The sequence below is a fragment of the Olea europaea genome, chromosome 15, assembly GCF_002742605.1.
Source record: "Olea europaea var. sylvestris chromosome 15, O_europaea_v1, whole genome shotgun sequence".
NCBI classification, from domain to species: Eukaryota; Viridiplantae; Streptophyta; class Magnoliopsida; order Lamiales; family Oleaceae; genus Olea; species Olea europaea.
The window spans coordinates 4,042,702-4,114,790 of record NC_036251.1 but is presented as its reverse complement, the minus strand read 5'-3'; the positions used below and the strand labels follow the sequence as shown (position 1 = coordinate 4,114,790).

Genomic DNA, 72,089 nt, shown 5'->3' with positions numbered 1-72,089 from the left:
GTCCGTAGGTATTACAGAAGCTGGAATGGACAAACGATCCCCGGGATTAATATCCCATGAGGCTGTATGCGGCATAAAGGGTGGCGCTGCCCCTGGATGAAGAAAGGGAGGAATTCCGGCACGGCTAATTGTATTTAAATCCATTACTCCCATTCCAATCCCGGCCATAGCCGCCATTCCTATTCCAGCCATTGGACCCATCATCGACGACATTTGAAGCTGTTGTTGCATGGCCAATGGCATCAGCAGAGATGACATATTATTCATTCTGTTAATCATCTGAACTTGTGCTTGCAGTTGTTTGAGATACTCGATTACTTCATCCAACATTGAGGCTTTATCAGTCTGAACATATAGCACGAAAAAACTACATCAAGATAATGTAATTATAACATTAATACATCGGTGTTAGGTTCTTTGGCATCTCCTTTTAAGGACAATCGAGATAACAAATTATTCAGTCTATTTTGTTAGAAATGCCATTACTATTGTGAATAGTTTGTATTGAAGAAGGATAGTGTAAGAGTAAAGGTGTAAAATAAGTTGTCACTTATTTTTTGTGGGTCAAGCTAAGTCGGTATACAAAAAATAAAGCTTGATACTACTCACAAGCAAAACCCATATCAAATGAACCATTGGTCTAACAAAGACTCGATATAGGTCAACGCCTTTAGAGTCCAGTCCGACTCGACCTTTCTCTTCAGATGGATCATACCTAGTCAAACAAATGTCAAATTATTCAACCGACCCATTTTTACATTCAGACAGTCCGACTCATTTTTACATCCATACGAGCGGGAGAGTTCTCAATTTCCAGATTTAGAGAGTAACAAATTATCAAAGAAAGCACATCCATGATTGAATCCAGACAGCTATTAACAGTCCCTACCTGGACTGACTTTATGTGGTAATAGATGTTTGTCTATACAACCAACAACTCCTCTGTCTACATGTCTATATAGCAAAATTTTATGTGGACTAGGATCTTTACACTATCCCAACTTTGTCAAATTATTTGGACCACTTCACCTAACATCAATTATATATATATATATATATATAACCTCATTTCTCACTGCTTGAGGGAAAACATTTTCTTATAAAATATTATTATTTTTTAAATTTCATATAAACGTTGATGACATGTTAGTTAAATCAAACTTAACGATTTAAAAAAGAAGAAAAGATATTCCGTCTTCGAACCTTGTTGGAATTTGGGACCAACTTCTGCAATGTCTTCATCTTCTGATTAATCTTGTCTCTTCTTTTCTACAACAAATCAATCGCCAACTATTATTACATCATATCTAATAATACTCTCATTAATACAACATATAAATTCAATGCTTTTTTATAAAACTACAACTTTGAATTGATCAAACTTCATTTTTAACTACGTATTTGATGGATCCCGCAATTTTTTCCAAATTTTCAAAGGATATTACTTCAACTTTTACCAAAATTCGTGAAAATTATATTAAAAATTTTGTCAAACAACCCTTTAATAATATCATGAATAATTAAAGAGAGTACTCTTCCCGAGATTTTTTCTATATTTCTTGAAGAAGCAGAAATCAAGAATTTTTTTTCAGCTGCTCCTTTGCACTTTAAACAGAGTTTAACAAATCTAATCGAGTTCGATTAATTAGAAAAAAAATTATATACGCAGATAGAAAGAGAAATTAATAGAGGACATGCATACACGTTCAGACAGGTTGTGAATAGCAGCTGCCCTACTCCTTTTCGTTGAAGTTGAGGATTTTCCTTTTCCTTTCTTCTTATGAATCTTATCCTCCCCATTGCCAGTCTCTCTCTGTAAATTATCAGATGACACAAAAATGTAATAATAAAGCATTAGTTAGCCGAAAGTCGACATTTCTTCTGGTCTAGGTTAAAGTTAATCTCATACAATGAAGATGTACTGGAAAATATGCAATAAAAGCAACTAAACGAACTTGCCTCGGATCCACAGTGACAAACAGAATCGTCGTCCTCGCCGGTCTTGGCCCAATCTCTGGCGGAGCTGGTGTTTTCCGGCGAACCCAATTCCAGGTCGCACGTATCAAATGTCAGCTGATGGCTGTCTCTCCCGCTCAAACTCTGATCCGCTTTACTACTCCAGTCTAGTGCGCTCTCCCTTCCCACACGTGCCAACATGGCGGCGTTGGCGCCGCTGCAGGACCCCACATGGGTGGAGCATCCCATCACGCACGAGCCAATCCCCGACACGGAATCCAGCACTTGCGCGGAGGGTTCTTGGCTGCTAATATTGGTGCATGGCACCAAAGCATCCATTGTCATGGTGGCAGTGGCATCAGGGTTGACCATATTGCGGTGGTGATCAAACCAAGGCACCAGCTCATCTCCACCACCGTTCACGGCGGCTTTGCCCTCTGAAGGTTGGCGCGTAGCTTGGTCGACTATTGATTCGAGAGTGCCACCTGCGTGTAGCTTATCCCACGTGTATTTGTTCGAACCGGCCGATGCAGCCACTGGTTTGTTAGGCGCACGAGGAGGGCCTAAACCATGCATGGCTAGCTGCCCATTTTCCCATGTCAGCTCTGCAACTTCATAATCCAACCTTCAAAGTACATCAACATGAAATAAAAGAGAGGTTACAGTTAATCGTTTTTCATATAATCAGTATGCAGTATTTGACTGGACTGAACAGTATAATTCAAACCTTGGATTGGTGGGATTACCGTCAAGATCCCAGCTAGGTACACACTGATTCATCTTGAGTAGAAGTTAATTGGATTGTATGTCAGCACAATTTACTTAATTATACTTCCAAAAATTTCTCTTATTAAGCAAGTTCTACATATTTGTGGAGAAGGGAAAGGAAAAAATGGTTTAAAGATTTTGGTATGTGGGTTTGAAGTTTTGAAGATTGAATGATAAAGGATTTGAGTGCATATTTTATTATTCTCGAAGATAAGGACAAATATAATTTGAGAGGGAATGTATGGTCCACGATTAGAAAGAGAAAGGAAGATTCTTATTGGTAGAGAGATTGAAATTGGGTATCTTCGGAAAAAGAGATATATAGATGTTGTGGGGTGAGGTCCCTTTACTTGCCATAGAAAAATGTAATTTCAATCATTACACACACAATTAGTAGACAAATAGAGCATGCTTTGGAAGGACCAAGTTGGGGACATAAAATGACAAGAAGTCTTTTTTATATTATTATTATTATTCTATCTATTACTTGAGAGCTCCAGAGCAGCAGGGGCGGAGCCCAAGCATGTCCAATGCATTCTTGGGCCAAAATTTTTTCTTTTTTTTTTCTTTTATTTATTTTAGTTTAACCCACTGTGCTTCTACTTCAACCTTTAATTAGTATGTTGTTCTTACTATTACGTATTAGTATTCCTGAAGGGTATTCCTGAATTCGTATTATGTTGATACTTTTTCCAATACTATTGAGTATTCTGCTTATTGATGTATGAAAGTTAGTTTGTTTTGTCATGGTAAAAGTGGGATTGCTTTAGATTACTATAATTGGAATACAAAATAATTTTGATTTTTTCCAAATGTTTGAACGATAGTAACCTATATGATTAATTACGCTATCATGGACAATCTGAAAGAATGCTAATGGTCTTAATATGAGTAAAATGGATTAACCTATGTAGAACATAGAATGATTTCAATAAGCATGAAGTGTTAATTCTTCTTTATTTCATTTTCGAAAAATTCTACAATGTATTAATTCCCAAGCACTTAAATTCCAGACTCTGCAGGCCGCAGAATTGACTTGGAATCTCTCATTCTTTGGTCAATGAGATAGAGACGTATTCATTTCCGTGGTGTATTATAGAGACATTTTATCAAGTATAATACATCTTTTTTCGAGGAATACTTCTTGGTGCATGGGACGCTTGATACGACTTGACATTGGTGAGGACAGAATGGCTAGGAAAGTAGTTGTACATAAAAGACTTGACGGTGGTAAGTGTTACCTGTGTTAAGATATAGGATGCAACACTTCAAATGCAAGAATTCCAAAGTCAACATTTAGTTGGATTGTTTTTTCGACAATGGTTTAAAATTTATGAGTAAAGCTTGAAATGAAACTGCATAATGAAGCTAGTTTCTTTCTTTTACTGAAGCGGTTATTTGTCTAAATAAAGTTACATGAGATCAGAGGATCATGGTTATTTGAATGTATATTCATGACTGTCATCCCACTTAGTTGTCAAATATGTCTTGTTCTCATGATATTAATGTGTAGTATAGCTTGATCACATTTCATAACACCATGTTGGTCAAAGTAAGAAAAGGGATATCTGTATGTTCTATTTATTTTGTTTTTCCTCTTCTAACTAACCAGAATGCTCTCTTTTTAACAACTCTTCAGGCCTAGAGGCTCTTCGAAACAGTTTGGAGATACCTTTAGAGATTTCCTACAGCTTGTCTACTGGGAGAGATAGTATTTAGGTAACAACGTAATGCCTTGTTTTGGTTCCTTTGACCTTTAGAGTGGAAAATTTTTTGTCTGCACTGAACTAAAATCTTGGTTCTGCCCCTGCTGAGCAGTAACAAAATATGGTATACCTAGAGATAATGGAGATGGGAAGTAGAGGTGGTGGGAAAAGTGATCTAAAAGGCGTAATGCATGATTATGTGTGGAGGTCAAGTTATGGGCTAGACAAGCTTAGACGAGGCATGAACGTAAAAAGATGTTTTCTTATTTTAATATTATAATAATATTTAATCAATCGAAAAATCGTTTAATAATTAAAAATAATACCTATCAAACATCTAAAACAAATTTATAGGAAATTTATACATTTTTCCTAAGTTTTCAACAACAAAAAATAAGTTTCAAATATAAATATTAAGCCCTTGTTTGTGCCACATTATTGGAATAAAAATACATTTTTGAATAGTGTATTGAAGGAAAATGTGTGGTTAAGAAATAAGGAAATATTTTGGATTTGCGTGTAATATTATTTTATTGAATAATGTGTAGTTAAAATGATATCAATTCACTGTTGAAGAATATATTTTTTTCAAAAAATGTGACTCAAACAAAGCCTAAATAGTAAATAAATAGGAATTTTTAGGAGATTTCCTATGTTCAAGATTTCTAGCGACTATTTTAAATTTAAAACCGACGAAGTGAAGAGATCAACGTTTAAGTTTTAGCTTAGAAGGATTGTAAAAAAAATTAAATAGAAAAATGATGATTATGCGTGTCTAGACGAGCCTTAACGGTCAACGATTGTTGCTGACCACTAATAAGGCACTAAGCCACTTGGTTTGACGTTTTTCATCAAGCATCGTGCATTGGCGAAGCCTGCACGCCTTTTAGAGCAGTGGGTGGGAGTGATGAGGCGGAAAGGAAGAGAGAACAACATCCGTGGTGATGGGCAAGGTCAAAGATATGTGAACGAATGATATTTGAAACTCAGTAAGCTCCCATTTGATAGTAATTTTTCACTACAAAAAATTAAATTTTGACCGTTATTTTATTATTACAATCGTCATTTTTTACTTTTTCACTTATAGATGAGGCCCACTTTTCTCTCTAACGGTCAAAAAATCAATTCTCATAATAACTATCGAACATGCCCTAAATTTGAGTTAGTAGTCAATGACGAAATCTGCTAATTAAGATAAAAATAAACAATTAAACATAATTAGAAAAATTGGAAGACAAAATACAATATTTAAAATCTAGTACAAATATATAAAAAAAAAAAAAAGGAATAATAAGTGGATCAAGAAAATCCCAAACTAGATTACATAACACAGAGATTCATTAGTTTAATTAGCAGTAGCTCTTTGAATAAGTGTAAAACCCACCATGAGAGCACAAGAAAAAGTAATGACCGTAAATTTTAAAGAGAGAAAAGTGACCTTTTGTTGAGAAAAAAGGAAAAAATGATGGCTGGAAAGATAAATGACCAATAATTATATAGAGAAAGTAATGACTCTTATATATTTATGTGATACATAGATGTATGAGATAAGTTTTATATCATTTATGTAATTTTTCAAACATGTTTGTATTTTCAAATTTTATTAGTTTTTTATGTTTACCTATGATAATTCTAATTTAAAGAATTTCGTAATTATAATTTTAGTTTTTTTTAACTAATCAATTAACTTTACATAATTTAGTGTCCTTGTCAATGTGGGGACTTAGATGATTCTCTATAAATATTGTGTGTCTTTATTTATTTCTTCTAATTAAATGTTATCGGTGAATCTCTAATATTTCCAAGTGCATTACAACTTATGCATGAATGTGTCGTTTGAATTTTAAAATTTTCACATCACTATAGAGTTTATATTGGATTGATTGATTTGCAATTTGCATGTGAAGTTTGACTTGTAAAAGGTGAAACTGACCACTCAATGTTTACTCTAACTCATGCTTGAGTCGGCAGTGAAACAATCTTTCGAGTGAAATAAGCTTAGAGTTCACATAAGTTTTTTGTAATTTATTTTTGTTATATTTATCGATTTTTTAGAAAATCAACCAAAAAGCATAAATAGTTGTCGGGCCCAATGATCTTTATTAGTCATATTTAGTACTTGTTTGATAGGAATTTTGTTAATTGATTTTTTGACCGTTAGAGATAAAGTGGATCCTACCTGTGAGAAAAGAATTCAAAAATGACAGTTGAAATAATGAAATAATGATTAAAAAATTAATGTTAATTAGATTAAAATCTCTACCAAACATACTCTTAATCCATGAATCCATTTTAATATAACTTCGTTCGAAATAGATGTGCAACTAAAAATATTATTTTCATCAAAGATATAAAATATAAGTTATCATCTCCCATTGAAAACTTTGATAAATATTTTTTAGATAATAGATATGGACGTTATAGATTAAATATGTTTAAATTATAAGTTATTATATTATATTATTATTTATTTGAGTTAGAATATTGATTATTTATTTTTTTGTGTTGGGAAAGTTAATGGACTAAATAGAGCACAGTGGAATATTATTTTTCCCTCTTTATATAAATAAAATAAGATTATTGAATCAATTCCGAAGTAATGCTATTTAGTCCCAAAAGGATTACAATTTCAATTTAGTTGACGTTAATGTGCCATTAAATGATATGTGAAATTAAACAAGTCATTTAATTTTACCTTTCATTCAATTTATCATCTAACGTCACTTAAATTGGGATTGAGATTTCAATGAGACTACATAACATTATTCTTCGAAAAAAGTCAATAAGAAGTTTGACAATTTGTTGCCTCCATTGGCCCAAATGCGATGATTTTTTTTCACTATAATCAATAATATCTTTAGATAAGACTAGAGGACCATTGTATGGTAGCTTTCCCAAGATTCACGTAGCCAACAGTGACCTGCCCCAAAGGGGGTAGGGATTATCCACTTAAAACCTGGGTGACGGGGTAGGGGAACCGACCTCACTAATAAGAGTAATGCTACATTGCCATTCACATGTGAGCTAACAGAATGGCATGGATTATTCAAAAAGAAATGAAAAATTCACTCAATTCACTTACGAAATTGTCAACTTTGTGGCCCCCACTCCAAGTGAACCCTTGTCCATTTTTCCCACTTTTTTCACTCACATTTCCACAATCACACTTCTCCACCTTTTTTTATTTTTAGGTGTTTGGTGGGGTTTAAAATTAAATTTTTTAGTAAATTGTGATAAAAATTTCTGAAATGTGTGGTTAAATGTTGTGGAATCCATGAAAAATATGATTAATATTGATTGTTTTACTTTGATTTAGATAAAAATCGAATTTTAATTCGAACCAAACAAACTGTTAGTGTTTTCCCCTTTACACAGTGACTTCGCGCAGCTGCCGATTCCGAACATCTTTGACCTTTGGCCAGCTCCAACAGCTATATATTATTTGGCCGATTTTGCTTCCACCTTGACCTCCGGCCAACGATTTCACTTCGACTCCGACCTCTGGCCACCATCACTTTTTGGTTGAAGATGACATGAGAAGGTAAAAGCTGAAATTTATTCTGATTCTTTGGTTGAATGAGTCGAACTCTATGATTTAAATTTATTTTCATTCGTAGGTTGAAGTAGTTGAACTCCATATTATATGATAAATCAGAAGCAAACATACTGAGCAGCATGTAGGAAGGATTTTTTTTTAAAAAAAATTTTAGATGAATTTGCCTCTATTAATACCACCAACTTCATCTAGTACTGGATAAAAAAAATTTGGAGGAATTTTTCTCTTCTAGAAAAAGAAGTCATAAAGAAGGCAAATATGTAAATGTTATAATTGACCATAATTAAATATGATGCATCAGTTGTCTTTAAAAATAGTTCACTTGAAGAGGGCTATAAATAACATTTCAATCGGGTTTATGTCGCAGGGGAAGAAATAACGTTTCAACTGGACAACATCCAAGCCGTTATGTTGGTGGAGCCTGATGACGAGAATGTTATGGAAAATACAAAAGTACTGGGTGATGGTGTAATAGAAGGGGATAATGCAATTGTGTCTAAGGTGGGCATAAAGTTTAAGGACAAAAATGAACTTTTTGAGTTTTATAAAAGATATGCTTATGAATTGGGTTTTTCAGTAAAAAAAAGAAATTTGAAAAATGATGAAGATGGAGTAGTTCTGCGATATGTTACATTATTTTGTAGCCATTAAGTGCTCAGGTAAAATGGCGGCTTGAAGTAAAGGACAATGCAGGAATACCGCTTCACAAAATTTACAACTCCGTAGTTATCAAAGCAGGTGGATATAAGAATATGACCTATACGGAGAGGGATTGTCGTAACTATGTGGAAAAAGTTTGGAGGCTAAGACTTAGAGAAGGTGATGCCGTAGCAATACAATCATATTTTTTGGCTATGCAAGCAAGGCGCTCTGGGTTCTACTTCAGTATAGATTTGGATGAAGAGTCGTGTCTGAAAAATATTTTCTAGGCAGATAATAGAAGTAAAAAGGCATGTATAGAGTTCCGCTATTCTTTCAACCTCTTGCTCACATTAATTGCTACAAAAAGTCAAAGTGAAATGGAATTGTTTCTTTCCAAGAAATTTTACCTTATTTTTTATAATGTAATTTTTTTCCTCCCAGAGTTGGGAAAGTCATTTCATCAAAATAACAATCTACAAAACGTGCGATAAATAAATTTTATGTTAAAGGTTCAAGAAACATAATAATGGTTGGTGGATCAAAATCTACATAAATTTCAAGTGTTCATTGGAGACCCATTCTAGTACGCTATGAAGGTGAAATAGAGACTTGAGCAGCACAATAAGAAAATCTGTAGGTGAGAAATATCAGATTTATGGTCAAATGCCAATTGCAAATGTGAATATTGATAATAGGCAGCTGATCTAATATGAATCAATGACACAGGATGTAATTTGACATGACCTCAAACAGAAGTTGAGAGTTTTGTTTTCATAAATAATGATCTAATAATAAGTTGTCGATATTTAATAAACGACTTTGCTAAACTATTTTGTACATGGACATGCACAATCAAATGTTCAATAACCATCCCAATGACATGCAATCATCATCAATTGCTTGTGGTCTAAATTTACCAGCATTATTAAGACAAATAGTCTTGATTGAGTAATCAAAAAATTGTGTTAGTAATTTTATGATTTGAGCAAGTAGTCTGGCAAAAGCTACATTGACAAACATGTAACAATCTAATAGAAGAATCAATTAATATCATAAAATAATGAAATGGTCCACACAGGAAGTATATTGGCCTATATATATCTTCATGAATTCTTTTCAAAAAAGTTAGAGATTCAATATTGACATTTGTCTTCAAAGGTCTAATCACTAACTTGCCTTGCGAACAAGTTACACATGGAAAATCATTACATAAAAAGAATTTTTCGGTTCTTTAAAAGATATCCATGTAAGTTGTTTAATATTCAACGCATTATTATAGCTCCCAATTGTCCAAATTGATCATGTCAAAGTATAAAAGTTTTTCGGTTGACAAACTTCTGAATCTTGACAATATTTAATTCAACTATTTTATAAATATAAAATACATGTCAGATGGAAGTACATGGAGTTTTTCTTTTATCTACTTCTGACTAGATACAAATAAGTTATGCAAAGGCATTCAACATTATTTTCTTGTAGCGTCTCAATGTAATAATCATTGCAGCGAATATCTTTAAAACCAAGTAAATTTCTTCGAAATTTGATATAATTTTGTATTACTTGGTAAAATAATACAAGCTTTTCCGGAACTTTCAACTATATTTGATGCACCTAATATCGTACTAACATTATTTTCTGTAAATGTTAAATCCAAATTTATCTTGAAGAATAGTGTATGTAGTTGCACTATCAATCAAGCAAGTGTCTTGACAACCAATCATGAATATATCAATATAACAAAACAAACATATTTATAAAAAAAATTGAATTTAAATTTAAAAGAGTAAACATAATTCAATATTATGAAATTAACAATACATAATAAAGTTTCAATTTTATTTTTAATTTTTTTTGCGAAAAGTAAAAAAAAAATCAAACTAAATTTCTAAAATAAAGGAAAATACTAGAAACATAGAAAATAAACCAATCTATATCTTTCATCACACTACCCCAATCAAATGGGTTAATTTGAATCAGCAAAAAAATTAGAGACATTCAAATGAGTCATAACAATGGGACCATCATAATTAGCAAAATCTGTATCCATTTTTCCCTTTCTCTTGATTGATTTTTTGTAGAGATCTACAAGATATTTTACTGTACGACAGGTATGTGCCCAATACCCTATCACTCAACATCAAAAAAAAATTTCTTCGTGCTCATTTTTGGATGTGCTACTTTCATTTACTTTGTACCTTTTGGAATTTTTCCTTGTTATTGATAGTTTTGTTGATTATTTCGTTCAAGATCTAATCTACGTGTACATCCCCATCCATGTCCACGTTCATGTCCGCATATACACCATTGTCTTGATATTACATTTACTTTTGGCAATGTAGTACCATTTACTTCAGACAATGGTACAGAAACTGTTGGACGTAATCCATGATTTTTCATCTAAAGTTCATTAATTTGTTCAACAATAAGCACGCAAGATATAAGTTCTGAGTACTTTCGAAACCACTATCATGTATTGTTGGTGTAGGAGCACATTCGAAGTGTGAAAGGCGAAAAAAATTTTCTCCAACATATAGTCATCGTGATTTTTTCTTCTCACAAAGTTAATTTTGAATATATTCTAAACTATTTAGAATTGTACTCACTAACAGTTTTAAAGTCTTGCAAACGAAGGTACATTCATTCATAGCAGGCTTTGGAAAAGACTATAGTCTTCTGATAATCAAATTTTTCAATTAATTTTTTCAAAGAACTTGTGGACCTTGCTCAGTGAGGTATTCGATTACCAATTCATCATGAAGATAGTGACGAAGAAAGATAATTGCTTTTGCATGATCCCATAGGGATTCTTTATTTTCTTCTTTTATTGTGTCTCCCAAATCTTTTGAGAGAAGATGGATATCAGCGTTGAGTATCCTGATAGATAAATTATGCTAGATATCAAGTGTAGCATGCTTAAATTTTGCGATATTTGCCATTTGATTAACTGCACAATAAAGTAAAGTAAAATATAATTAGTTACAAAAAATATGATTAAATATCACATAATAATTAATCAAGTAATCAATATCAACATTACATAAGTTACATGTTTTCTTTCAGGGGTAAATACAAATTTAAAATAATATAGTCTTCGAAATATGTGCTACTTTGGAAGCACATTATATTTTACTATTACTTATTCAAGACCAATATGTCAATATTCTTCTTAAATATTAAGTATAATATTGTGTTACTTCAAGAGTAACAACAAACTATTAATAATAAATAGATTTACGAAGAGTAATATTAATCATGATGTTGTGCTACTTCAGGAGTAATAACATAATAAATTATTAATTTAAAGTTTATAATAGAACATCTAAAATTATTTAATTAAGTTAAAAATATTAATTAAACAAATAGGATATCAATAAAAAAAAAATTAATCTCATTCAATTAAAGGCAAAAATAAAAATAAAAAATGTACCATCCTTTTTATAGTAATAAACTATGAATTATATCTAACTTTTAATAAAAAAGCGAAGGAGGGTCTACTATTTATGCAATAGTAAATGAACCCAATTTTGCATGATGTCATTTTTTATTTTCCTTTTTGTTTATGTCAAATAAATGTTCTTCCACACATCATCTCACTAGCATTAAAAAATAATTATGTCAAACAAATGTTCTTCCACGCATTATGTCACTAGCATTAAAAAAAACACTCTTTGCACATGAGTTTTTTAAAAAAAAAAAACTCTCCGCACAGTGCGGAGAGATGGCAAACCATGTGTGGAGTAAAAAATGAAGAAAATAACTCTCCGCATAGTGCGGAGAGATGACAAACCATGTGCGGAGAGTTGGCAAACTCTCCGTGTGAAGTAAAAAAAAATCTCTTCGCACAGTACGGAGAGATGGCAAACACCATGGCAAAACTCTCCGCACAGTACAGAGAGATGACATTCTGTGCAGACATTGTCCTCACAAAGTGCTGACTCTTTGTACAGTGCGGAGTAAAAAAAAACTTCGCACGATGCGGAGAGTTGGAAAACTCTCCGTACAATGCAAAGAAAAAAAACTCTCTCCACACAGTGACTGTCATGTGTGTTGCACAAATTTTGCATTTATCGTATTTTTATTAGTGTATGAATTTTAGTTTTTTGGAAAATTTTTGAAACAATATCTAGAAATATTTTCATGATATAAGAAAATAATTGTAAATTATTTTTACAATTGCATAACAGTATTGTGTCATCTAGAAAAAATATACTTGTATATTTCATACTTGAATAAGAAATATACGAGATTATACAAATTATTTTGCTTGTATTCTTTGATAGCGTCGATATGATTGAGTTGAATGTGAAAATTATATTTCTAAATTTTGTGTAATTTAATATTGAAAAATTGAAGATTGAGCACCATATTCATATGCATTTATATTTTGTGCTTCATATATATTTAATATTTGTTTTATGCTTATATTGAAAAAATAAAAATTCGAATTTTTTTTTTAAATTGGGTTTGGTAAGTGAATGTACGGTGTGCTGCATTCTCAGTATTTGTAAGTGCAAAAATCGATATATAAAAATACAGTAAGCTGTAAATACGGTAGACAGCATATACGGTAAGTTGTAAATACGATAGGCAGCATATACGGCAAGCTGCAAATGCGGTAAGGTGAAAATATGGTAAGTTGTTTGTAAATACGGTAGACAATATATACAAGTACAAATACGGTAGACTGCAAATACGGTAGGCAGCATATACGGTAAGCTGCCTGCAAATACAGTAAGTTACATATATAGATTTATAATTTATTATAAATATATAAAATCTATTTAATATTGAATTTCTTAAGTATTAAATGTTGTAATTCAATATTGTTTCCTTTTTTATAATTGTATTTTCGAGAATTAAAAAAAAATGTGGTTATGAAGTTGCTAATTTTTAAATGTGTTTTTTTGTTGAAGATAAAAATGATTTTTTATGTTGTTTGTAAAAAAAAATTATTTTAATTTTATTAGCGTAATAAAAAGATTTATTATGCATTTTTATTTTTTACATTTTGTGAAAAATTTTGTTTATGGTGATTGACAAATATTCTTCGTTCTTCCACACACGCATCATGCCAACAACATTAAAAAAATAATAATAATTTTAGCATATATAAACTCCATAAGACAAAAAAAAAATATATATATATATATATGTATATATATATATATAGGAGAGATGACAAACTATCTTTTCGCACAGTGTGAAGAGAAAAATAAAAACTCTCGGGACTTTATCTGTAAGTTCTAAGAGGTCTTTTCTCAAATAACTTTTAAGCAATGCATTAAACACTTTAATTCCTGACCTACAACCCGAAAGTATAATTTTACTGAAAATTGTATCCGCTTCTAATGTCCAAGAACTGTTATCAAACAAGTGTAAAATATTGAATTTGGGTGGTATCCTAAAGCCTCCATTTGTGAAAGCAATACCATTGTACTATCAATATCCCTTTTTTTGCACAACTCACATATTGTTTCATTGTATGAATAACGGAAAAGCTCATTTCCAATACCGTAAATATGATTTGCATGCTCAGAAATTGAGTTATGACTAAAATTTAAAGAAGACATAATTGGTTTTGAGCCATGTTTTTCGACTCTGTTTCGTTGTATATACAAAAATTTTATAATCTTGAAATTTGATTTGTAATTAAGGAAATTGAAAACAACTCTCCGCACAATGCGGAGAGTTTTTTTTCTCTCTGTACTGTGCGAAGAGCTGGTTTGTCATCTCTCTGTATTGTGCGGAGAATTTTTTTTTTTTACTCCGCACTGTGCGAAGAGTTTGCCAACTCTCCACACATGATACAACCCTCTCTGCACTGTGCGGAGAGTTTTTTCTTTACTCCGTACTGTGCAAAGAGTTTGACAACTCTCCACACATGATTCAACTCTCTCCGCACTATCGAGAGGTTTTTTTTCTCTTCCCACTTTTTTTTACTCCGCACATGGTTCAACTCTCTACGCATTGTGCGGAGAGTTTTGCCATGATGCGGAGAGGTTTTTTTTGCTCTCCGTACTGTGCGGAGAGTTGATTTGTCATCTCTCCGCACTGTGTGGAGAGGTTTTTTTTTTACTTCGCACTGTGCAAAGAGTTTGACAACTCTCCGTACATGGTTCAACTCTCTCCGCACTGTACGGAGAGATTTTTTTCTCTCCGCACCTTTTTTTATTTTTTATTTTTATTCCGCTCTTGGTTCAACTCTTTCCGCATTGTGCGGGGAGTTTTTTTTTTCAATTTTACAATATTGAATTACACAAAATTTAGAAATATAATCTTCACATTCAATTCAATCATATCAACACTATCAAAAAATACAAACAAAATAGTTTGTATATTTCTTATTCAAGTACGAAATATACAAGCATATTTTTTCTAGATAACATACTGCTATGTAATTATAAAAATAATTTACAATTATTTTCTTATATCATAGAAATATTTTTAAATATTGCTTAAAAACTTTCCAAAAAAACTAAAATTTATAAATTAATAAAAATACAATAAATACAAAATTCGTGCAACGTACGTGATAGCAATTAGTATGAAAAGAAACGTGGAATGATGAACATGTGTTGCCATATATTGTATCAACCACATATAAGTTTTGGACCGGACCCCACTTCAACTCAAAATTCAAGTTGGACAATCATTAATCATATGTCACCTTATTGGAGAGAAAAAGTAATGGATTTAATAAATAGAAATATTTTATCCATGCAAAAATCGGTGGTAGCCTCTTATCTTTTGAAGAAAAATTTATGATCAAAAGAAGACACATGTTTATGGAGATGCAAAAAATAAATAAATAAATAAATACTCCCAACCATGGAAAAATCTTTAACCGTGACAAGAAATTCTTGATTCTACATACGGTTAATTATATACTATTTTTGGGGAAAAAATCATCCTGGTAACTTGTTATAAAAAGAGAGAAAAAAGAGAAGATAATATAAGTTAAAACTCAAGTATGTCTTTTATTAAGAATCAGGACCCATGTTTATAGGCTACAAAATAAGAGTTACAATTGAAATGAAACAGATCTTCTAAATTAGATAAAACTTATCTATGTATCATGATGATAACACTAAATAATTATCAATAATTATCTCATTATTTTACAACAATTTTGAGATGGTAATTTTTTTGGAGAATGTATGATTAAAAAAGAAGGAAAATATTTGGATTTACGTGTGATTATTTTATTGAAGAATGTATAGCTGAAATGATAAAAAAAAAATAAAGAAGATAATATATTAAAATTAAAATGGAGTCCAAACGTAATATATAACTGATTTTTGAAAAAATAAATAAATAAAGTTGCATTCTAATTTTTGAAATGATAAGAAAAGTAGGAGTTAATTTAACTCTGTCTTTCTTTATATACTACCTAGGAAAAATGATATATCTAAGAGTTCAACTATGACCTATTTCAAAATCAAAAAAATAAGATTTAAAACTCCAAAAATCGGATATTATTAAATTTTGTTTAGGAGATAATTGATTAAAATATACTTTATTAATTAAATATATTAAAGACACAATTCCATAAATTTTGGTCTCAAACTATTGAATCAATTGCTTATAATTTTTTCTTGATCACAATTCAAAAATTTTATAGGTCACATTATTTTAAATCGCAAATTTTATATGTTAAAACTTATTTCTCGATCACAAATTTATCAAATTAATAGTTTATATATTATTACTTGAACACAAATCATAAATTTTATAAGTTACAACTTATTTCATGATCACAAAATATCAAATTAATTGCTCACAAATTATTTCTAAGTCACAAATTATCAAATTATTGGTTTAAGTTAACAACACATTATTTATTAGTCACAAATTATTTTTAATTACAAATCAAAAATTTTATATATTACATATTACTTTTTGATAAAATATCAATCAATTTATTGGTCACAATAGTAAAATAATTGATCACATCTCCTACTCCACCGCCATAGACATCTTCGTCGTCGCCACCAACACAACCTACAATGCAGCATCGCCTTCACTGCCTACAATGCACAATCATCACATTGCTTGCACCAAAAATCACCCGTGCAACATACACCACCCACCTACATTGCACTATCGTCACCATAATCACCACCAACTATACCTCAATCCACAACCACTAGATAACCCACACCCCACCGTCACCTCCATGTCATAGCCTTGGTAAGACAAGATCAAAAAATCAAATACCAAATCTGATGGTTGTTCTTGATCCATCGATTCCCAAAAATGAGCTCTTTCGCGACCCAATTCGCTGCTTTTCCTTGATCTCACCGGAATATTACTCACCATCATCACCACTTCACTACCTACACCAATTGGAATCTTACACACATTGAAAACAGCATCAAAATTTTACACAGCCACAATCAACCAACCAACCAAATACCACCCAAAAACCAACAACCACAACCAAACACCATCCAACACCCACTTGTGACTAAAGAAAAAAATTGAAGAAACGGACCCCTGTCTATAGTACTGCACGAGCAGTGCAACCGATGCCTTGCTACATGCAGTACTACAAGCAACGATGTCGCACATTGACGTACTTGAACCATAGTCAATCTCTGTCGCACAACTGTTTGGATTTAGCGACATCTTCAACTACACCACACAACACTAGTGTGTCAATCATTTCCAAAGATCTCACGCCGTATACAATCCAACTTTGCCGATAAAAAAAGAAAGAGGTAAGAAGTTTAGAGAGAGAAAGAAAGGAAAGAGATAATTAGGGTTTGGTATTGAAATCTTGTACGATAGATTAATTAATTTTTGAATTTTTTATGTAGTAAAAATGTTTATTTTATAGATATCAATTAACTAAAAACCTCTGTTTTTTAAATTTGTAAAGATGACCTGTGAGTTATGAATTGAGATCTCTAAATCTTTGGGCCCCTGTAATTTTCCATAGAGAAAATTTCATGTAAAAGAGCATAAAAATAACCTATTTCAAAACTATGGAACAGGGTTAGAATTTTCAAAAAAATCAAATTTTATTTATGTAATACAATTTGGTCACAAAGTACAAATGTTATAGGTCACAAACTTATTTTTCGATCACAAATGTATCAAATATTAGGTCACATGTTATTCCTCAATCATAAATAAAAAAATTTATTAAATCACAACTTATTTAATGGTCACATAATTACAAATTAATGAGTCACAAATTATCAAATTATTGGTCACAATTTAACATATTTTTATCCTACACATTAGTTGTTCATCACAAGTTGTGTATTTCATTAATATATTATTTATTGTCACAATCAAACAAATAATTTGTGACCACTATCTCACCATTGCTTTCGGCAGACCACCTAAACCACCACTACCACCCGATGACAATCGACATGAACACCACCAATTCTACCATCTCAACTGCACCACCGTGACCATCGCAACCACAATTTACACCATTGCCACCACCATCAAAGACTATCACCTACATCACCATCTACATCATTTCTACCACTGCGTAACGCCATCACTTGCTTCACCATCTACAAAACCATGTCACAACAACCGATATTAACACCACAATTCTACCATCTCAAACAAACCAACTGCACCATCGTGACTACCACAACCACTATCTACACACCATCGTCTAAGACTATCGCTTGCATCACCATCTACACCATCACCTGCACCTCCATGGCAATCCAAATAAATGATCACGAACACTCTCCCTAACACACACAACCACCACCTCGCACCGCACACCACCACCACCCACAACACCACACAACACATCACTGCACCCACATCACACCACAATCAAACCTCACAAACCAAAATTAGAAATAAGAAAAGGAAGAACACTAGAAGCAGCAGATATCATAGTGGTGTCATCGACGACGCTCTCCGCAATGGCTTCTTGGTTGCAATAGAGAGATGATATAAGGTAGGATGGTTAGGTATGGGTTAGGTGGGATGAATTAAATATTTTGTAATTATATTATTAATATTTAAAATATCAATTATCATCTTATTTTTGGGGAAAAAAATAATAAGACAGAAACTAGTAAATCTTAATTTTGAATTTGAAAGTTCAAACCTGGGTCAGCTGTAATATCCATATTTCATTACTACTTACTTGAATGAGGCCCATCTGAAAAAATTGGATTAGAATGGGAAAAAGTCTCGTAAAGGCCCAATTAAAAGGCATGCGTCTCCAACTACAACCCAGGCCTGTTTGTCTTATACAAGCGGCCAAGTTTTTCTTCCAAGGAATTACTCAAAAATTGAGGGAGAGGCAAAAAGGGAGACATATTCATCGGCACCAATTTATCTTGTATTGAAGTGATTTCCTCTCAACTCCTCCATCAACAGAATTTGAAGGTAGTATCAGATTTTTATTAGTGTAGAAACGGGGTTTATATGATAAAATGGCAATCGATCTGATTGTTGTGAATGATTTAATTTCAACTCATCCCCTTATAATTTATTTATTTTTCCAAAATTGTTGTTTCTTGACGGTAATCTTTCTCTATCCGTAGTGATTTTTCGACAACAGTCTCTTGAATTTTTGAAGCGGTTGTTTAAGGTTTTCTCCTTGCCTTAAAAACTGGCCGCCCCTTTAGTGTAATAGGTGAAATACCCAGGACCAAAATCCACCCCAGGTGGCTCCTTGCTTGTGCGAGGATCTAGTAGCTGGCTTTTTAGTTTCTATTTTGAAATATATTCCATTGGGGGTGGAAAGATTTTGATCTGTGTTATTAGATCTGGAAATTGAGATCTGAGCGTTTCTAATCGAAATGAATAAATACGCATTGTATTTATTCATTTTTTTTCCCTGTTTTTTTATGACATTGGATTCGCGTTAGTTTTGAGTAGATTATTGTATTATTTGACTTTTTTATGTTAACGTCTAAGATTTGATATAAGAATACTCCTATATGTATGAAAATGAAACTTGAGAAAAGGAAATGTTGCAGGAAGATGAAGTTCAAATTTTTATTCATTGCATGCTGCGTAATTAGAGATCCTTGAACTTTCTATACATGGAACTCGAGTTGATGCATATTGTTTGTGTAGATTTACCTAAATCCTGCTTTGGGCATTCACGCATGCGAAACTGAAAATGTAATGAGAAAAGTCTGGTATAGCTTTTGAGTTTGAATTGAAAATTGGTGTTTGCCTTGTAGGATTTGTGAGAAATTATCCTACTGAAGCTTTTGAATTTAGATCAGGTTATTGTTCAAATTATCAGAAGGATAGTAATTGACTAATAATTATTAAATTATAAACTTTTAGTTTCATTTTATTTGTTTCTGGTCTTTTCAGTTTTTATATAAAAACCAGCTCTGTATTGACACATTCATTCCCACATAATGGAGTGAGCAGAGACAGGGCGTGGATACCTCTATCGGTGGCAACTTGACATCTTGAAAAGAAAATTAATTGGCTATTAATCTTGTGCAACATAATGAAGAAACATAAATTCATCAAAAGACCACAAGTATAGTGATTGCTATTCTGGCTTCACAGTGTATAATAGAGGGGGATGTTTTGTCCTGTTTTTGAGCTGATTTGTTAGAAATCTGTTGTATGTGTGTATATACTTTTTTCCCCAATTTGTATGTGTTTGAACCCCATTTTTGTTAAAATGAGTTTTGTAATAGTTATTTTTTTGGAGAATGTGTGGTTAAAAAGTGAAAATATTTGGGTTTGCATGCAAAAATATTTTATGGGGAAATGTGTGGTTGAAAATGAATTTGTGGGAAAATGAGTTTTTTGATAATGGAGATCAAACATGGGCTTAAGGTCTCAAGTAGCTGAAGACCAATCTTGGAGATTTGAACAAGGCATTGACAATCTTGATTCCTTGCATATATCTTCTATGTTTACTACTTAACCTAAGTAACCAATCTTGGAGATTTGAACAAAGGCACTGACAATCTTGATTCCTTGCATTTATCTCCTATGTTTACTTCTTAACCTAAGTATGCTGTTGTATTCTATCCATCGGTGAGGTTGCAATCACTTATGGAAACATGCCTATGTGCGCACAAACACTTGTATCTGCAACATATTATTTTAAAAATCCGGTTCTAAAGATTGAAATGGTTGGCAGAAATGGCTTTAGGTGGAGGTCCCCAGAGAGGAACTGCTGCTGCAGCAGCTGCTAGCATGCGTCGGAGGAGAACCACTAGTGGTGGAGCTGCTGGTGGGGCAAGTGGGACCATGCTCCAGTTCTACACCGATGATGCTCCTGGACTTAAGATTTCTCCCAATGTTGTGCTCGTTATGAGCATTGGTTTCATAGCTTTTGTTGCTATTCTACATGTCATGGGTAAGCTCTACTTTGTTCGTAGAGAGGCTTAAGATTGAGATTTCGATGTTGGTGACAAATAGAACATATATTATTTCCTTAGCATGCTTTTGATGGGAATATTTTTTTGATAGATTTTGGAACGCTTGTTGTTAACAGATACCTAGGTTTGGAATAATGTGATGGGAAATTATTCAATCATATGTATCTCTGACAATGTTTAATGTCCAAACCTTTTGAATTGTATTTTGATTTAGCGTATGCTCTGATTTTCTTTATCCAAATTTTCATGACAATCATATGATAAGAGTGGAGTTGTTCATTTATCGCGTACCAGACTTGAGAACCTCTTTGCCGATTATAAGCCCCATTTAGTCCTCGAGTTCATTTCAATAAACTTTTTCATTCACATATTTCATCAATTTTTATCAAAATTTACTAAAAAATTGTTTTTAGCAAAACTAAACAGGGGCTAAGAGTTATCTCCATTTCTCATCTTGCCATGTTTAGCGTCCAGTTACCACAATTTTTAAAAATTCAAATCTACTTTCAGAGGAAAAAGTTGCCTTTAACACGTTCGGATAATTTTTTGAAAGTTCGTCTTGGAACAATGCACATTTATCATATTTAAACAGCAAGATAGTTTTAGGAATTAAATTTGTTTCAATTACCAAATTTGCAGGTTTCAAGTGTGCAAATTACTTTTTAAGTGAATGTTTCGCTACTGTCCTAAGCCCTTTTACCGGATTCCCTAATTATCATCCTCTTAATTGTAGTAATTAGTCTCTACAACAGTTGATACCGTAGATATTAATTCCAGTTGAGCATTGAACCAGCCAAGTCGTCGGTTACCAAGTTAGTGGTCGAACTGATGGGTCGATGCTTATGCATTATATATTTTCTAAAAAATTAAACGAACTCACTTCATCATTTAAATATTTCTTCATTATTTGAAAAATAAAAAAATAGAAGTTTTTTTAACTGGTTCTCCGTGATCATGGTTATCGATATTGTTGGAATTTCAAGACAAAAACAGGTATAATGTAATTTGCACTTAAAATGAGAGTCTTTCATTTAGTTTTCACCAAAAAAATACATAAAACAAAACAAAACAAAAAACACCACAGATTATATTTATCGACCAGCCACATGATGGTGCAAAAGTTAAATCTGATAATAATTAAGTACACACAGAGATGCTCATCTGCAGTAACAACATTCGACTATAAACATGTAACAAAAGCAAAATGTACGAACCATCTTAGTTTAGTGCATATTATCTGGTATTCCACCAGATCCTACACCATCATCCACAGGTTTTGGGCCACCGCAGGATCTTGACACTGATTCGAAGAGTTTCTCAATCTCCGGTGCACACCTTGTGAAAGATCGGCTCCAAAAGTTATACCTGGGATTCTGTTTCATGAACCGAAATGTGTGAAAAATAAAGCAATTTGCAGTTTCAAAGACTTCCATCTCGAGAAATAGATTAGCATAAATTACCTTAATAAGCTCGATAAAAGTAATTAAAAGACCCCAGGGATGAGGCCTATTAACGATAAGTCGCTCCAACAGTACTCTAGTGATTTGCTCCTGGATCATTTCCTGCTCAAATTGGAAAACAGTTAAATCCACACTCCACATTTTTTGCCCGTTTGGTGAGGATTTAGTATTTGCCACTATTAATGAAGAAAAATAAGCTAAAATTTTGTTCGCGTATAAGTCTAAATATCCTTAACAGTCAGAGAAGATAATTGTGGGAAATGACTGAGGAGGATTCAGGGTTATCAATCAGAAATCAAATTCATATTGTTTTCTTTGATAAATTTTCTCAAATCACTCGAATGCGATATTTATTTTAAAATAAAAATAAAAATAAGTGAAGGGTAACATTCGTATACAACCTAGTGAACTGAAATGAAAGACTGTACACACCTGGTTTGATTCAGCAAACAGGTAGAGAAGGATGAAAGAGAAGTAATGTGTGTGGTTGTTTGGATAACGTAATTGGTTAGCAACCGCATTTAGGAATAAATAACAACCCTCGGTGTCCAAATCCGCTATCAAAGTCTGGAAAATTTCCAAAGCAGCACTGACCAAGAACATGGTCATACTAGTCATGGATTGTGAATGAGGGGGTGCTCTAGCCTGGAGCTGCTGAATAGCCTACAGAAAATTTATGAAAGACATTCAGAAACTAAAATATGTTGTGAAGCAGATAAAAGAAGAGTAGAAATAAATTAAAGGGAAAGGAAAAAATTGCCCTCCTTGATTATATTAGCCTGTGTTTGGCTCATGTTTATAAACTGCTTGTAAACTCTCAAGTCACTTTTTATCCAACACATTCCGAGGTACCCACAAGTACTACACGCTCATCTATCTAGTTATAATTTAAATCAACTAAAAACACTTCACAGACATGCTCAGTTGTCCAGAAGTGGTAAATATTGGGCATACCTGCATCCCAACATAAAGTACAAGGGAGTTGATTAGAGGGACATTGTAATGGGTCCCAGCACGTGCTGCATCGGTTGGAGACAGTAGCAGCTTCTGCTTCAATTCAGTAAGAAATGAGGACCCTTGTTGCCTAGTCTGTAGCATAAATTGACACGAGAAATACTTGTATTACAAGAGCATGAAATGACAAAGTAAAGAACTTCGCTACTTCAAGAACCACACCCACCCCCGCCCTCAACACACACAAGCAAACATGTGTGCACTTGCAAGCACACGCGGGTGGGTATACTCCCTTATTTTACCCATTTCCTCCAAAAAAATTTGTTTCATTTTCCATTCAAGTTTACCTTTAGATACTCATCAACATCATTCTTCATCTGCTTTGCTCTAAGAGCTGCATCAACGTCTGCAAGAATACGTGGCGATTGACTTATCTCTGTCAGCAGATCAATCTAAAAATAGAAACACAAGACAATGTGTCAGTATTATTTTTTATGGCTAAGCATATTGATAGGAATTTAAGATTAGGTAGACACCTTTAAGTTGGGAGTAGAAGGATCTGGTAGCCTCATATTACGAGGAAATGCACTGAGGATTATATTTCGCATCTGTATGCAGCTTGGGGGGATCACATCACAGAAGCTGAAATGATAATCACATAGAAACTCTGGAAAATCATGGAGTAGCACCAACAACACCCTGAGTGTGCCTTTGTAAAGAAAATGGACCTAAATACCGCCAAAATTTAATTGAAAAAATTGAATGCATCATCATCTGCATGGAATAATAATGATTAAATAAACGATAAGCTTATTCATATAAAGAGGCACACCGGTTCACCCAGTTCAGCATTCCTCAGAAATGGCTCCATGAACTGAAACAGATCTACTAACAATCGCTGAAAGTAAGGCCACCCCTTCTGCGCGTTTGTTGTGAGTAATTTTGGCATAAAGCTTCTATGACTAACCAACTCTAGCCATGCAAAGCTGAAAACAATTCACATCGTCGGTAACCAAATGAATTAATGAACAGGCAAATTCCAAAGTGAGCAACATAACAACAATAATAATCACGGTGAACTACAACTTTTTTTATAAGTCATGGTGAACCACGACTTCTATATGCTTCTAAGAAAGAAGGTAAGTTGGTGAAACTACTAAAAATTATTATGAAAAAATAGCTGCTGACTATTGCACGGTAAAACAAACAAGCTCAGGTGCTATAGTAAAGTAAAGAACAACAACAATAATTATGTGAAGTACACACTTTTACATCCCTCCTAACAAAGAAGGCAATAGCGAACCTACCAGGAACAATCATCAAAATTAGCCTACTGAATATTGGCATCGTAAATGAACAAGGTTAGGTGCTCTATTTTAGTTGTCTGAACATAATTTTCATCACAAGTCAAAACTGTACAGAAACAATTTTAATATGTTCTAATACACAAGCCTAAGCCTTATTCTCAGAAGACTAGGCCCTTGTGGTAGCTAAGCAAATCCTAGTAGTCACTCCGACCCACCACTACATTGATTTGAAGGTCCACTCAGATTCTTTTGCAACCAATCAGGCTATAATTCGACATAACTCTGCCTTTTTAACCTGTTCTTGTGGAATCATGTCACTCTAATGCATAAGCAATTTTTATCATTTTCTTTAATCATGGAAGAGTAGATCCCATATCATTATAGCATACAATGAAGAAAAACATACATTTTGAACTTGTGAACAACTGAACATGCACTTAATAAAAAAAGGTCCAGAAAACTGAAGGAACCTGCTATAAACGGAAACACATAGAAGTTTACACAGAGAAAATGATAACAGTTTAGCTTGAAATCCTAGTGATGGACAAGAAACTGACCTGAATCCTGGAACTTTGAGAGGTTGAAGAGCATGGAAGGTATTTGCTATAACAGTCAAAACCTAAAAGAACAAGTTAGAATAGAAGTTAATTCATGATCAGAAGAATAAACTGAATGCTGACATGCAGCTTACCAGAAAATTTGCTCCATCAACAACAGGGTCCAAGGAACACAGATCCAGCAGCCAGTTAACAAACAACCTAAAATAGGGTCTTGGATTAAAGGATGTCCTCTTCTCTTCAGCATCTTTCTGAATAAATTTCACGGCCACTGCAAGAACCTGTAAAAATCCATTCATGGAATGTATTGAAATGCACAGAGCAGCAACATAAATTCTCAAATCATTCAGGTGGGGGATAATACCTTAGGCAGAAGAGAGAGTTTGCTAGATCCTTGATCAGGAGAAAACTGGAAAATTTGCAGAAAGAGAAGTCGAGATAAAGAGAATTGTGACGTCAGACAATATAAAAAGAACAGAAGGAAAAGTTGGGACAATGAGAATTGAGTTGGAGAAAAGTTACCAATATTAACTTCAGGCACTTAAGAAAAGGAAAACCAAAATTATTATTCCAAAATTATGATTTCTACCTTCAGTATTGAGAAGACTAATTTGGCAAAGATGTCAATAGCAAGGAAAGATAGAGGTTGTCCCTGATGCAACTGAGAAGGACCAGAATTTATCACCTCCGAGGATAAGCAATGTGACACTGACAGTTCCTGAAATAGAAGCACGGTGAATTGAAGTCTAGAAAAGCCATACATATTAGCCATACTAATACTAAATGATAAAATGGGAGGAGCTTCACCATGAGCCGACGGAAAAAGCGATCTGACATATCATCCCCTTTGAGCAGGCCTCTCTGGAATAACTGTATGATGTAACGAGCACATGCGGCATCATTTGTTCCCGGAAGTTCACATATTTGGTACCATTCCGCAAACAATACAGAAACCTACATGAATGGCAGATTCAAAGGAAACATTTGAAACTACTATTAAGAATGCCCAAGTCTCCGGCCAATTTGAAGCCTGAGATGCCTATCCCAGTGTACAGCAAAAGAGAAACAAGAATAAATAAGATAATGGAGTACAAGGGCAATACCGAAGGATAGGCAGGCAAAGACATTTGATTCGAAATCGTGACTCAAGAAAACATTATCTCAATCTTGACCGTATAAAACATACAATCTATCATGCACTCCTTTTGATCAACTACTATATTCATAGAATTAACAAATTCAATCCTTTGCAACCACATCAGGCCAATTTACTTTTAATCTACATATTAGTATTGCTATAATCTAATCTACGTCACTCTTGTGAATATGCTTCTTAAAGTCAATTAAAACATGCTGTATATCCTTGCCTTAAATTTTGAAACTAATGTAGAAAAACAAAACTCATCCCCCCTCCCAACCCCACCTCACCTCCCTGCTTGATATTAATAGATACTTCTTGAGACGCATAAACTGCGTACTTACCAAACAACCTCACTAAAACAAACTTCTAAAAAATCATTTTAGCTAGGGAATCAGGACCATTTTCTTCATTCCCATCCCTCCTCTCCATCAGGCAAGTCCACCACAAGACATCACCATCACCCATGGAATCTTTAAACCATTATGCTTCCCACTACCAAAATCCTAAAAGCACAGCAATCACAGCCTCTACACTAACTGAATTTCCAGATTCATTGTGCTCACAAATACAATAGAACAATTAACACCACCACCAGGCATCACCACTGCTGCCAGAAACACAATATGAGAGAACCACCGATAATCCTATCTTTTTATTCAGTTCAGCAAGGACCAAGAAAACACCCGACCCAGTATAACCATAACCATGATAATGGTAACACAAGATGCAAAACCATCAGATTGATTACACCGTCTAAATAAATATCCGCCATGGCCTTGGCTGGAAACTAATCACACCATGTTTCTATAAACATATAAACATACAAAATTGTAAAAAATAATCAATATCATACAACTACAAATCTCCTTATGAATGGATTCATATAATGTATAAAACTAAGAAGGTGACCTGCTCCTGAAAACCAGTAGGATCTGGATCCACCAACTCCATTGAAGTGTGGTCGTCCCTGTTCACTCCAGAAAGCCCAATAGCCTGTTCCAACACAATAAACTGAAAATTTTAAGCCTTCGGAACTTTGTTTATACCTAACTGTGAAACACAAAAAAATGTACTAAAAAAGAGACCCTTTAAATACCTTTTTGTCTTTAGATGATCTGATATTTTCCTCTGTTCCAATGACACCGGATATAGCAGCAGAATTACCAGAGGGATTCTTAGCAATCTCAACCAACTGTTGTAATGATTCAGGAGATCCAGGCCTTGAGGCAATCTGAAAACATGAAAACAATTAAATCCATGTGAAACAAACAAATGAATGTGCAAGAAACAAAATTGAGCAAGATCATGCCTTAGCCAGAGCATCAACAAGATTGTGTAGTTCTGATATGACTTTAGAATCATTGACAACCAATGTTTCAATAAGAGAAATCACAAATTCCATGGCAGCCTCTGCACGTTGTATACAGAATGAGTTGTATTAGTTTCTTTATTACATCACTATTGAATCAGTATCTATGATACATACTATTCCTTCCTGCATCAAGAAGCTTTGCCATGTGGACATTATACTCAGCAAGGTTTAATAATTCACTGTGAATAAGACCAATAGTAATATCTTTATTGAACTTCCGGTCCTCATCAGAGTATATCACCTGTCAAACAAAAATAAAACTAATGAAATAACTTTCTTTCATTAAGTATTCCAAAACAGCATGATACCCAAATAAGCAGAAAACAAAGAACAAGACAGATAACAAACATGAATTAGACTTTCCTGCATCAACTTCTGATTGAAGCATTTGGGTTGGCAATATATCAATAAAAAATCAGGTTAACTCTTTTCATAACCAAAAAACTTTCCGTAACAGATTGCCAAAGAAATAAGTAGCAACACATGTTAATGTCTTTGTTTTCATCTCAGTTTCAGAATTATGAAGAAAAGAAAAAATTAACCTCTGAACGTTTTAGCTTAAGAGTCATTTTCTCATTTCTATTGTACGTAAAAGGCTAAAATAAGGAATTTAACACACTCAGAAGCAGCAAAGTCGCTGGGACATACCCAACTCGTTAGCTCCTTGACAACAAGCTTACTAACATCACGAATGGCAGCCAGGATTGCAAGGTAAGCACTGACATGAGCATTGTTAGAAGCATTTTCATACAAGCCTTTGAAAGCCTGCAGCAGGATAAAAATCCAAATTCAGATAGTGATTTTGGAAAGAACAATCCAATAAGATGCTGTAAAATCACCTTTTGAGCCACAGCCAAGGCAGCCTCATCTCGGCTTATGCATCTGAGGATGACTGCCGGAAATTCAGCTATAACCCCCTGCAAGATAATAGATTTGATAATATGATAATCTCCAGCATAAATGCAAAAATGATGTGATTTTAATATTGTGCAACAGATATGTCGAGGAAAAATCACAATCAACGTACTGAAATAAAACAATTATTACCTGGATTGTAAGTTTGTAACATTGTGCAACAGATATGTCAAGAGGCAAAATCACAATTGACATACTGAAATAAAACAATTATTACCTGGATTTCTGCTTCCATAGCATCACCGGTCAAAAGATTTTCAAGCTGCAATTAATTTTGGAGATAAACTTTATCAGACAGTCCAAGCAGAACAGATAAATAGTTTGTCTTTACACTAGTTGGAAAGCAGTTTTCACTTTTTCAACATGACAAAGCCATCAGTCCTACATCACAAGATATGTATTAAAAGAAGAAAAAATAGTTACACAACCTTCTCTGAAATAGTCTGATACTTATCCAATGCATCGCCTGTGGTCAACAATGGCTCTAAGACATTACTTCCAGCGCGATCAGAAGCCAAAGTAGGATTTGGAGTCTGGGGTCCACTTCCAGATTCCTGCAGCAAATGGAATATCTTATTAACTATAATAAGTAGACATCCACAGCCTAAAATTTTTCATTCAGAATTTTACTTACTTTAGCAGAGATGGGGGGATCAATGTGCAGTTCAGTAGTTGAGACTGAAGCATATGAAGCAACAGTATCATTTTCAAGACTTTGAGGGCTAAGGCCATCAGCGGTTGCAATATGAGTTGTAGAAAAACTGAAATATTAACCAAAGACGGCGGAGGAATAAGTTACTTCTTTGGTTAGAAATATCATGAAGGTATGTAAGAGAACAGTAAAAATCTAAACCTAGGAAGTTGAGTCGAACTATTATCCATCTCCTCAGAGCCAATCTCTAAATTCTGGGGTATAGCACTAATTCCAGTGCCAACAAGGCCAGATGAATACACGCCCGGGTTTATTTGGACAGATGCCGAAGCAAATTGCCGGGACATGCCACTACTGCCAGATGAAATGGAAGGACCAACAGGCACAGCATTTGTGCTATGGGTTGACCGATTCTGCCATGGCAACCGAACAAAATCCTGGAAAAAAGGGGAAAATACAGTGCGATATAAAGGAAACTAACATGGACGTAAAATGACGTCTCCAGAAGGCACACTTTCATTTACCTCATATACTCGCTGCTGAGATTGTGATAGGCGACCTGGCTTAGGACGAAGATCCTCTGGTAGCACACCCATGTGACCTTGCGCATACAGGTTAGCATCAAAAAATGTAGGCCCAACACTCTCTCTATGCTTCCTCCTTATAGAAAGCTGCTGGGCTATCTCTCCATCAATTGTTTGAATCGCCTGAAAACAGAATTACAATGCCACAGAAAAGGTAAGAAGGAACAAATTAGCCACAATATCTCAGAAGACTCACCACAATTTCATCTTCATTTCAAGAAATTCTGGGACAATAATGGAGTCTTTTTGTTAAAATAAAATAGCAAAAATGACAACAATTTATCCTCTCTCAGCTTCAGATGTAGAAAATAAAAATCTTTTATAGCAAGACAAAATCATGGTTGAAGGTGAAATAAAAATCAAGTTTCAAATGGACAAAAGCATATGCTATAAAGTGGCAACTATATGCTTGTTTGTGTCATATTAAATTTGATCGCATTTTTTACACTTTATTTCATTTTGGCTAGTAATCAGTGTTCCTCTTTTCATGATGCCTTAGTTTCCTTTTGGCGAGTAAATTAGCGTTCCTCTTCACTATGCCACTTGTCACAAGATCAGCTTCAGATGAAGCACAGAATTCATGGTTGCAGTCATCTACCACATACCAAAGGATTGCTAGAGATCTAACCTTCTCTGTTGCAGCTTGTTCAATCAGTGCACAGCCAAGGTCAAGATTGTCATTGGTCACAATTTGAACAGCTTCAAGGAGTTCACTTGATAGACTAGAACCCTGAAGTGTACTCCTGAGCTGGCTTGATATTGAGCTACGCAACGGTTCCTAACAGCAAGCAAAAATCCACATGGAAGACTAAGTAATGAAGAATGATGAATACTAGGATCATTTCAGCATATCATGAATAAGTCTGATCACAGAGAGTAGCAGTACAACAAATAACAAATCTATCTCTACCTTGCATGTCACATGAGCTAGACTCCCAGCCAACCTTGCAACCATTAAGTGTGCTGCATTACGTATAAGAGTCTCATCTGGCTCCATGGCATAGTCCTATCATTGAATGTTCCAAAAAGAAGAAAATTAATATTGGTGAAATTTTTTTATAGTGGTATACATTTGGCGACAATAATAGTGCTCGTGATGTGAAACAAATTGTAATAAGGAAACCTTCAAAACAAGTTCCTTTGTTGTCTGAGTTGCTATAGAAACACTACGCTGCACAATACTCGACACTATTTCTTTGATAGCTCTATCCATTGCAATTGGAAGTACACTGCGGCAAACAGAAAGCAAAATGCATGAAATAATGGATTATTAGTTGGTGTATAAAGTAAAATACAACATTTCCAATAACTGATTCAGACCTCTGGAAATGCAAGTGTAAACCTAAAGCATGAAGCTTCGGATTGACAATGACTTGCTGCTCAATATTAGATGCTGGAACAGGAAGCTGCAAACATGGAAAACCTCGTTGCGACTAGTCAATGATTACCACAAACTACACCAAGGAAACACCAACAAATATAACCATAACCATACCTGATTAACTGATAACTGTGTTTGACCTTGGAGAAGATTTTGAGCAGAGGGAAGCTGATCGGATAAACCTAAAGCCAGCTTCTCTTCATCTGGCAATGTGCCAGATGATAGGTGGAGAGGAGCAGCATACTGAATCCACAACAAAGTCAACTTCAATTACCTAAAAAAGATTATGATGGACTAGATAAAAAGTACCACTGAAGCACCACAAACCTGAGATAATACACGTGAATGGCCAGTAGGATGAAGAGGACTGGCAACATCGAGGGGTAACTCAACTTGATTTTGAGTAGATATTGTTCCAGATTTGACCTCATTAACCATCTGTGGCTGGGAAGCTCCAATATCTTTGTTGGAAAAATCAGGATTCCCTTCAACCTCGCGAACTCTGTCCTTGAGAAGTGAAGTTGGGGTTACATCCTTTAAATCTACGCCAAGGTTCTTAAACAAGACCTGAAATGCAGAGCAATTTCACAAATGAACAAGAAATCGTATATTTAGGCAGTCATCCCATAAGCAAAATAAAAATAGATGATATACATATACATACCTCAATGTCAAACTTGAGGTTCATTTTTAAATTAGGCATTGCATAAATCTCAGTGAGTAATCCAAGAATACCCATGGTCCAAGGGTTAGGAGGTTGATATGCAAGACTGTTTGAACATGAATCCAGAACCTGAAGCAAGTATACAGCATAAAAACAAATATGCAGTAGTCCTATGACAAGCTTCACATCAACCACAGAACAAACATACCTTGGAGGTAAAAGGAATAACAGCGATCATTAATCCTTTTTCATAAGCCTGCAAAAAATACCAAATATCATGTACCATGAATCATCCACTTCACAACATAACAGGTTGTATACAACATTATAACAACATCCCAGAGAAGAGGATCCCCACAGACACTGCATTGACTGGATAGGTACATAGAAGAAAAAAGGAAAACCTCTATAATCAGAGATTTGGGATCTATCTCCCGTGCTCTTAGAACTTGATTTTTGCCAATTGTTATCCTCCCAAGCCAGCTTCCTAAATTTTTCAGCAATGAACGTTCTTCTGAACTTGATTTTATAAGCTCTGATCCTAAGAGAACCTGAAAGAATGCATGATCACCAAATGTGAACACCAATACCAATTATAGCTCTGCCATTGGAGAGAATAAAATAGTTTATGGGCCCACAAACCTTGCAGTTCTCGTAAGTGGCTTGAACAATCTCTTTGTTCAAAGGCTTCATATTTACTTTATCAAGGAACTTCAAGTACAAGTCGTGAAAATTTGGCTCAATGCTTGCTCTGTCAATAAGGGAATAAAGAATAAAAAAATGACAATAGTTGTTCTCTATTCAGTGTGTTATTTTTATTGTTCTTTACTTTTCCATCCATGGCATTTTTTTTGTTAGGGTCAGGAGAAAAAAATCAGGCGACAAATTGTTTGTGAAAGGAAATCTAGAGCAATTTTCTGTATTTTTGCTAGCAGTAATTCCTCCGAAATTTTAATGGAAAATTCTCACCTTTTCATCACCATATACTGGGCAAACCAGGGATAGTATTGCTCTTTCAAGATGTCAGTTAATTCTTTTGCTTTAGCTTCAAAATTTGTGGCAGATAAGTTATTAATAATAAATGATATCTTATCCTGAATTTCTGATGCAGGAGCCTGTTCAAATGACATAAAACACTGTCAAATATTCATCCACAGCAGGAGGACAAACTATGCTGCACAAATCAGGGGTAGAAATCATGTAGAGTAAGAGGAACATCTACCAAAGTTGATTATTGAGAATAGTAGACTCAAAACATTAATTTGAAAAGCAAACAAGCAGAAATGGCATATAATAAGCACCACGTACCCAAATCAGGGGTAGAAATCATGTAGAGTAAGATGAACATCTATCAAAGTTGATTATTGAGAATAGTAGACTCAAAACATTAATTTGAAAAGCAAACAAGCAGAAATGGCATATAATAAGCATCACGTACCAATAGAACATTAGGTTGCATTTGCTATGGTAAAAAAGTAAAAATTTCAGACCAATAAAGACCATGCATCTCTTGAACTCTAGTGAAATTCCATAGATTCATTATTAACATGCCATATTGCAGTCCCAATGCTTGTCCACAAGCGATACTTTAAAATTCGGTAGATTTCAATGAATGAAATGCCTAGTTTTCAACTCTTCCTTCAAAAGAAATGCCACATACATAGCAGATCTCGCAACATGTCATTATCAAGTGGCACACGGACATTTCTGTTATATATACTGCACTAAGTTGAAGGACCTATAAAAAAGACAGCACAAACATGTGGATGGTCCAAAACCACCTACCTCAATCCAAACCCGAAAAATAAAACTGTAGAAATAATTTTGAACCAATAAATGACGGTATCCTAATGAATGAAATACTAGAAGTTGAATTTAGAGACAAGTGATTGAAAAGAAACAACTGCCCTATCTGATCATGTCATTTTCATGCAATGTTACCACAGACAAGTCCAGGGAGTATATCAAACTCGAGACAACCTACCTCATTATTGTCAAACCACCTCACATAAAAGTATAAACTATTAGAGAAGGGGCAAAATTATTTACTTAAATTATGCCTTCAACACGCCCCTTGTGTAAACCGGATTCATTTTTGCATCAAAGGGCTAAAACGTGCAGAATTTTCATAAATAAGTAGCTCTGAGGCTGACTACAAAACCCTTGCATGCTCTGCTACTGTCTTGGACTACCTCATCTCAAAGCGTAAGCTATTAAAGAGAGGACAAACACATTCATTCAAATTATTTCTTCTAACATTTATACTCTTGTGATGAGTTCTTTTTCTATTTGCTAATTATTATCAGAAATATGTGGTGCATGTGGAGCAATATATTAGAAGGAATCCACAAGATAATAAACAAATTTCCCACCCAAAAACAACAAAGCAGTTAAAAAATTATATAGGAATGCTATTTAAATTTGAACAGAGATTTATTCAAGCCAAAAGAAAAGAGGAAGCTAAATCCTCAAATGTCTTGGTTCCTTGTACCAAAAGCAGGTCAGAAACCAGAGACAACCTCACACATGGCAGAGGTCAGTGCATCGTAAGCTATGTTCTAGAGCATAAAGCATGCATATATGACAAAAAGCAGGAATTTGTATATGGTTTAGAAGAAACCAAAAGGCACAATATAACTGTTACTATGCTTCCATTGTTAAAAACATGTACCACAGATACGTTATCAACTAGTCACATGTTCAGTTTGACTAGTGTCAAAACAGTCTCAAAACAAAAGGAGATAAGTGTTGATCATTCTGCTTCGAAATGACAATAGTGGCACCATCTTTATACTACTTTCTTTTTTAATATTCATTATGCAAATAAGCGGGCAACAATTGTGGATATATTAAAGGAAGGATGACTTAGATGGTTGAATCGTGTGTTGCTGAGACCTAAGGAAGCAAGAGTTTATAAGACCAATGGGATCTGAGTAAAATAAGTTTGAGAGAAGAGAGAGGTAACATGGCGCAATGAGGATGGGAAAGATTTGTTTGTATTGGATCTCACACTAGATTAGGCGATGAATTATAGAGCATGTGCAGCAATGGATCATAAACACTGGCAGAAAAGATTCATCCAGCCAAACCCAAATTTATTGGAATAATGGCTAGTTTTCTGGTATTATAATATATTGGAATCCTTCAACTAGAAGTGGCATAATGGTATGACAAAAAATCCAACTGTGTTCTGTCTACAAGTAGCTATAAGCAAGCTATAATGAGCCCAAATAACATGCCATTGGCAACAACTGAGGTCAGAGACTGAGAAAGTACCTCTATGGGTGTTTCTCTTCTCTCTGCAGCAGCAACAAGCGTCTCAATATTTAGAGCAGAGCCAAATCCTGTCACAGAAATGTTTCAATTTTGAGAGTAAGTCATCTAAGCCGAAGGGAAATGATACTAGAGAAAGTACACATTCATATACACAAAGTGCAAAAAATAGACATATATGCTAGGAAGTGAGAAAAAAATACTTGCTGAGGTAGCTCGGGATGAACGACCAACACCAGAAGACTGCGCTGACGAAGCATTCGCCAGATTCTGTGACTGCATTGTAGCATTAAAGAGGTCAGTTGAAAAACTAGGACAGGTGTGCATTGAAAGACATCAAACCCATACTAGAACATCTAGATAGATAACTTCCTATATCCACTTATCTTTTATGAGTATATTAAAGCACTAGGTCATGATCAAGGTTTCAGTAGATCAGTTTTGTTGGAAAATCCAGGTTTTGACAATAAATCCAGTTTACTAATTTATCAAATCCGTAGAACTATACTTAGAAGATTTTTTAGCACTAGCCTTCTGAGTGATAGACACATCACTTGCAGGAAGAGTAGCAGAATGCCCTGCAGTGGTTGAAACTGGCTTCTTATAATTAGGCAATGTTATAGGGACCTTTCTCTCATCTAAAGAATTTAGCTGTCTTTGTGATAGTAGTATTGGAGAAGAGACTTGTAATCCCGTCTGTGAGCTACCACCAGGTCCACTTAGTGAAAAAGATGAGCCCAGCATCTGAAAATGAGAAGGGAGTCTAACTTTAAGCCACACAAAAATCATATTAGAACTGAATCCAATAAACTTGACAGTGTTAAACAAAATATATTTCATTAGAGACAATGGAGTCCACGCTTGTAACATTTTGTAGACATGCATATGGAAGGAATCAATTTTCTCCTCTGAAATTGGCAAATACTTGGTGTTTCTGTTTAGTTTAACCAACTCTACTATCAGGAAAATATAAAACAAACCATATCACAGCTTTCTTCAGGAAACATTGACATCACATATGACGGGTCAGAAATATGATCGCAGAATGCGTAAAGGAATTCCTAAAGATGCCAAGCAAGAAAGAATCTGGTATACTAATCAAACTATAAGAAATGAATTCCTTGAATCTTAGCCATTAGATCTTCGCCATTTAAAATACAAATCCAAATATTACATCACAATGCAGTCGAGAAAAAATATCTGTTTGTGCTATATATTAACAAGCTATGATATAAAACTCTTCACTATAAGCGGCATCACCTGGGCTCTCACATCTGTAGACTGTCTTATGCTGTCTGTCTGATGCCAGAACTAAGTTTTATAGCTAGGTTACTAAAAATGGAAACTGCGCGAACGAGAAAAGGAATATGGTCTACCTGCTGTTTGCTCAAGCATATATATGGTAGTACTAGTGCAAATATTATGAGTGCCTTCGAAACTTAGACAGATGCTTTTCCTTAGTATTTCAATGAACTGAAGAGAACAAATGTTCAACAACAAGATGACAACAAATGACCATAGAGTTAACCCCAAGCAGAACCCAACTAAACGAACAAAAACCAGCAAATTCAAAAATGAATCATAAAATTCTCGAAGGAAATAGGGACATTGATCTCACAAGATCAAATGTTTGGCTCAATCAATATCTACAGAATAGTAAAACTAATAAAAAAATATAGAGCAGCAAAAATAAAAAATAAAAACAACTGCAACCATAGTATAAAGAAGTCTGAAACATAATAGTCTCAGTTGTCTGAGAGGAAGTAATGACCGTGCAAGAAAAGCCAAAAGGCAAATGTTATTCCAGTAAAGATAGTTATGGTGATAATATGGCAGTCCTGACACATGCATAGAGCAATTTCAGCAGACCCTTAAGAATCAATTATTAGAAAAAACAAAAGTTAAAACAAAGCACTTTATTATCCCATTTAAAACAAAACTGTAAAATGCTCAACCACAATATATTCTCAGAGGGGAAATGGAATTGACTGGTATTTAAGGTGCAAGACACAGAGTCTGAAGTCTAACAAAATGTTCAATTTCCCAGTAGTAAATAAAATCTAGACTGGTGAAAGTCAACCTCTGGTGAAAAAGGAATCATCTTGCAGTAGATTGACTGAGCAAGGCTAAATCAAGATAGAATCTCACTCGTTGTTTGCAGAAAAGTTATATTAATTCTGTAAGAAAACAAAGAAATAATGCAACACTTCGCCAGACTTCAATAAACATAAACATATACCTCCACGTTTGTCCCAGAAGCTTGGATTCCATGATGCTGATCAGCAGTGGCACTGGGCCCAACATCTTGTTCTCCATGTGCGGATGAAATCCTGGCAAGCGTCCGCTCAATGAATGCAACAAGTTCTGCGTGAGTACCACGCAAATGAGATATTTGTAAGATATGGTTGCAATATTGTGGCCACTCTACCAGGCGGTCAACAAATTGTTCCAGAGCCTTGGTGCCAAAGACAAACATCTGTATGTAGTAAAACCATTGGACAAAGTTAAAAAGAAACAACAATATGAAAAGTAAAAACATCACAAGGGAAAAAGGACAAACTTTTGAATCCGCAGGTTTTCGCAATCCATCCAGAACAGCTCGCAAAGCAATACCAAGTGTTAGATGAGTTACAAGTTGATGCTTAATGAGCGACCCTAGAAATAGAAGTAATAATCACGACATCAGTAAATTAAAATATTTTTATTTCAAAATCAAAATCTTCCATTTACAGATCCAACTACCTGAATAGAGATATTTAATAAACAATACATATCAAAGCCCATAACAAGCTAAAAGAGCAAACTGGCTGAATTTACAGGCAGCAAAGCAACATGTGGAGCCAAATTAATTCCATTATATCGAATCATGAACATTAAAATTGCATACCAAATAAAGATATTTCAACCAAATTGGGTATCTCACAAAATCACTAATTTTCACCTGGACTAATAACAAATTGATACTCAAATAACATCCTAAGTTGGTATGACAGCCTGGCAGAAAACCAAAATCAACTACGGCAATCACCTTCTCCCTGGACATGTTAGATTTAATTTGTCTAAAAAACTTAGGTAATTAATAAACAAAAATATGGACAGCCGTGTGAAATAAGTTTAAGAGGGAATGAGAATTGAGGAAGCTGTCATGCTGCCCAGTGCCTACACCTCTTGAGTCCAACTAATGTCCTCAAGTCATGTTAATAAGCAGTTAGAGCAATTATGATCGTGCTTATAGAGTAAATGCCAATTGAACCATGATAGGTTTTGCTTTATTCATGCAAATACAAAGCATTTTTATTACACCCAAGAAAATCTTTATAATAGTACAAATCAGTACTAAAAACCAAGTTCAATGGATCCAGAATTCCGTGCCTTCCAAGTATAAATGTCACAGGTTTTCTTGGGGGCACTTACCAAGTTAAGAGCCATCTAGCTGTTAACTATTAGCCCACTAAAATTATCAAAAGCACCATAACAGAAGATGAATCCTGATACAATGAGCAGCACAATTTCCCAGAGGCACTAAATGCCTGGTGAACAATATGATGACTAATTTAAGGGAATACTTCCTGAATACTTTTCAGATCATTGCCCCCCACCCCACCCCAAAAATAAATAAATAAATAAACCTTCTATTTAACAGAAGCCTGATAATCTTCAGGAAAGCAGTTATAGGGAAGTTGATAAAAATCATAAAACTGAAATCTCAAAACTACACACTGAATCACCAAGTGTTGAATAAAATTAGTATCAAATTTGCAACATGAAAACCTAATGCTAGTTAGGCAACAAATTCTAATAGATAAATTGTAAAAATTAATCAAAATATTAATTCATCGCAGGGAACAAAATATGTCCTCCTAAAAGTGCCATTGACCAATGTCAAAAATGAACCCAGATCTGTTTTTGATTTGGGTTCCAGTTACCCAGGCTTCTTCAACCATTAAAAGATCATCCAAAAGAAATGAACAGAAGTAACTCATCCAAGGCAAAAATAAACAGTTGAAGAACATCAAACCATGATTGGGATCCCTAGGAGTTAGTTTTAAGCACGGTAATGGGGCCAAATCCAACAAGGAAAAATATGGATTTGCATATGATGCTAAACCAGTAAAACTGGAATGAGGATTAGATGTGAATTACATTCATATAGTGCAGCTTATTAAATGTTTTACTGAATGGTACCCGCAAAAAGAATACTAAAACGTTTGGGAAAAAAAAATAATAACTTTTCAATAAATGAAATTGGGTCAAATGTTACATAATGGAAAATACGAGCTCACCAAAAAGAAATGCAGCAATTTTGAGCTGCCTTTCAGGGTACTTAGAGAAGAATTTGTACTCCTCAAATAGATTACCGATCATGCACTCAAAAATCAATTGTTGCCTGTCAAATGTGCAAACTGCTTTAATATCGACAGTAAATAACCTGAAACCTTAACAGCATGCAAAAGACACAAATACATGCTACTCAAAGTGCATTTCATCATTTTAAGTTTATAGCTACTGATATTTAAGGGTTTCTTCATCATGTACTAAAAAATCTAAAACCAGTCAAATCCCTTTGTTTCGGTCTCAAAGTTCTATCCATGATGACTAGATTCCATGCTAAGTAGAATGAATAGCATGCGGGATGAATTTAATCAGATATTGAAAGACAGGCATGATTTGAGATGGAAAACCATGGAATAAAATAAAATCCATAGAACAGATACTTGATTTAATGCAATAGGCATATTTCTCAATGGACATATCATACGATACGGGCTCATTGATCCCCAAGCAGGAATATGTTACAGCAAGGAGTAGCTTGTATAAGTTATACACACTAAAGAAAAATTGAGGAAGAAAATTACCTCTTCTCTGAAGATTCTTTGAAGCGAGCAAGCATTTGAATCATCGCTTCAATTGTCAGCTGACCAGAAAACAATTGATGGAAGTATGAGTTTGCTTCTATCTCAATATCGTCGGCATCACCATCAGAAGTTGCTGAGTCAGCGACCCCGCCATTTTTAAGTTTTTCAGTAGCATGCAGATAACTTGCATGCAATTTTTCCAATTCCTCAGACAAGTGACTAGAGGAAATAATGCCAGAATGAGACTTAAGGACCTGCAGACAAAAGATTCCAAAGGTTTAAGCCCAATCATTTAAAGACAACAATCATCCAATTTAAGAAAATATGCAAGTGTCAGGAAAAACCTTTATGAGGGTGGAACAAGCTTCCAAATAAATATTCATAAGAGAACCAGGGGAATGAAAACGGTTAATAGAAACTTCCTGAGATCCGACCACTACCTCCTTTAGGAACTTGAGGCACTCCTGAAAGCATTAAGACTAGTTACTACGAGTTTTGTCATATCTTCAGCATTTCATCAATTAAGAGCACGGCTAAGTGAACAATTAGTACAAGGCAACCACCATTGGACACATAAAAAAGCTAAGGCACACTTAACTAAAATTTAAATATAATTTATGGCTGTGATTTTCTTTTCCTTATTCCAGGGGTGAGGAAAATGTGGAGCAAGAAGGGATGAAGATAGAGTATCAGTTTACCTCATAAAAAGCATCTCTATATGTACTTAAATTAGTGCCCAACCACTTCTCGAGATCTATGAGTTCTTTACTAGAAGCAAGGGCAGCCAGTCGAACAGCAAAATAAGAAGGTATCATATCCAATACTGGAGTTAGCATCTGAATCAACAACAGAAACATCATGAATTATTTACCAAAAAGGATGGTGCAAGCAAAAAACTGAATACTTTTTCTTTTTAGTGTTTTAGGGAGTGGAGGAAGGGGGGCATAACGTATTCAAGGTCATAGACCTTCAGTGTATATCTTAGAACAAATACAAACATAATATAAAATATCTACTACCACCTTTCTAGAAACAAGAAAGACAGTGAATATACTGCTGCATGTAAAAGCTTAATACAGCAGCATAATGCATATAAATGTAATGCAGGAGGTACTAAAAAAAGGCCTTCCAGGCAGGTACATTGCAATCAGTACAAGAATAACTGTTATCAAAATTTAACACACTGACGATCAAATGTAGAACTGTGCTCAATTTGACAAATAACAATTAAGCATATCAAAATATCCCAACCTCAGAAGAACCATAAAAAGACTTCATCCATCTACTAGAAGTTCAGTTCAGAGTGCTTAGATTTGTGCAGAGATCAATCATGTGGCACATACTGTGCCTTTCAGTAAATGCTGAAACTAATTCCTTAAAAGAACTGCATGAGATTCTGTATTTGATTTGTAACAGAATATTTTATGATATATTTAAGCTTGCTATGAAGTTAAAAACCTTCAATTCCTGGCAGGCATTCAATACTCTAGTTAAATTGTCAGGATCAGAGTTCATAGCATCAGTAAATCCTCGCAACAACATGTGAGGGTTGACATGCCACAGGTGAAGTATTAAACTGTTTCCCAAAGCATGTCCAAGTAGCAGGTGGAAAACAGCAGAAGACACTTCGTGTTGGAGGAGATTATATGCAGTCTGCAATTCAAGTAACAAAGGTATTCATTGAGCAACTACATGGAAAAGCAAAATAGTTAACACAATTGGTCTCCAAAATCAGTACATTCACATGGGCCATCCCAAGAAGCAAGAATTCCGGACAATTATCAAGAGGGTCTTTCAGTATAGCTCGCACAGAACTTGCATGACCCCTTTCAGCTAGCTGACACAACACCTCCAGCAGGTCACGACATAACCAGGCATGATTTGTATGTCTAGACTGGAACTTGTGACTGATCGCAGCATCAGCAATGGCCTGCGCAAGTAATAATCATAACAGTTGACTCCCAGAACGTCTTACCCATGGAACTGCTTTAATACACACACACACACACACACTCTCTCTCTCTCTCTCTCTCTCTCTCTCTCTCTCTCTCTCTCTCTAGTATAGGGTGATATGAAGACAATAACAATAACTTGATTCTAATAAAATCTTACCAGTTGCCTTTCGGAATGAGCAAATGTAAATACTTCAGGAGGCACTGCAACAGCGTATTTCAGAAAAGAGAGTTGACCCTCAACATTCTTCCAAACAGAGCCACAAACAGCATGGAGAGGAAAGGGATCCTGAAAAGCAGGTACCATGATCCAGACTCAATAAGGAACTTTAAAACCGCTTTCGTATCAACATGCCTAACAGGAATGAAAAAGAAGTCAACCTTTGAGGCATACCTGACATGCATGTCTATAGAAGGACATAAAAAACGAAAATGATGCTTCATTAGGAATATAAAAGCCCTCGTGGTCCAGGCTCTCCATGACATTTATCCAGTTGGTTCCAGGAGCCTGTAGTTAAAGTATTGAAACAAAAGAAAGAACAGAAATTCAGGGTATCTGTTGACAATCAAATTTGAGTACCTCGAAATAAAGCTAATCAATGATACAGAGGGATTGACACAATGATGTGAAATACAATGCAAATTAAGCTTGAAGATATATCTAGGGAACTCACGAGTTGCTTGATCGAATCAACCAGGATATCTACGTTCCAAGAGTTCAGAAATGGCAGATCAGAAACATTATTGCTACCAAGAGCTGAGCGGAATGTTGTGAATGCAGTTTGACTGTCATCAAGACCCTCATAGGTCTGGGCAATTGTACCAAGTATCCTTGCAATTTTGACTTCAGTGAGTGGCAAGAAAAGAGAGAACATTTCTTTGCACTGTGATAAATCCACGGTGCAGCCATAACCTAATTCCTTCATCATATCAGCCACGCTGATTTCCTTTTCCATTTCTGCTAAAATAGCATCAAAATCATCTGCACTGCCTTCATTGACCAAATCTAAGTGCCTGAAGTTAAAACAAGCAAAAAATAGAAAACAAGTGAATCAAAATCAATTTCAAGAAATTTTTGAATTAGCGCCTGTCACAAAGAGGTACCTGAAGAAGTTGGCTTCCCGTAGTTCACTGGAAAGAAATGGAGCTAAAATGAATTGGGTCTCCTCACTCAATTGGAATAGAGATAACATTTGTACAAATGAATCTACATGCTTGGAAAGGCTTTCAGATCGATTAAGAAACACTAGAATGTGCTGAATTAAATCAGTGGAATCCCAGGCCACTGGATTGGCACACAACTCCGCAATCTGACCCATGCAAAAGTTCTTTCCTGCAAATCAGCAAATGCAAAACATGAGATGAACAGCATAAAGAGCACAGATTCTAATAAAAGGCACAAAAGTATTAGAGATTCATCATCTTATTTCAATTCTGCTGTCCAATTTTTGACACATCCTACATCATGGTCAGAAAGAAAGAACTTACCGCACATTCTGATATCAAGGTTTTCCGAATCTGATAAAGCAAGACCAACTCCAATTTTCTCGCACGCTGACAAGTGTAATGCATCAGATAGATTCTGCAGAAATTCTTCATTTACTGCTGCAGTCCTCAGTGACCCACAGAAAACAGTACTGAAATTCGGTTTATCCAACACGTGCTTAAAAATTGAAGCATATACTGGATGCAGCTGCATATTCTTCAAGTTCCCATAAATATTCAGGTGATCCAAACAAGTTTGGAGCACCAATATGCTTCCCTCCATTCCATATGCAGCATACTGTTACATGAAACATGACGCCACAAACCGAGCAAACATCAATAACGAAATTACCATAATGAACTGAAATGGTTGAAAAAAGGGCACAATATTGTTATCACAATACATCTCTTCCCCACCTTATAAGCTACTTTTTTTCCAGCCATAATCACCAAGAAGACCAAACTTGGAACCTTAGAAAACTGCAACACACTTATGTGGACAGCCTTCATCTACTGATCTAAAGTTTTAGCCATGCGCATAAAGCTATTCTCGAGCACCCAGAATGGGAAGGCATCATCTACATGTTGAGCTCTTTTCAATCATCAAAGAAATGTGTGCATATATTCACAGCCCTCAGTGACATAACTCCACCTTAAAAGCTCCTCTATTTCTTAAACGGATTCAATGCAATTATTGGCCCATTCTTAAGAGGGTTTAGAGAATGCCTGTACTTAGCCCCAGGACAGACATACATAACTAGATCCATGAATTCAGTAACATGCACAATTAGCACAAGCGCAAACCAAGAGACCCATTTCTAGTTCAGGACTAAGCACATCCTTATACAACAGTATAAGGCACCACCTTGGGCACAACACGTGCACATAAAATAGTTAAAAACTATTAATATATGGGCAATCAGTGAAGTTCTATAAAATGTTGAATGTTTCTGTATGTCCTATAAAATTCATTGCCTATTCAAACTCCTTGCAGCGGACGGAATTTTCGAGTGCTCGGATCGTCATCATCTTTCTCTATATCAAAATGCCCACAAAAGGCACCACATAAGAGAGAACTAAAAGAGTCCTGTTCAAGTAGTTCAAAACCATGAATTGGATAAGTAAACACAACTTGCACTCTTTAAGGTAAGGAACAAAATATCTGTCTTGATCTAGTGGCTCACTACAAAGGGTGAACAGAGAACCTAGTTTGGAATGGGACTCGTGAGGTTGGGCCTAGTTGGGTTTAAGTTTCAAAAGAACTGGCACATGTTGCAAAAGTCATAATCGACCTATTACAGGTTATGATTCAGGAACCAACTGGTCAGATACAAGGTCAAACCAACTGAACCTCCATATTTATTTTTCACATTCGTTTGGGAGCAAAATTAGTAATATTCCACTAGAATTATGAAGTTGCTTCAGATTTGCTTCTTTTGTATTTTCAGTTGTGCTTGACATTCTACAAATAGATATAATCCTATTTTTAAACCATTAAATTTGAAGTTTGAATTTTATTTTTTTTTTTAAAATCCCTTAATTTTTTACACCAAATTAGAGTATGCCCCCTAAACTAGCCCTATCTTGACAGCTAGCATCTAGTTCAGGTTCCACGGGCACTATTTCCAAAATCTGGAACCAAGGAGAAATTGGTAGGATGCATGGTATGTCGGACTATGTCCAGTAACCTACCCTCCCAATATATGCCCACTGCAAACTGTATGAAAAGGCAGTTTGTGCGTACGCATAAGAAATCTACTAGACAGCATCTGAAAGAGAAATAATTAAACCAACACAAACAAAGCACGGCAATCCTCATTATTCCATCACCCACACAGAACTCCTAACAACTTAGCATAAATCTCCCGAGTTCGACCAAAAAATGATAAACCAATGCAAATTTTAATTGGTAAAAACTAGATCTCGTCAAACTTAGAATTCGAATGAGCTCTCACTCAAACCTACTTTGGTCCAATCAAATCATAGGCTTAAATTTTAAAAACAAAAAAAGGTTAAGTAATCTGTTATTCACCCAAAAAAACAAATAACATGTGGTGCACAAGATTCAATGGCCTGATCTGATAAGAAAAAATAAGCACCTCTTTTGAGCTAGAAGATTAACATGATTCTGCCCAAAAAGCAGATCCACTATAAGTTGCAGTTTATCTAAACTTAGACCATATTTGGATATGGAAACTTAAGAGGACTTGTAATAGCTAAATGTGGCAGCATGAACTCAACGGATGAGTCCACATAGAAAGCAGTTTAAGGATTTTCCTAAAAATTCACTAGATTTGTATTAAACATGGTTGACTTTCCTAAAATACCCAGTTTTAAATATAAATAAGCTAATAACTGCCACTTTGACAGTTCAAATGACACTCCCTTAAAATTTTCAATTCCACTTGTCGGCACTCCAATTCACGCCTACAGATAATAACAGCATAACATCCAAAACCAAGAGAAGAATAAATGCAGAAACAATGATGTCATCAACAGATACTTTCAGGAAAATGAGCAATATGGCTTCTCCTCCCAATACAAAGGAAACAGGAAACACAAGTTCCGACGTATAGGGCTCTCGTTGTCATTAGCTGTCCTCCTTCCAATTTTCCAACACGACGGATAGCTTATCTATTATATTAAATTCTAAAGACGGTAATTTCTATATTTATTTTATTCGCATACCTTAGATCCAGATCCATAATTTGGGCAGTTAACAATTATTTTCTTTCCTCTAAAAACTATTCAAATCTCCCAAATACAATCAAGGTCCAGTCTTTCTAGCATTTTTAAAAAAAAAAGGTTTTCATCCAATATCAAGTATATCCTCCCAAAAATATTTTCTCTTCTCTCTGAAAACTACTCAAATAGCAGAAATACAATTAAATTCCAGTCTTTCTAGCATTTTTAAAAGAGTTTCCATCAGATATCAAGTATATCCTCCCAATAAACACTGATAAAATTACAGTTAGACAGATATAAGTTAAAAAACGAGAAATCAGGCAAAATCTAGGTAACAGCAGACAAAATCTTCAGAAACAAAATATGAGGGTGGTTTTCCAGTCATCTCTCAATTGAAAAAAAATAAAATAAAAATCAACCCGTTCAAAAATCAAATTACCCATACAAACACGCTAGAAAAAACATATAAATAGATACGCAAAGAGAGATGTCGGCCCGTGCATATCCATTTGCTTACCTGACAGAGCTCTAAAAAAACTGAATCTGTGTTGGAGTCGTTCAAGCTCTGAAGTAGAAATCGAATCTGACTGGAAACAGCAGATGAGAATGGAATCATTGTAAAAGATCTTTTTTTAAAGGGTTTCGGTGAATTGAAATTATCAAACTAGGGTTTTCGCAACTGATGAACGATGAATTATCAATCTTTCAGATAAAAAGATCACAGTGCAAAGAGTCGAGAGCGTAGGGATTTGACGCGGAGTCGGGTGCGTTTATATATGCGAGTCGATTGGCTCAGCGTGGGTCACCCGACGCCTTTCATTGAAGGGTTTTCTTGCCGTTTGCCCCTCTAGAATCGAAAATTAAATAATTGACCCAATATGTATGAAATTTATTGAAAGAGATCCAACTAGAAGTGGCGACCCAATTTGAAAGCCATTATTTGCAAATTCCATTTTTTATATATTCATTTTTAATCACACATTTATACAATAAAATACAATAAAATATTCTTCACGTAAATTTTAAATTTTTTTCTATTTTTTAATCACATTTTCCTAAACAATATTGTTCTAAAATTAGTTTTCCACAATCAGTAGTTGTCAAACATGGCAAAATGATACGTAAAAAGTACTTTTTAAAAATTTTCTTAACTGACTTGTTATCAAAGAGGTTTATTTAACATTGAGTTTTAAAAATATTTATGGGATTGAAGAGTTTTAGCATACGGTCTAGAATTTTTAAATTCTATAAATACCTTGAAATGCTTGTCAAGATTGTATCAAAAACTATGGAAGTCAAGAGCTATTCATTCAAGAGGAATTTGGTCTAAATTTCCATTTCTAAAGATGCATTGGAAAAGAATCTAGTAGCATTTGAAAAAAAAAATGGTGAAGTAAACTATCTTTCTAATGTAAAATATTCTCACCCTACCTATTTCCTCTTCTTCGCTATCATCACCACCACCCACATCAAGTGAGAGGTATGCTACTTCCAATCGATGAATTTTCTTCTTCTTCATCTTCTTTGTACTTGATCAAATATAGACCATTGAATATCTTGCCTCCCTTTTCATAATCTTTTGAAACTCATACACCTTTCTTTCTTATGCTGTCAAAATCATATATCTATTTGAATTTGATCAAAAGCATATTCTATATTGAAGCCATAACCCTAACCCCCCCTACTTCGTCTTTTTAACCTTCTTCTTCACCACCACCACTTGATATTTGGATGTCAAGATCCATCATCATTCAACAATTGGTTTCTAAGATTTATTTTGGTTATTGAGAACTGAGTTATTCTCGACAACCAAATATCGAGTGGGTAAAATATGCAGCGGTTATCAAAAGTAAGGCTTAATGGTTTAGGTTTGAGGAACATAGTGAGCAGTTGAAACAAGAAACTAATAAGGTAAATTGGAATAAAGAAATGGAGAGCATGGAACTGGAAGACGTTGAAGCATATGAGTGATTGATGGACAGACTCACTAGGTCAAGTCACAATTTAAGCACAACACAAAGTTTGACATCCAACTTAACAATACAAGTTAATCATTCAACACTACAATTATACACGCAAGGGACAAACCAATCATTTCTCTACTAGAAAAGTTATGTTTTGATCTCGTGACTTTGATGGCTACTAAAGGAGAAGTTGTGAGCAAATGAACTATGTTATTTAGGCCTCAAATCAACAAGATCCTAGAAATATAAAAAATTATAGAGACCAAAATGTAACTTTCAAAATTACATTCAAACCCACCATGGACCATCACACGGCGATAATAATATTGCAAAAAACATTTTTTTTTTAAAAAGTGTGGTGCCCCCACTCACACACACGGAGTATGAGCTACACTCGCTGTCGTGAAGACATATTTCCACCAATTTCTTTCTTTAGTCCTCCTACTTTCGATATTCTAAGTTCAATGGTGTGATTGAAATTCAAAAATTTTAGAGAATGGAGAAAAATTACATTCTTCATTTTTTCAATTTGTTTTTTTCGAAATTCACCAAATTCGACCTAAATTTCAAATCATCATACATTTTTTTGTTTTAAGTTTGAGTTTAGAGTTCTTTACATGGTTGAAAAGTCATGGGAAGACCTTTCCAACCATCAATCTTACCACACAAAGATCAATAAACAGAAGACAGTAAATTTTTTAAATTTTTTGCAAAATTAACTAGGGGTTCGATTTTTTCACAGATGCAAAAATGAAAATTAATGAATTTTTGAAGATATGATATATATCATGAAAAAAACATATTGTACGAATTTCTTATTTACTATTGTATATTTTATGACATGTCACTAAAGATGCTTAAAACTTCAACAAAAATTACATACTAGCATTTTTCACCTGAAGAATCAATAATTTCCGGCAGGATAAAATGCAAGGAGAACAATCTTATAGGTTTTGATTACAATGAAAGAATTTACCACGTGTTTAAACATAAATTTGTTTTAAGAATTCTTACTTGAAAATCTACGTAGTTGAATTACATTACTTTTTCAAACTCCAAAATCTGCATTAGTGTTATACTCATATAGTCCAAATCTCGATCACAATTGAAGGAAAATATCCGTTTTATACTATTTCTTTTTTATCTTCCTATCCAAGACAAGTTGTGTAAGTTATTGGAGAGTTGAGGAATGTTAAGGGTTAATTTAGACCATTCTCTCCAACTCACTCTAATATATTGTAGGTCGGGTCATCCCATATGGACAATCCATGTCCCTTTTTCCAACAAACCAAAATTCTTGAGGACATAACATCAACAAAACAAACCAATTAATAGAATATGGCATGAACTGGCCATCAAGAGAGCTTATTCTTACCCTCCACGAATCAATGAACGAAATAAATGGTGGAAGCAATGACTAGGTGAACTGTAAGCATAGTTGGGGGAGGAGATCACACCTATCGTAGAGTATAATTTCGTGATGTAAAAAGTGGAGGAATCATCGTAAAGAAAGTGTCAATTATAGGTAATCCAATCACAAACTCACGAAACTTGCATCAAATCAATTTCGGATTATAAGGATTAAATTATGAGAATTTAAAGATGAAGGACTAAAAATAAAATTAGGAAGGGACTCGAGTTGAATAAAAGAAGGAATCTAGGGACCAAAGTGCAACACGGAAAAATCATACTCGTGATGATTGAAAAGAGCATCACTTTGCAATTGCAAGTTCAAGACTGTTAGCACCTGCAACTTAATTTCTTGGGATGCCATTATAGTAGAAAAGATTTGGTTTCCTTATTTTGTTCAATCTCTTCTAGAAAGGCAATTAGGCACAACTTTTTTTTATTTTTTAAATCTAATTCTTGACTTATATCTATAATTATAAAGAGGAAGCTTAGGGGATCCCTGCACATAAAAATGCATATTCAAAAGGAGAGATTCTTTTTAGAGATTTGGAGAAACTTTTATACGGAACATTAATTCCACATATTTCGTACTTTAATTACTTGGATTTGAAGAAGATCAAACAAGATAATTCAAGAATCACTCAAGAGGCTTAATGCATATTCATATGTTCACCAAATACGGGCCTAATGCATATTCACTATATTAACCACACATTCTCTAAAATTTCAAAACTTTTCCCTACTTTTCAAACACACATTCTCTAAAAACTTACCATTCAAAACTTTATGTTTCTTAAATAATGGCCATCAAACATGAGCTTAATGCATATTAATATGTCGCATTCGAGATAGGAGCATTTTGGGTCATGTGAACAAGCCAACCTTGAGAATTTAGAGGCCCTAGGTGATTAATTTTTATTAGGCCTTTTAAAATAATATTTTATTTTACAAGTGTAATAATATTTAAATACTTAACACTTTTATATTAAAAAGAAGACTTTAAACAATTCAAAAGATAGAGTAGCAAAATAAAACTCATCTCACAACCCGAGAAATTAAGCTAGCATAAGATTTAACATTTTCACATTTTGAGATGTAAAATCAGTAATCAAACTACTAAAATCAAGTTTTTCCAGCTTATTTCTTTCAATAGAAAACATAGCTAATCCATTTAATCACTCTCGTGACATTGTTGATCAAAGATAAAACTTAATCAACTTCAACTTTGAAAATATTCTTCCAGCTGAGGCTCCTGTGACAGGAATAGTCAATAATACTCTATAAATAATCCAAGTATTTGCAGACCAACAATTCATTCTTTTAATGTAATCCAACACATCAATTGCTCTTCTAAATTTTGCAGATATTAGTTCCCTTAGAACTTTCAACTCATAAAACGATTATATTCCATCAATACCATAAATCATATTATGCTTTAAGTAATTTTTAAGGTTAATGCAAGAACACTTCAAACTATCATCAATATATTTAAGTCTTTTCAAATCAAATAAAAATCCAAAAATATTATCATATTTTTTAAACTACTCAAATCTATTTTGAAGTGATGATAGAGCTTGATCCACTATATATATGAAATAATTGATTTTAAAAGATTCTTCAACTATTTGTGCTATCTCTTCAGAAGAAATCTCATCAAATTTTTTTTTTGTCTATAATTCGTTTTTCACAAAACATCGGTTCAATTTCTAATTTACTTGCAATCTCTTTAGCATCAACCACGGTCGATTCAAAATCCAGATTATCTATAACTTTTGAAAAATGAAATAAGCCCTTTAAATGGTCTATAGCAATATCAATATACATGTCTTTTGCTTGCAAAATGTTTGCTTACTCTGTTAAAATTATTCAACATTGCGTACCAAACGATACCAAGTAAGAATTCAAAATTCTCAATTTCATATATTGCCAAAAACTCCACCCTACTTGTCTTTGGATCATCAACATTTGCCAATTGAAGTAAAGCTTTTTTTTTTTATCTACGGAACTTGAATTCTTATCACTCTAACGCTTTCAATATAGCTTTCCCAATGAATTTGTGACAAGGGCTTAAGGCTAAGACCATGTACATTCTCTTTAAAAAAATTCCACCGTTTAGTAGATGATGAAAATAAAGTATATATACGTAACACCACCCCAAAGAAATATTTAGCTTTTGAACAACAAGTGGTCATATCACAAAGTGCAAGATAAAGATTATGGCACCCACAAGGACTGTATAATGCTCTAAGATTTAGTTGTAGTAGTCTATTTTGAACTTCTTTATGTTTTCCTTTTAAGTTAGCACCATTATCATAGACTTGACCTCTTACATTATCAATATCAAATTCTAAATTATGCAAAATATCCATAAGTTCACCAAAAAGTCCCTTATCACATGTATCATCCACCAATAAAAAACCAAAAAAGAATTTTTCAATCTTCACTGGACTTACTTAAAAATCTACACACCTCAATATTATAGACATTTGTTTTTCATGACTCGTATCCAGGATGCAATCAAGTATAACATAAAAGTATTTAGAATCTTTGAGTTTCTTAATGATTATATTTTTTATCGCACCTGCTAGCATAAGTATCGATTCATTTTTGATATTGTGTCTTAGATAATAATAATGAACATCTTTATTTATTATTCAACAAACATGCTCTTGCATTACAGGATCAAACTCAACAATTATTTGAATTATGCTTAAGAAGATACCATTATTTTCTAGGTATATCTTCTCATTATCCTCATGAAATGCTAAATTATTTTATGCTAGAGTTTTTACCACAGATATTATTCTCAATAATACTTGTCTCCAATATTCTCTATCTCTACGGATTTGTTCTTGCACACTTTTATCAATTGTTTTACTTTTTTTTCAAATCTTAATTTCATTTTTATCCATTTATTCATGTTATTGATGTGGTCACAACTTACTTCATGCATTTTAAGTTTTTTACCAATGTTTTTCCAATCATTTTACTCCATCATGTGCTGGTTGAGTTTTGATTCCATCATTCTTAAATAATCTACAACAAAAGCAAAATCCTTTATTCGAACTTTTTTTGAATATACCAACCATTTTTAATCATGCTTCTTTCCATTAGGTAATCGTCGAACGTAATATGTAGATGAGAAGTGTTGATTTGCTATATCTTTCGAAAAAATCATATTATTTTCTCTTACAAGACCTTTCATTACAATTAAGTCGCTTATATATATATACATATATATATTCCCAATTTATTGGATCAATAAGGTTAAGGAAAAATTATTCATTATCTCTGTCAGTAAATACATCTTCATTCATCAACAATGTTTTTCTTCAATTGTATTATTTATATTATCATTCTCATTAAACTCTTATCCAATAACTGTCTTCGTTATGTGTTCATTTAACTATAAAAAAATTTATCAATTGCTCCCTCTTGAGACTTAATCAACTTTTCAAACATTTCCTTCCTTTTTTTTTATTTCTTTTGGCACATCCAAATTCAAATTTCCTTGTAGACATAACTTTAATCAATGAGCAGTAAAACCCGATTGATGAGTCTGAATTGAAATTCTCAAACTTCTCCAAGAAGGATGGATTCATCAATAACAAAAACCTACAAATATTAGTTATAGAGGATAAGAAAAAAGTCTCCGTTGAGCAAATAACTAAAAGGGTAAAAAAAGGTTTACCCATTCGCAAAACATTTGACATGCCCAGCCCCGTGTAGCACTACTGGACCCGAAACGTGGCATACACCGATAATAAATACCAACTAAGGGTCGGAACCCCCACCATGGCTACTACAACTACAGTATGCAACTTTTTATGATATATTTCTTAACAAAATGTCGGCATTATCTCTTCTATAAATAGGACTAACGAACTTGTAATTTACAATGTACAAATATCATAATATAACACAACACAATAAAGATAAGTCGAAATCTCAGTTTTTACCAAGATAATTATATGAAATGTACACATGGATACAAACGTAAAGTGAGCCCCATAACTATCTACAAGTAATGTAAAATCACATAAGAACATGAACATGTGACCCAAAACAATGACTACATGCTCTATGAAGTGAGTCATACTAGTAAACTCTGTCATGTGGCTCTGACTCCAAAATCAAAGGCTCAATCCCAAAAGGTGCCCAAATACTCAATTGATGTCTGATAAAAAAAACGCGAAAAAATATATGAGTTGATATCTCAACGAGTGGAGAAGTTCGAAAATAATTATACCTTTTCATTTATACATTTTTATCAAAAATCAAATTCATATAATTTAATTATTCACAAGATAACATCATATCATTATAGCCAAAAAATGAAACATCCACATAAGGTCGTAAATTATCATCTCAAGATCATAATATAAACATCAACTGATAACCATACTATAATCTCATCAAATCAAACGTACTAAAAAATCCACCAAAAATATACCCACTGACTGAAATCTGTAAGTTGGTCATACGCGCGCAAACTTCCCCTTGATCTAAGCACTCCAGACACAGGCCTCAAGCCCCCTCAGTAAATGGAAGCCGATCTCAACTATATGTACACGGTCAAGACCCCTCAGTATAGTATAGAACATGGGCAAAGCCTCTCAGTGAACTAGAAGAAATATATAATCATGGATACTTTTCTTTCCGATCTCAATATCACATATGTCTCACATACCAAGTTATTAATGTACCATAAACAATCTTTAAAATTCCACATGTATCATAATAAAAAAATTCCCATAGTAGTCATATAATCAAACACATAATTGCACGTAATGTAATAATATAATTATGCAAAATCAACTTAGTTGGTAAGCTGTCCCGATATTCGTATCGCCGCTTTAATTTTTAAATTAACAATTAACTATCTTAAGTAATTTCAATAATTAAATAGACAATACCGAAACTTAATCCTTTCACGTTTAAGCGATTTCTAAAGTTTCTTTAATCCCCTAAACTAATTTTTTTTTTCATTTAACTCAATTACATACCTTATTATACTTAATTCAATTGTTTCATTTCAATAGAATTGAAGTTAAACTAATAATCTAACCATTATAAAATTAAACATAACTTTACAATAAATAAGTTTTTACTTAAATTTGAAGAATTCAAGCCTAATAGTAGAAGAACTTATTTTCTAATACGTTGGCAAAAATTTTCTATTTTTTCTTCTCCCTTTTTTCTTCTTTTTCTTTCCTCTTTTATCTTTCCTTTCTCACTGTCTCGTTTATCTCTTTTTTTGCTTTGTATGTGTGTGTGGAGAAATGGATTTGTTTTGGCAATGGATGAATAGAAAGTCATTGAACCACCTGACTTTTTTTATAGCATAACATTTTTTACTCTTATTTTAGGTTTGACTATTATAATGTATTTTAACTTTAACTTGGTTATTCTTCCACAAGACTTTAACCAAAGGAATAGTCTTACTACGCAAGACCTATTCCTTTCTATTCAATATCTGAACTGATTTCTCTTCATAGATAAGATTTTCTTTCAACTCTAGTGGTTGTAATTCCAAAACATGAGATGGATCTGGGATATACTTATGAAGCATGGAAACATGAAATATATCGTGAATTCTGGACAATTCCGTTGGCAAAACCAATAGATAAGCAACTAGCCCAATGCGTTCAACAATCTCATATAGCTCAATATACCTCGGACTTAATTTACCCTGTTTATCAAATCTGATAACACATTTCCATGCTATAATCACGGGAAAACTCTATCCCCAACATCAAATTCTGGGTTCTGTCAACATCTATCAGCATAGTTTTTCTGTCTATCTTGAGCTGTCGTTTAACTTTTCTTTAATTATCCTTACTTTCTTAGCAGTAATTTGAACATATTTAGGACCTAATAACTTTCTATCTCCCACTTTATCCCTATATACTGGAGTTTTGCGTTTCCTACCATACATTGCTTCAAAAGGAGCCATTTCTATGCTCGAATGGTAACTATTATTATAAGCAAACTCCATCAAAGAAAGATGAGTATCCCAATTCCCTTTAAATTGTAGTACACAAGCTCGTAACATGTCTTTCAATGTCCGTATAGTTCTTTCTAACTGACCATCTGTCTATAGATGAAAAGTAATATTGAAATGAAGTTTAGTACCCATAGCTTTTTGTAAATTGGGCCAAAATCTAGAAGTGAAACGAGAATCTCTATCTGAAACAATAGACACTGGTGCCCTATACAAACTGATTATCTCATCAATATATATTTTAGCCAATTTATCTAATGAGTAAGTGACTTTAATAGGCAAAAATCTGGCAGTTTTCCTCAATCTGTCTACAAAGATCCATATGTCGTCATGTCCATTCTGAGTCCGTGGAAGTTAAAAAAAGATAATCCATAGTAATATACTCTCATTTCCACTCAGGAATAGGAAACGTTTGTAACAATCATGATGATTTCTGACGATCTGGTTTTACTTGCTAGCAAATGAGACATTTGGATACAAACTCAGATATTTATCTCTTCATTTCATGCCACCAATAGTGTTCTTTGCCTATACGATACATTTTAGTACTACTTGGATGCATTGCGTAAGCTGAACTATATGCCTCTTCTAGAATTTCTCTCTTCAATTTTGAATAGTCTAGAATACATAATCTGCTTCCCATAACTAAAGCTCCATCATCTTGAATGGTATAATTTATATGTTTTCCTTTACTAATTTCTTCTTTCAATTTGCTCAACACTGGATCTTGAGTTTGAGCTTCTTTAACTGTGTCAATTAAGGTAAGCCTCACTTGAAAGTTGGCAAACAATGCCGCTACACTGGTAACTAACAATTAAACATGTGAAGCTCTGAATTCACCAAACAAGGAAGAACACACTGCATTAGTCTAGGTAAGAGGACTTGATGTCTTTCTACTGAGAGCATCAATAACTATATTAGCCTTCCTTGGATTGCAGTCGTAATCTTTTATCAACTTTAACCATCTTCTTTGCCTCAGGTTCAACTCTTTCTGAACAAAGATATACTTTAAACTTTTATGTTTTATATAATCTGACATCTCTTACCATATAAGTAATGTCTCCAAATTTTCAAAGCTAGAATAAGTGCAGCTAGCTCTAAGTCATATGTACAATAACTCAGTTCATGTTTCTTCAGCTATCTTGAAGCATATGCTATAACCTTTCTATTCTGCATCAAAACACAACCAAAACCCCGACGTGAAGCATCACTATATATCACAAACTCTTCACCGGGAGATGGAAGAGTAAGAATTGGAGTTGATACTAATCGATTCTTCAATTTAAGGAAACTTCTTTCGCAATCTTCATTCCAAACAAATTTAGCATTCTTTTTAGTCAAACTGGTCAAAGGAAGAGCAATATTAAAAATTCCCTCTACAAATCGATGGTAATAACTTGCTAAACTAAGAAAACTTCGTATGTCTATCATATAGGTAAGCCTTTCCCATTTTATTACTGCCTCAATTTTCTACGGGTCAATATAAATTCCATCTGCTAATATGACATGTCCCAAACATACAACTCTATCAAGCTAGAATTCACATTTACAGAATTTAGCATATAATTGCTTATTGCGTAAAGTCTGCAAAATGATTATGAGATGCTCTGTGTGCTCATCATGATCTCAAGAGTATACTGAAATATCATCAATGAATACAATCACAAATCTGTCTAAACACGGGTGAAACACTCTATTCATCATATCCATAAATGATACTGGTGCGTTGGTCAACTCAAATAGCATCAAAAGAAACTCATAATGGCCATACATTTCCTGAAAGCAGTCTTCGACACATCACTGTCCCTAATTTTAAGTTGATGATATCTAGGATGCAAATCAATTTTTGAAAATACTATAGCACCATGAAACTGGTCAAAAAGATCATCAATATGTACAAGGGATATTTATTACAAATTGTCACTTTGTTAAGTTGTATGTAATCTATGCACAATCACAGAGTGCTATCTTTCTTCTTTACAAACAAAATTGGTGCTCTCCACGGAGATACAGTAGGTCTGATGAAGCCCTTGTCTACCAACTCTTGCAGCTGAACCTTTAGCTCTTTTAATTCTACTAGAGCCATTCTATATGGTGCCCGCAAAATAGGTGCAGTTCCTGGAATCAGATCTATAGTGAACTTGATATCTCTTTTTGATGGTAAACCTTGTAGTTCTTCTGAAAATACATTAGGAAAGTTTTTAACTACCGGAATGTTTTCGAGTTTTAGTTTGCTAACATCTGTATCAATCACATGAGCCAAATATGCATGACAGCATTTATAGAGTAATCTTTAGCATTAATACCAGATATCATACAAGTTGGTAAAATTATAAGTTGACCATTGAATATAACTTCAGGCTATCCTGACTGTCTAAATACAATCTCCTTTTGAAAGCAATCAACTGAAGCTTGATTTGTAGCTAGAAAGTCCATACCCAAAATAACATCGAAATCATGTATATCAAAAGGTATCAAATTTGCCTTCAGCTCGTGCTCCTTTACCTTAATCCCACAATTCAGCATATATTGTCTGCTAATAATGATTCACCTACTAGCGTACTTACTACCAAACAATTGAATATAGGTTTTGGTTTTTGATTTGCATATAAAGTAAATGCAAATTAAATAAAAGAATGTGTATATCCAGGATCAATCAAAATACTAGCATCTCTATCAAAAATAGACAACATACCCATGATTACATCTGGTGACTCTTCTATCGCCTACTGAGTCATAGCAAAAATCTTTCCTTGGGTCTTCGGTCGTCTTACTTGACCTTTTGATTTCATACAACTACCACTTGCAATATTAGACTGGGCTATGCTATTTGGACCTGTTCTATTAGCCGAAGCATCTCTCTGAGTTTGGTTCTGTCTGGTACTATCAACACCCTACTGAGGAGGCATCATCAATACCATGCCACTCTTCTGTGATAGAACTCGACGGTTTCTTCTAATGTGTCCACCTTGGCCACAATGATAACAAACATTGTTTCCTTTGAACTTTAAAAACGCACAAGATGAGGTCTTCCACATAACTGACAATAAGGAAGTCTAGTACTGGTAGAACTCGCGCCCTGTGTTGGAGTAAATAATCTCTAGGAAGAACCTTGAGTATGAGTATGGCTGCCCGATGGCTGCTACACAGTACTGTGACTAAATTTAAGACCCTAACTTCTCCGTGATCGAGACTTGAATTGACCTGAACTGGACACACCAGGTCGAAATCCTCTACTGTCTCTCTGAGGTGGTCTATAGTCAGAAGCACCTGCCATTGTTTGACTGCTGCTTACTCTGGACATTGTTTGTTCTCTACCTCTTGGTCTACCGGAAATCTATTTTCTACTCTCAAAGTTGATTCCACCAGTTTGCCGAATTCATTCTAACCTACAGCTGTTACTACTAACCTGATCTTTTCTCTTAACCCATTTTCGAATAGTCTATATTTATCAATTTCCTTACTTATCAAAACTTGGGCATACTTTGAAAGTTCAATAAATTTCAACTAATATTCTGCAACAGTCATCCGTCTTTGTACTAGCTTCAAAAATTCCTCCTGCTTTGCATCTTTACAGGAATGAGGGTAATAGGCATTGTAAAAGATACCTCTGAAATTTGTCCAAGTGATACTAGAAAGGTCTCCATAGGTGCTCTGTACTAACTACCACCAATCATATGCACCCCCTTTAATAAGAAGGTGGCAAGCATAACTTCCGATCATTTGGGCAACCTATGACATCAAATACTCTCTTTATCTTGGTCATCCATGCCTGAGCAATTGCAAGATCGACTGTTCCTGTTAAAACTTTAGGCCCTAATTTTGTAACTCCCTCAATACTAAAATCTCTGTCAGTACTACGCATAGCAAAGACAACGGCAATAGCGATCCTCTCAACAACCATACGATCATTTGCAATCACATTTCCCCGTCCTACTATTTAGGAGATTGGTGAACTAATTTATCTATTCTCTCGGATTCTCTAAGTTCATCTCTAATAGGAGCAATGTGAGACTTGTGCAACATATCTTGGAGCCTTCAAGTTCTGCCACCACGAGGCATGACTCACCTACGGTTATGCATGATATGCTAAACATTAGAATGTATGAATGTACAATGCAAACCTATGGACTCTAAAGCATGCTATGATACTAAATTGACACGCCCCACCCCGTGTAACACTATTGGACCCGGAATGAAGCATGCGTCGATAATAGATACCAACTAAAGGTCGAACCCACTATCAAGGTTACTACAACTACAGTATGCAACTTTTTACGATTTACTTCTTAACAGAATTTTGGCATTATTTTCCCTGTAAATAGAACTAACCAACCTATAATTCATAATGTACAAATCCCAAAATATGACACAACATAATAAAGATAAGTTGAAATCTCAACTTTTACCAAGATAATAATATGAATTGTACATATGGACACAAACACATTATAAGCTCCATAACTATTTACAAGTGATGCAAAATCACATCTCAACATGAACATGCGTCCCAAAACAATGACTATTTGCTTTATGAAGTGAGTTACAATAGTAAACTCTGTCGTGTGGCTTTGACTTCAAATCAAAGGCTCAACTATAAAAGGTGCTCAAATACTTTGCCTGATTAGAAAAATGTGAGAAAATATATGAGCTGATAGCTCAATGAATGGAGAAATTCGAAAATAATTATACCTTTTTATTTATACATTTTAATCGGAAATCGAGTTCATCATATCATTATAGCGAAAAAGTGAAACATTCACATAAGGTCGTAAAATATCATCTCAAGATCATGATATAAACATCAACCGGTAACAATACTATAATGTCATCAAATCAAACGTACTGAAAAATCCACCTAAAATGTACCATTTGACTGAAATCTATAAGCTGGTCGTACGCGCGTAGACTGCCCATTGGCTAAGCATTCTCGACACGGGGCTCAAGCCCACTCGGTGAATGGAAGCCTATCTTAAAGATTTCTCATAATCAATTCTAAAACAGGGCTAAGGCCCCTTAGTAAACTATATGTATACGGTTAAGACCCCTTTATCCCCAGTTAAGACCCCTCAGTGTAGTATAAAACACGGCCAATGCTCCTCAATGAACTAGAAGAAAATATAATCATGGGTACTTTTCTAACTGATCTCAATATCACATATGTCTCACATAGCAAGTCATAAATGTACCACAAGTAATCTTTGAAATTCCACATGTATCATAATAAAAGAATTTTCATAGTAAGCATATAATCAAACAATAATTGCACGTAACGTAATAGTATAATTAATTTATCAATACTTGAAAATATTTAAGTTTTTCTACTCACAGAACTATGTATGCAAATCAATTTGATTGGTAAGCTGTCTCGATTTCCATATCACTACCTAAAATATGATATAATTTTTAAATTAACAATTAACTATTTTAAGTAATTTCAATAATTAAATAGGCGATACCCAAACTTAATCGTTTCACATTTAACTTAATTGTTACCCAAAATAATTAACTATTTTAAGTTAAACTAATAATCTAACCACTATTAAATTAAACGTAAATTTTCAATAAATAAGTTTTTATTTACCTTTGAATTTGAAGAATTCAAGTCTAATAGTAGAAGAATTTATTTTTTAACAGATTGGCGAAATTTTTCTATTTTTTCTTTCCTCTTTCTTTTCTCACCGGCTCGTTTCTCTCTTTTTTTGCTCTTCATGTGTGTGGAGAAATGGATTTATTTTGGCAATGGATGAATATAAAGTTATTGCACCACCTGACTTTTTTTTTTTTTTTTTAAATAGCATAACATTTTTGACTCATATTTTAGGTTTGATTATTATAATGTAATTTATATTTAACTTGTTTATTACAATATTGTTCAAAATAAAATCTATTAGATGGATAGAATTTCAGATAACTGCAAGTATAATTTCCAAGAACTCTAGCTGCACTTCCTATTGAGTCTCGCCCACAGGCCACATGATATGGATATACGAAGATAAATTAGAAAAAGTTTCATATCAGTTACTTCTATAATTTTCATATCATTTACCAAACCAATGCATGCTCATTTTAAAAAGTTTGTGTCTTGGAAGAATTTACCCAAGTCAAAATGAAAGTGAAAAAGTATAAATAACTCGCCATTTATTTTAAGCCAGCACACCAATTCATGACTACAAATTTACGCCTCAAGAAGAATAGAGAATATAAATACCAATATCAAAAGTGGAAAATCCTCGTACAAATTGTTGTCATTTTTTATTTTCGCAAGGGTACAAACTGTAACAAGTAGTAAGTGAACCTAAGAGTCGGGATTGTTGATCCCACGAGGACTATACTCCATCACTTAATTCAATTTTTCTTTAACCACTATTTGATGAAATAAAAACTTGTAGGATTTTAGTTTTAATATAAATGCTAGAAAATAAATGGATGCACGCATGATTGGTTTGAAAATCAAATAATGAATGGACGTTAGGGCAGAATAATTTTACCTCTTGGTCATATTTACATCTTAAATTAAGATTCATATCTAATATAGTGTTCGATTCAATTCTTTTATTGTAATCAACTTACATCTTTCGAGTTCTCATTGAGCCTATTTCATTAATTTAATTCCATATCTATATGCAAATCTAACTTAGTTAAATGAGTTCTTCATCCTAGAAATTCAATTATGACCGCAATAATTAGTATATGTATCTCTACTCGTTACACCAATTTATCGAATTTTAATATATGGTCTAAATCCTAAAATTATATCTCTATCTGTAAAGGATTCACAAAATTATTAAATTAGTGATCAATTAATTTAATGCATGCAATCCATAGTAAAATCAACAAATGGAACGGAACAATAAAAATCAAGAATCTTAATATAAAAAGATATAAAGGATCCTAATTGATATTCGCCCTAACAATGGATTTAGCTATTCATAATAAAAGAAGAGAAACAATAAATTGTCTTAAAATACATCACCAGATTTGTAGTAAAGATGTAGGGAAAAAATTAGAATTCTTGCACCAATATTTCATTCCTCTTCCAATCAATGTGCCAAACCTTTAATTGCTTCTTTAAATTCCTCTTTTGATTTTCAAATAATGTTTGTTGCCTCTCAATGTGTGAATCCTCCCAAAAGTGTGAGAAAAATATTATTTATAAGTGCCTAATCGTGTGTATAGAAAGTAAGATTTTTATGGATTTTAAAAGGGGGCAAAAACGTGCTTTAGATGCACCTAGGCGGTGCCTCAATGCCATAAGAGCGGCACCGCGGGGCTAAGAGTCTATTTTGGTGGCACTTCGGCGCTGCGACGCTACCTCTAAAGTTAAAATTCTAGCTGCGCTTTTTTCAGTATTTTTATCATAACTTTTTTTTCGATGTCTAACTGAGGCGATTCAAGATACGTTAGAAAGCTAATTTAAAGGGCTACAAGTTTACTTTAGGCATAATTTTCAAATTCGATCATTTGCAATATCAAAAAATGGGTCTCAATATGATGTTGAAAATGGTGCATAACTTTTTTCGGTTGGAAATTGATGTGTAATCATAGTTTAATTATGTTTCATCCCTTTGACACCTTTTTCAATTTAATTGACTCCGAGCACTTTTGAATCTTCATCGTGAGGTCCGACACAACTTTTGAGTATTTGCACTTTAGTCCCCGAACTTTGGATCTCTTATAGCTTAGCCAATTTTCTCCCATTTTGTCAACTTTTGGTTCTTTCATTCAATCTCATCAACCCATACCACAATATCAAAACATACATTAAAATGCTCTAAACTCATAGGAATTAGCTAAACATCAAGTTTAAATAGTATCTAAAGTATAAGTGAAATACACTCATCACAAATCTACCCTCATAGCATTGTCACTATCGAAATAACTACTGAAGCAAAAGAAATTGTGATTCACTAGCCTCAACAATTTTATATGTAATAACACTTAGGCTCATGTATATAATGTTTTTGTATATATAGCTGTTCAATTTTCCATGTCGGCACGATATCTTCAAATCATTGGCCTCTTCTTCTTTATTTTCCTTAAAAAAACAAAAATAAATTGTGGGTTTACTACCTAAACAGGAAGACGAAGAGGAAAGTAATTGGTTGGTTGGATAATCGGATTTCTAGCCAAAAATTTTGCTGGTAGTCTTTAGGGATTGCCGAATCCCTGATTGGTATTGACGATTGTATTTTCACTTTTCTCTCACGTTCTAAATAGTCCCTCGTCTGCTGATTTTTTTAAAGGTATTTTGAGGGTTTGTATTGAGGTTGTTTTTGGGCCTTTTTCTTAAGAGGCCCCTTAAAATCTGAGGCCTAAGGTAGTGGCCTTACTTGTCTTGGGCCAAGCAAGCCCACTACTAGCCCTGTACGTGAAGATATGTTTAATTCTACACGTGAGTGATTATTAGATAAATTAGGATCATTGATCTTTAAGTACAAATAAATATTATCGAAATTACGAAATTAATATTAAAATGGAAGAATATAGAGGAATTCGAGGTCCTATTATTTTACTTATTAATCGGGTATTCATATATGTTTCCTACCACTTAATTAGAAAAGTTAGTTTATTAATCTTATGTTTGATTAGTAAATACAACTCGTCTCATCTTAATTGTTTTATTCGATTAGAGTTAGATTAAATGAAAATTAGTAGATATTTAGTCCTTGCAGGACCGATAATTGAAGTCGCGCACACTTTATTATTTGTTTACTGCACCATCCACTTTGCGAGATAATTAAAATATAAAATTAAGGACATTATGCAGCCAAGAAATCAGTTCCTTCGTTTAATTGTGGTAACCCGAATGTTGTCTTCTATTTATGTGGAGTTAGGTTTTGTTGGGCAAATTGTTGTCGAATGACCTCCCGACTATGAGGTAACTCAATATGTTTTTTGAGCCGGCGTTGACTAATTTGCTGAATGAAAAGTTGGCACCTCAATAAAGACAACTTGACCTTAAGAACAATTTAGCCATTGGAAGTAGCCTAATTTATTTAGTATTGCTCATGGCCCAAACTTTTTCTCCTTGGACTGCTTGTAAGAGTTGGCTCATTTAGTGATACCGAACCCAATTACCTTTTGTATTGGGCTTGGGCCCAATATGTCGACTGAATAAGTTAAATATATGTGTCCCTTTTTACTAGGTTTTCACGTGTACGCTGCCCATTTCTTTTATTCTCTGCATGATCGTTTGCCTTTGTGGTTTCTTACGTTTTTTCCTATGTATTTCTCTCTTCACCTTTGTGGCTGGATTTGTGAATGTGCTCACACACTTGTTTGTATCTATTGGGGATCCTAGGAGTTCAATCAACCAAAACATCAATCAATAGAAGAAATTCTAAGGCAAAACCAAGAAAATACGAAATCGAAAATAACACAACCCATATGGCTGAATCTGGACAGCTTCTGCTTCCTCCTTTCAGCAGCTTCTTCTCCTCCTTATGGCTGATTTTACAGGCTCAGGAACAGCCCTCCACGACTTGCAAATCAACTTCCAAGAGAGAGAGAGAAAATCGGCAAAGAACCCCTTCAAACTGCCACCTTAAGGAACCAAAAATGGAGGAGAGTTTTCTGTCGAGCAGAGAGAAAATAAAGACCAGCCTCCTTTTGAAATAACCCCCCACCACCTAAAGACACTGCCCTCTCTTACAAAAAACGTGGGGTAAGTCTTATGTTTGGTAAATGATCCAAAACTTCTTTAACAAGCAAGGCAACAAAATATCTATTAAGTTTAAATCCCGACCATCGATTCCATCCAATGATCCATAATAAATACTGGGAAAGCACAATCCTTGTGAATTACACAAATAGCACTAAACACTAGTAGGGTTAAGAGAACCATTTCTCACATTCTTCACCTTGGTTCTCATAACACTCTCTCTTGGTTGCGGATTTGCACATGGAAGAACTGTTCATCATCATCGCCCACTACCTGCAAGAAAAATTAACCAGTGTCAATATGTAATAAAGATAAGCACAATCTAAATTTACTTGCAGGTAGAATTTTTGTTCTCATATAAGAGGGATTCCTATCAGTGTGAATTTTAACAAGATTAACTTCACCTTGAGACAGTTTCTCACGAATAAAATGATACTTTACCTCAATATGTTTAGTTCTTTCATGGTAAACATGATTTTTACAAAGCAATAAAGCACTTTGACTATCAGTAAACATAACAGGTGTATCATGCATGAAGTTCAATTCTTTTAAAATTCCTTTTAACCACGTACATTCCTTAACCGCCTCGGTTATGGCAACATACTCTGCCTCAGTACTTGACAAAGTAACTAAAGGCTGCAACTGGGACTTCCATGTTATACAATTGTCACCTAGTGTAAAAAAGTACGCTGTGGTAGACTTTCTGCTATCCTTGTCACCAGCAAAATCAGAGTCTACATACCCCTTTAGAGCAAGTTTTTCAGATCTCTTTTCATACACTAGACCCAGATTTAATGTACCAACAATGTACCTTAACAACCATTTCAAACCTGCCCAATGGGGCTTATAAATCTGCTAAAAAAACTTATAGAATATGCTAAGTCAGGCCTGGTTGTTATCATAGAGAACATAACGGAACCTATAGCATTAGCATAGGGTATGTTCCTCATTTATCTAAATTCTTCCTCAGTCTTAAGAGATTGTACACTGGAAAGATTCATGTGAGCTGCTAAGGGAACGTTCACAGATTTTGATCCATTCATACCAAATTTAGTTATGACTTTGTTTAGATAGGCTTCTTGGGAAATGACTAGTCTATTTTCAGCCCCATCTCTCTTTATAACCATCCCCAAAATCTTCTTAGCACTCCCCATATCAAATTCTGATTTTAAAAGGTTCTTCATCTTAGTGATTTCAGTCTTACTTGAACTTGCTAGAAGCATGTCATCTACATACAGCAACAAGTAGACCTCACAGCCCTCCTTACTATCATTATAGTACAGGCATGCATCATATTCACTCCTTTTAAAACATATCTTCAGTACATAGGTATCGAACCTTATGTACCACTGTCTAGGACTTTGTTTAAGCCCATACAGAGATCTTTCTAATTTGCACACACAGTTTGTTTTACCTTTCACCTCAAAACCTTGAGGCTGACTCATGTAAATATCCTCTTCCAATTCCCCATGTAGGAAAGCAGTCTTGACATCTAGTTGTTCCAGTTCCCAGTTGTACTGAACAACCAATGCAAGAACCAGTCTGATTGTTTTGTACTTTATCACAGGAGAGAATATCTCATTGTAATCAACCCCCTCCTTTTGAGTGAACCCTTTCGCCACTAATCTGGCCTTATACCTAGGAGGATCACTAGGATTATTTCCTTCTTTCAATTTGTAAATCCACTTACATTGAACTATCCTATGATCCTTAGGTTTGTTAACTAACTTCCAAGTTTTATTCTCCATTAGAGATTCCATTTCTTCCCGCATAGCTTTTAGCCAATTTTCAGAATATTTTCCATTAACAGCTTCTTCATAACTAGCAGGTTCTATCTGTTCAAGGGCATCACCTAAAACCAAGGTAAAATCAGTCAAGTTTAGGGATTCATATCTAGGATTTAGCCTGATCTGCCTCTTCCCTCGATCCCTAGTAAGCTGATAATCTTGATTAGGTGGCTGATCATTAAAATGTTCAACTTCAACTGGTTCAATGTTATCTTGAAGTTCAGTCACCTCTTCAGGTTCAGGTTCAATTTCAATTTCATTTTCATTTTCATGATGTATAGGGTCATTTTCGTCATTCCCAGGTGTAGGTGAATTTAGCCTAGTCAGCTTCACCTCAGTCTGAATACTCTTCTCAGTTTCAGATTTGTTAGTTTATTCGATTTTCTGTTTTAGACATGGCATCTCAGATTCATTAAAGACTACATTCCTACTGTTAATAATCTTAATGCCTTGGACCCCTAAAACCCATAACCTATAGCCCTTCACACCCTCGGGATACCCTAACATCACACACTTGACAGCCCTCAGCTCAAGTTTCCCTTCAGATTGGTGTGCATATACAGCACATCCAAACAACCTCAAGTGTTCTAGATTTGGAGGCTCTCCCGTCCACAACTCCTATGGGGTCTTAAACCCTATACTGCTGGACGGAGACCTATTAATCAGATAAGCTGCAGTACTTGCAGCTTCAGCCCAAAAACCTTTCGCAAGGCCAGAGCTAATCAACATACACCTAACTTTGTTCATTATGGTCCTGTTCATTCTTTCAGCGACCCCATTTTGTTCAGGTGTGTATTTAACAGTTCTGTGTCTTGTTATACCTTTCTGCTTACAAAAGTTGTCAAATTCGCTATTACAGAATTCAAGCCCATTATCAGTTCTTAACGTTTTAAGTTTCTTGTCTAACTGATTCTCAACAGACTTTAACCAAATCCTGAATTTCCCAAAAGTTTCCGACTTAGCCTTCAAAGGATAAATCCAAATTTTTTTTGAGTAATCATCCACTAAGGACAAGAAGTACTTGCTCCCACCAAATGTGGAGTGCTTCTCCGGGCCCCATAGATTAGCATGGATATAGTCCAATGGTCTGCTGGTCCTATGAGAGCTAGCTTCAAAGCTCACCTTATGAGACTTATCCAAAACACAAGTTTCACAAAATTTCATAGTTTCAATGTCATCTTTTCCAAGTAATTTCTGATTACTTAAAGATTTTAGCCCTTTAAACCTAATGTGACCCATTCTGTTATGCCAAAGTTCAGTTTTGTCTTTACTTACAGCAAAAAGGCTAGAATCAAATGGTATTTCAGTTCTACCCTCAAGATAGTACATCCCATTCCTCTTAGGCCCTTTCATAACTATAAGAGAACCCCTCATAAATTTCAAAATTTTGTTACCAGACTTGAAGGTATATCCCTCATCTTCCAGAGAACCTAAGGAAATGAGGTTCCTCTTTAAATTCGGGACATATCTAACATTTCTGAGCTGCGTGACGGCCCCATCGTACATCCTGATGGCTATGTCACCAACTCCAATCACATTTTGAGAATTATTGTCTCCCATGTAGACCTTCCTAGGTTCAGTCTCCCTATAGTTATAAAACCAAGACCTATCAGGGCACATAGGGTAAGTGCAACCTGTGTCAAGAACCCAATTTTTGTCAAATTCTTCTTCAAACACATTCATGATATGCAAACTATTAAATTCAGAAGCAATAGCAGCATTATCAACATCAGAATTGTCCGGGTCTTTTTGTTTCCTTTTCTAGTCAAAGCAGTCTTTCTTGAAATGTCCTAACTTTCCACAGTGATAACATTTCTTACCGCTTTTATCTTTAGATTTGGATCTCATTTTAGATTTTCCTCTCCCCTTCTTGTTATGGAAGTTAAATTCTTTCTTTTCAGATCTTCCCCTAACAAATAGACTCTCTTCACGAGAATGAATTCTGTTCTCTCTTTTTAATTCAAGTTCTCTTGATTTTAAAGCATCAGAAACAATAGCTTGAGTGAGAGTGTCCCTACCATATTTTATGACATTTTTCATTTCTCTGTAAGATTCGGACAAAGAGTTTAGCAATATGACAGCTAAATCCTCATCATCAAATGTTTTATCATTATGAGCTAGACTCTTAACAATTATGCTAAAGTCACTCAAATTTCCCTCGACATCCTTCCCCGAGTCCATCTTAAAACTAAACAACTTCTCCAACAGGTATATTTTGTTAAGTAAAGTTTTAGTTAAGAACAGGGCATCTAAAGCAATCCACAGAGCTCTAGCAGTTTTAGCACTATCAACTTATCTCACAATATTGTCAGATAGATGCAAAATTATATAACTGTAAGCAATTTCATTCATGTCTTCAATTTCAGTTGGTTTAGCTTTTAACTCATCAGAAAATGTAGCGGGATCATCAAGAGCTTTAGCAACTCTCTGTTGGACCAAAATGACCCTCATTTTCTGTTTCCATATCGAGTAATCCCCCTTTCCATCGAATTGCGATAATTCGACCCTCAAATCCATTATAGATTCTATAAAAGAGTGGCCTGTACTCGTGGACACAACAGAAAAGGTTTTGAAAAATTCTTTTCAGATGATCAATATATAAGAGTGCCGAGTTAAAAAATAATTTTTAGAAATGAAGCACAACAGTGAAATAATCCGTTCACGAAACACAGGTATATAAAGTAGGAAATATGCTTCCAGATTACAAATTAATCACAAGAATTCAATCAATAGAATTCACAAATAAGCAACCAAGCAATAAACTTGCATAAATCGGTAATGATACCAAACCTAACCTAACGGAGAGTTTGGAATAATCTTATCAAACTACTATTGAAAAACAGTAAATATACCACCAAGTTTCTGAACCTAATTGCGATAGACGTCAAGCCAGGGGCAAAATTGTCCAACTTTTTCTGTAAAACCTGAAACAGAAAACAAACGATATCAGTGCGTTCAGGACGTCAAAATAAGTAAACTGCCCGAAAAAAACTCACCGGAGGTCCGCCACGCGCCGCCGTCGCCGGTTACGCGCCCCACCATAAGGAGTGCCTCAGTCTGCTGGTTATGAGTCCGGGTTCCATTTCACCGGAAAGTCAATAGTTTGGCCGGAATATGAATTTTTCAGATTCGGTCAGAAAATGGAGTAGCGATTTCCTTGCCGGTTTTGATGGATTTTTGGACAGATTTCACTCCTCCTAGCTCTGAAACCAGTTTGTTGGGGATCCTAGGAGTTCAATCAATCAAAACATCAATCAATAGAAGAAATTCTAAGGCAAAACCAAGAAAATACGAAACCGGAAATAACACAACCCATATGGCCGAATCTGGACAGCTTCTGCTTCCTCCTTTCAGCAGCTTCTTTTCCTCCTTATGGCTGATTTTACAGGCTCAGGAATAGCCCTCCAAGACTTGCAAATCACCTTCCAAGAGAGAGAGAGAGAAAATCGGCAAAGCACCCCTTCAGACCGCCACCTTAAGGAATCAAAAATGGAGGAGAGTTTTCTATCGAGCAGAGAGAAAATAAAGATCAGCCTCCTTTTGAAATAACCCCCCACCACCTAAAGACACTACCCTCTCTTACAAAAAACGTGGGGTAAGTCATATGTTTGGTAAATGATCCAAAACTTCTTTAACAAGCCAAGGCAACAAAATATCTATTAAGTTTAAATCCCGACCATCGATTCCATCCAATGGTCCATAATAAATACTGGGAAAGCACAATCCTTGTGAATTACACAAATAGCACTAAACACTAGTAGGGTTAAGAGAACCATTTCTCACAGTATCTTTTGTGGGCAAACCATAGCAACCGGAGAGAAGTGTTGTTTGGAGGAGTTTTGGTTCAGGTATGTTTTGTTGAGATTGTGGATTGGAGGTTAAAACTGAGCCCGGAGCAACCTTTGGTAACAAATCTTCCTCTAAAGATTCGAACACTATTATTTTCCCTTGCTTCATAAACGTGAGATGTGGATTCCAGTTGTTTTGAAATTCTAGCCCAATCCCCCCTCCCCTCATGGTATAAAAGAAAAATTTTCACAATATAAAATGTACAATCTGATGATTAGTTTGATTGAGATTGTTTGGGAATTGTTTATAAACAATTTAATTTATAATAAACAAAAATAAATAGTTAATAAAATGAGTAATATTTGGGAGTCTTATGAAATGTGAGAATAAAAATAGAATAACTGAATATGTAGCGTAATTATTGTTATAATACCAATTAAATGATTGTCATTTTAAATGGAATCTATCCCTACTTTATGAACGTGCTATTGAAATCCTTTATAGGTGCTATAAAAATAATAGTGTAAGGAATATGAAAAAATAATTAATACAAATTGTTTATGTGGAAAACGTCCAAAGAATACCATCATTTCTTCATATTTGATTGACATGCATTGAATACATCAATTGAAATGATTTATTATAGATATACATTATGTCACCATTTATATTTTTTATATCTTCACATTCATTGAAGAAATCAATTGAAAGAAAACTCTAAAAATATTCATTTTTGTTCCAAAATTTTTTCATGAAGTTAATTTACTATTTAATTAAGTGGAAATGAATATGTCAAATGTACATTGATCATAGCTAAATAATTGATAAATGCATATTGAAAAATGAAAAATAAGGTAATAAATTTTTCGAATGTACATTTATCATAATTAAATAATTGACGAAATAATTAATGATAATTTGTTTAAGTGGTTCAAATGATTATTAAATTAAAAATATACTAAAAAAAGAAAAGTAAGATATTATTGAATTAATTAAATATATATTGAAATACGAAAAGTAAGTTGTTATATTGAAATAATTGAATGAAATCGTAAAAAAAATAAAAAAAATAAAAAGAAAATTGATATGATATTTTAATATATTATAGATATAAATTATAGATTAATCAATTAATGATAATTGAATATCACCTAAATTGGTACTGTGCACCATTGAAATTAAATAAATTTATATGTTTTTTGTTTCATTTACCATCCAATCTAATTTATCAAAAATATCAATAGGTGTAATTTAT

At 34.2% G+C, this 72,089-nt stretch overlaps 4 protein-coding genes across 7 annotated transcripts in view; 1 reads left to right on the top strand and 3 right to left on the bottom strand.

Moving 5' to 3' along the window:
- The window catches only part of LOC111409880 (transcription factor UNE10-like), a 3,641-nt gene extending 679 nt beyond the window's left edge, over positions 1–2,962 (bottom strand). For 2 of the 4 annotated variants that reach the window (XR_002705567.1, XM_023039971.1), the window contains exons 1-5: positions 2,684–2,931; positions 1,960–2,581; positions 1,703–1,813; positions 1,204–1,269; positions 1–345 (exon numbers count right to left, since the gene is read on the bottom strand). The exon at positions 1–345 is cut by the window's left edge and continues 33 nt beyond it. Coding sequence is in view for 3 of the 4 variants with exons in the window: in XM_023039971.1 (XP_022895739.1) it covers positions 1–345; positions 1,204–1,269; positions 1,703–1,813; positions 1,960–2,581; positions 2,684–2,736 (1,197 nt within the window). In the remaining variant the exon portion in view is untranslated. Of the gene's footprint in view, positions 346–1,203; positions 1,270–1,702; positions 1,814–1,959; positions 2,582–2,683 lie in introns of all 4 variants that reach the window. The other 2 variants (XM_023039972.1, XM_023039973.1) reach the window with 2 other exon arrangements.
- A 17,775-nt stretch (positions 2,963–20,737) lies between these two features.
- LOC111409879 (protein transport protein Sec61 subunit beta-like) lies at positions 20,738–21,196 on the top strand. Its single transcript, XM_023039970.1, has one exon. The coding sequence runs from the start codon at positions 20,740–20,742 to the stop codon at positions 20,986–20,988; it is 249 nt and encodes an 82-aa protein (XP_022895738.1). The 5' UTR covers positions 20,738–20,739; the 3' UTR covers positions 20,989–21,196.
- A 778-nt stretch (positions 21,197–21,974) lies between these two features.
- Positions 21,975–46,971, bottom strand: LOC111409878 (CCR4-NOT transcription complex subunit 1-like). The gene is made up of 51 exons (XM_023039969.1): positions 46,734–46,971; positions 43,535–43,829; positions 43,151–43,379; positions 42,721–43,060; positions 42,441–42,554; positions 42,207–42,335; positions 41,833–42,024; positions 41,553–41,747; positions 40,793–40,930; positions 40,439–40,558; positions 40,095–40,348; positions 39,522–39,625; positions 37,799–37,893; positions 37,478–37,714; positions 35,770–35,982; positions 35,442–35,514; positions 35,242–35,309; positions 32,935–33,080; positions 32,608–32,716; positions 32,370–32,516; positions 32,174–32,221; positions 31,966–32,094; positions 31,629–31,868; positions 31,416–31,544; positions 31,241–31,326; positions 31,044–31,149; positions 30,831–30,926; positions 30,549–30,698; positions 29,861–30,043; positions 29,538–29,773; positions 29,319–29,445; positions 29,113–29,238; positions 28,902–28,946; positions 28,609–28,686; positions 28,418–28,534; positions 27,884–28,010; positions 27,707–27,807; positions 27,494–27,628; positions 27,307–27,390; positions 26,064–26,210; positions 25,846–25,974; positions 25,621–25,665; positions 25,391–25,537; positions 25,257–25,318; positions 24,225–24,378; positions 23,929–24,120; positions 23,740–23,844; positions 23,393–23,527; positions 22,871–23,101; positions 22,439–22,540; positions 21,975–22,351 (listed from the first exon to the last, which is right to left on the bottom strand). The coding sequence occupies exons 1-51, from the start codon at positions 46,830–46,832 to the stop codon at positions 22,202–22,204; spliced, it is 7,239 nt and encodes a 2,412-aa protein (XP_022895737.1). The 5' UTR covers positions 46,833–46,971; the 3' UTR covers positions 21,975–22,201.
- Positions 46,972–50,786: 3,815 nt separating this feature from the next.
- Positions 50,787–53,387, bottom strand: LOC111411125. The gene is made up of 4 exons (XM_023041686.1): positions 53,362–53,387; positions 53,115–53,205; positions 51,734–51,977; positions 50,787–50,971 (listed from the first exon to the last, which is right to left on the bottom strand). Exons 1-4 carry the CDS (start codon positions 53,385–53,387, stop codon positions 50,787–50,789), a joined length of 546 nt encoding a protein of 181 aa, XP_022897454.1.
- Positions 53,388–72,089: the final 18,702 nt, after the last annotated feature.

Excerpts from the sequence above, each read along its gene's own strand:
- LOC111409879 (XM_023039970.1), top strand. The coding sequence starts at position 20,740 with ATGGCTTTAGGTGGAGGTCCCCAGAGAGGAACTGCTGCTGCAGCAGCT.
- LOC111409878 (XM_023039969.1), bottom strand. The coding sequence starts at position 46,832 with ATGATTCCATTCTCATCTGCTGTTTCCAGTCAGATTCGATTTCTACTT. Across the intron at positions 42,025-42,206 it reads CTCATTCCGAAAGGCAACTG|GCCATTGCTGATGCTGCGAT; the intron begins GTAAGATTTTAT and ends TTACTTGCGCAG. Across the intron at positions 30,927-31,043 it reads CAAAGGAACTTGTTTTGAAG|GACTATGCCATGGAGCCAGA; the intron begins GTTTCCTTATTA and ends ATTCAATGATAG.
- LOC111411125 (XM_023041686.1), bottom strand. The coding sequence starts at position 53,387 with ATGGTGGGGGTTCCGACCCTTAGTTG. Across the intron at positions 53,206-53,361 it reads GGGGTTCCGACCCTTAGTTG|GTTTTTGTTATTGATGAATC; the intron begins GTATTTATTATC and ends TAATATTTGTAG. Across the intron at positions 51,978-53,114 it reads TTTACTGCTCATTGATTAAA|GGACTTTTTGGTGAACTTAT; the intron begins GTTATGTCTACA and ends ACATGTGATAAG.